General features: G+C 36.4%; 6 protein-coding genes across 6 annotated transcripts in view; 4 read left to right on the top strand and 2 right to left on the bottom strand.

Annotated features, from left to right (window-relative positions):
- The window catches only part of LOC129902713 (G-type lectin S-receptor-like serine/threonine-protein kinase At1g34300), a 2873-nt gene extending 763 nt beyond the window's left edge, over nt 1-2110 (top strand). The window contains exon 1 of the mRNA XM_055978085.1: nt 1-2110. This exon is cut by the window's left edge and continues 763 nt beyond it. Within this exon, the coding sequence (XP_055834060.1) occupies nt 1-1912 (1912 nt within the window). The 3' untranslated portion in view covers nt 1913-2110.
- A 1861-nt stretch (nt 2111-3971) lies between these two features.
- LOC129903595 (uncharacterized) lies at nt 3972-4562 on the bottom strand. Its single transcript, XM_055979143.1, has 2 exons — nt 4502-4562; nt 3972-4327 (listed from the first exon to the last, which is right to left on the bottom strand). Exons 1-2 carry the CDS (start codon nt 4560-4562, stop codon nt 3972-3974), a joined length of 417 nt encoding a protein of 138 aa, XP_055835118.1.
- A 31202-nt stretch (nt 4563-35764) lies between these two features.
- LOC129903191 (F-box/kelch-repeat protein At3g23880-like) lies at nt 35765-37159 on the top strand. The gene has a single exon (XM_055978694.1). The coding sequence runs from the start codon at nt 35857-35859 to the stop codon at nt 37021-37023; it is 1167 nt and encodes a 388-aa protein (XP_055834669.1). The 5' UTR covers nt 35765-35856; the 3' UTR covers nt 37024-37159.
- A 276-nt stretch (nt 37160-37435) lies between these two features.
- On the top strand, nt 37436-39029 carry LOC129903938 (F-box protein CPR1-like). Its single transcript, XM_055979460.1, has one exon. The coding sequence runs from the start codon at nt 37782-37784 to the stop codon at nt 38928-38930; it is 1149 nt and encodes a 382-aa protein (XP_055835435.1). The 5' UTR covers nt 37436-37781; the 3' UTR covers nt 38931-39029.
- Nucleotides 39030-39511: 482 nt separating this feature from the next.
- On the top strand, nt 39512-40399 carry LOC129902185 (inactive LRR receptor-like serine/threonine-protein kinase BIR2). The gene has a single exon (XM_055977267.1). The coding sequence runs from the start codon at nt 39538-39540 to the stop codon at nt 40168-40170; it is 633 nt and encodes a 210-aa protein (XP_055833242.1). The 5' UTR covers nt 39512-39537; the 3' UTR covers nt 40171-40399.
- Nucleotides 40365-49393, bottom strand: LOC129902184 (probable magnesium transporter NIPA6). Its single transcript, XM_055977266.1, has 9 exons — nt 48906-49393; nt 45164-45220; nt 44981-45071; nt 44745-44905; nt 44518-44645; nt 42647-42784; nt 41571-41663; nt 41340-41457; nt 40365-40853 (listed from the first exon to the last, which is right to left on the bottom strand). The coding sequence occupies exons 1-9, from the start codon at nt 49024-49026 to the stop codon at nt 40726-40728; spliced, it is 1035 nt and encodes a 344-aa protein (XP_055833241.1). The 5' UTR covers nt 49027-49393; the 3' UTR covers nt 40365-40725.
- Between the last annotated feature and the right edge of the window lie 22696 nt (nt 49394-72089).

The following is a 72089-nucleotide window of genomic DNA, read 5'->3' as shown; positions in this document are numbered from 1 at the left end:
TAGTTTGAGAATGCAGCCTATTGGGATTATTTCACTTTCTGATCCTAGCCTTTCAAACCCTTTGAATGTCGTTTATAGTAGTGATTATGCAGATGAAGGGAACATTTTAAGGTTTTTCAAGCTGGATGCTGATGGTAATCTTAGGATTTATAGTTCCACACAAGGTAGTGGGACTCAAAATGTGAGATGGGCTGCTTTGACTGATCAGTGTCAGGTTTTTGGTTATTGTGGGAATTTTGGGGTTTGTAGTTATAACGAAACTGGCCCAACTTGTGGATGTCCTTCGCAGAATTTTGAGCATGCTGATCCGAATGATAGTCGAAAAGGGTGTAGGAGGAAAGTTGATCTTAATAATTGTCCTTCCAATGCAACAATGTTGCAATTGGATAATGCTAAGTTCTTGACTTATCCTCCGGAATTATCTGATCAGCTTTTTTCTGCTGGTATTTCAGCATGTAGGTTTAACTGTCTTGTTAATGGTGCTTGTGTTGCTTCGACTTCTTTAGCAGATGGCACGGGGATGTGTTATATTAAACAGCCCAACTTTGTTAGTGGCTATCAGTCGCCAACCCTTCCTAGCACTTCATTTCTTAAGATATGTGGGCCTGCAATGCCTAATCCTGCTGCAGTTTCGGAAACTGTTCAGGAGAAGAATGGAGGGAGGGTTCCTGGCTGGGTTGTTGCACTTGTGGTTTTGGCTAGTCTCTTGGGTTTGATCCTGTTGGAGGGTGGTTTGTGGTGGTGGTGCTTTAGGACCAGTTCTAAATTTGCATCACTGTCATCTCAATATGCACTTCTTGAATATGCCTCTGGTGCCCCTGTGCAGTTCACATTCAAGGAGCTTCAGCAGGCAACCAAGGGGTTTAAGGAGAAGCTTGGTGCAGGAGGATTTGGGGCTGTTTATCGGGCAGTTCTGGCTAATAGGTCTGTTGCTGCAGTGAAGCAGCTGGAAGGAATTGAACAAGGAGAGAAGCAATTCAGAATGGAGGTTGCAACTATAAGTAGCACACACCATTTGAATTTGGTGAGATTAATTGGGTTTTGTTCTGAAGGGCGCCACAGGCTACTGGTCTATGAGTTCATGAAAAATGGTTCTCTTGATAAGTTCCTCTTTTCAGAAGATCATTCGTCGGGAATGCTTTTGAACTGGGAGCAACGGTATAATATTGCTTTGGGGACAGCAAGAGGTATCACATACCTTCATGAGGAATGCCGAGATTGTATAGTTCACTGTGACATAAAGCCTGAGAACATACTGTTGGATGAGAACTACACTGCAAAAGTATCAGATTTTGGCCTTGCCAAGCTCATTAACCCAAAGGACCACAGACATAGAACCTTGACCAGTCATGTGAGGGGTACTAGAGGATACTTGGCTCCTGAGTGGCTGGCCAATCTTCCTATAACTTCCAAATCTGATGTGTACAGTTATGGCATGGTATTACTGGAAATAGTGAGTGGAAAAAGGAATTTTGAAGTCTCAGAAGAGACTAACCGGAAAAAGTGTTCTTTGTGGGCATATGAAGAATTTGAAAGGGGTAATATGGAGGCCATTATGGACAAAAAGATTTCCAATCAGGAGATGGATATGGAACAAGTTATACGAGCAATTCAGGTGAGTTTTTGGTGCATCCAAGAGCAACCATCTCTAAGGCCAACGATGGGCAAGGTGGTTCAGATGTTAGAAGGCGTTTTTGAGATTGATCGGCCACCAGCACCTAAGTCTACTGAAGGGTCCTTTGCTGGAACCAGCTTAAACGCCAGTAGCACAAGCGGTCTCTCCACCTTCGCAGCCTCGGCACCAACTCCCTCTTCATCATCATCGTTCCAAACTGCAGGATTCCAGTCTTCAGGTTCTGCAAAGAATGTCAATAGGCAATCATCATCACTTCTACACTCCGAAATTAAGTGAGTCTAAATCATACACTTCGGATTTCCTACAAGAACTGATGGGAGTTTTCGTATCTCAATGATCATAGTTTGACTTGTGTCTTGCAATTCATATTGTATAATAGATAGGGTTTTGCATATATATATATTGATAAGTTGTGACTCGTTAATATTGGAAAACACCACTCACTTATATCTCATATCCTATTATTCACCAGAATTCGACCACTCTGTCCTGTCCATGTCTGTGTTGTTTTTCCCATTTCTTTTGACGCAAGAAGCTAGATATATAGTAGTACGTTTATGAGAAATATATCACCAAGGCAAACATTCTCTCCCACAATACTAGACAGATTTTGGGGTATTTGGGCTGGTGGAGTGCTGGTCTTCTAAGGGATGGTACCTTTTGGATCCAACATTGACCTCCATTGGTTTTTTTGGAGGGAGTGAAAACCTGCCCAGGAATGTGAAAACTAGATTGTTTTGCTTCTTTGCACCAACAATTTAGGCTAAAATTAGTTTGCTGTAGCTTCTTTTCACCAGCAATTTTAGGCTACCCTTTTTATTGTTAAAAAAAAAAAAAAAAGACAACATAGTACTGTAGTTTTAGAGTTGGGGTGCGGGGATGATTTGGTCAGGGGTGGTTGATGTGAACTAGAAACATAGCTATAAATTATAATATCATTTTGCTTGTAGAATTGCAAGTGTCAACTTTGGGCCACCACTAATTGACTATTATTAGGAGCTTGTGATATTTTAGAGGCAGGGGTCCCAGTCACAACATTAAACTAGCTCATATTTTGGTTTGCTTTCATTTTCAATAATTTATTGTGCTGGCTTTTGCTTAAACGGGAACTTATGAGTAGGCTGTTTCGTAGACTAAATTATTTCAGGATTATAGTTGTAGAATTATAATTCGTGCATTAACTTATGTCACTTGGAAGGTGGGATAAAATAATAGTATAAGTTGGGTGGAATAAAACGACATATTTTAAATTACGTTTCAGATAAAATTTATACCTTATTTGATTGAGATATAAATTTATCTCGAATTAATTTATATCAACAACCAAACAATGTATAATTTTTATCTCAAAAATTCTGAGATATTCCACTTTATCCATTAACCAAACGACCCCTTGGGAAATAGATGCCATTACTGGTTGACATTAATGCAATAATTTTCCTGGAAATTTCAATAGGAAATAAAAACGCAAAACACACACATTTTCTGCAAAATTCTTTATTATTATTATTATTATTTTCAAAAAAGTATATTTTCCTACAAAGGAATGAGGAAAGGATACTGTGATGCTTTGTTAGCGATCCTTTCCCCACTGAAGTGGGACTTGGAATGGTCTTCAGATCCCCCATTCATTGTGATTTTTTTCCCCTTTCATAATTAAACTTTACTATCAAATGTCAAAAGCTTAATTCACATCTAATTATGTGTACACAGCAGTGTTTTAAAAAACAATTTTAGGACTTGTTCTGAGGCTTGTCCCGAGGTGAGACACTGATAAAATGTCTTAGTGTTCCCGCGTAAGGCTTAGTTAGGTGAGATTTACATCTGAAGTGTTCGATTATATGTTCTATACACGTCTAACGCCAACGCTGAGGATTTGCCTAATCATTCTTACCCGAATTATGTGTCAAATTGCTACGTTAACACTGTTGAACTACATAATTCTTCACAATTGCATATTTATTATTTGAGAACACCATGAGGTGAATATCACTTAACATTTTTTTAAAATAAAATATATAAAGCTAAATTTTACTTATTCACTTGTCATTGGTCATCATGTTTTTATTTAATGACTCAAAATTATCATATTTTTTTCTATTTGAAAATTTATTTTTATTCATGAAGAAGTGACATTTTACTTATACTATTGATGAAGTTTATTGTTTATTTTCTTGTAGAAAGGTAAATTGCATAGTATGATAGTAGGGTAAAGTAATTAAGAGTGACAAAACAATTTCAAAACTATGAAAAATAACACAAGTCTTAATCATTGAGTAGAGTTGACAATTTTAAGATAGTGCAATAACACTAATTTTAGAACCTTCAAGTTTTATTATTTACACAAATGTGCTATCTTCCCGATCCTACCAAGCCCCCCTCCCCCCTCCCCAACCTTTTGCGTCCCCTCCCTTCTATCGTCACCACCAACTCTTCCTCTTATTCCTCCACCACCTCCTTCTCTTCCTCCATCACCATCACCATCACCACTACCCCTTCCTCTTCTTACTACTCTACCACCATCATTTCCTCCTCTTCTTCCTTCTCCGCCAATTACCACATCCTGCTTTTTTTTCACCACCACCGGCGCAACAACCATCGCCTCCTCCTTCATTGTCACCACCATTTTCAACACCACCTCTGCCGTCACAACCACCCTCTCCTTCACCGACTCCTTCTTCACCTCACTTTCTGTCAGAAAATTAAAAATAATTATCGAAATTGTTGTAGCAACTATGCTGGAGTTGCTGTAACAATTTCAACAATTGATGCAAAGTCAAACAATTGTTGAAGTTGCTGCAACAATTCAAACAACTGCTGAAGTTGTTGCAATAACTATGACATTTGGTGCAACAACTATCATACTTGCTGCAATAATTATTGTAGTTGTTGCAGCAACTTCAGCAGTTGCTTGAATAACTATCATAGTTGATTGATTTTTGTTTTTACAAATTTTCTTTCATGACTTTAAAAAAGTCAAAATAAAAGTTTCTTCAAAAATTTCAAAATCAAAGCAAAATAATTTATAAAAATAAGGGCAAAAAGAGCTAAATAATAAAAGCACGATAACAAATAATGAACAATAATGATGGCGATGACAATAACAAAGATGGCAAAGAAGAAGATGAAGGAAGAGAGAAAGAAAGAAGATGATGGAGGGAGAGAGAAATATGAAAAGAAAAAGAAAGAAAGAGAAATGAAGATTGAAAAGATATGATTTACTCCTCTTCATTACACTTTGTCATCACTTTCTCAAAGTGCATAATTGGATGAGTCACACTTGTCACATTTAAAATTTAAAGGTCTAGATTAAATTAGTTTAACAAGTCTCTTAATCATAGTTAAAGAACAAGTTAAAAAAATTCAACCAACTTTAATAAGAAATTTTGACTCCTCATCAATATCATTATTTTCATAATATATATTTTATAGCTCCATATATAATATCATTGTCCTCATTTATAATTGAATACTCTCCATCTTTTTCCTAATAATCTGACAAAATTAATCAAAGATAAAGCCTGAAAGTATAGTGAGACCAAATGGAGTAAAGAAGCAACAAAATATATTAAGAAGGAAAAAGAGACTACTTGTGACACCCCCAAATTTTTATGCTAAGATCCGAACCATTCTTCGTATGCGTGTGGGCCCGAATCCAATAAATTCTAATTGTAATATAGTTAGAATGACTGACTCTTTAGTGTTTGAAGTATATTTGATGCCAATTAGGGTCACAATAATCCTCTAGCACAAAGTTGAGTTGAAAGTTTTCTTACCGATTGAGTTTCGATATAAGATTTTACTTGAGTCAAATTCAAATGATCATATCTCCTAGAATGTAAAGAATTAGGTGACTCATTACCTTCAAATTTAAAGGTCTTTGAGTTCTTTTTCCAATGTCACCAAGTTTGCATCATTTTGAATTTGGAGTAAAAAGTTATGACCGTTTTACTAAAGGTTATCAGATCATCAAAAGTTACGACTCTACTCTACGACTAGAAGAGTTTTGTATGAATCGTAAAAATGACTTGTAGAACTTTGAATACTTAGAAATATTTCAGTATTTAGGATCTTTTCTATGAGTAATGATTACGACTTGTAGAAATTCTTACGACTCATAAAAATGAGTCATATACTTCAGTATCACATTAAAGTTCCTACTAATGGTCCTTACGACCTGTAGAAGAAATGACGACTCGTCAGAACGACCCATAGACAACCAAAGTCAGATTTTGTGAAAGTTAGTTTGGTCATTTTCCACCTTTTCCCAATCAAACTTTTATGACCCAAAATCGAGTATGATGGCACTCGCTTAACCCACCAAGGAGAGTCAACCTAAGAGTCCAAATACTTCAAAATAAATGAAAATAAAAGCAAAAATATAAAGTCTAACATGATATAGATAACGATATGCGGAAAGTAAATTCTAAACCACCCAAGAGTTGGTGTCACATGTACAAGCCACTATTTTAACATAAATGAAAAAGATACAAGTCTATATGTCTCAGTCCTCAAGTAGAACAAAGCATAAAGTATATGGACAATGAGAGTCTGCCAAAAAAGACAAGTTGTTACCTCTCACACGTTCAGAATCTCAACCCGATCAAAGGAGTACAAAGAGCAGGAGGTGCCGAGCTCAGATCCTAAATAAATGTAGAAGCAAGGGTGAGCACCAACAAAATGGTACTCAGCAAAATAGAAACTAAACCCTAAGTAAAGCAATGCGAAACACAGGTAGTTCTGACATCCCAACCACAATCCTCCAAAACTACACACATGCACTCAGACAACCCAATTTGTATAGTTTATGTCACAATGATATCAAAATACTAGATAGTCCACAAATAGAAAGTACGAATGCGTTCTCACCGCTATACTCAGGCAAACACAGGAAATCTCAAATCACAATCAATCACATGATGAAATAGATGTAAATGCAATGTGAAATATTGTGATGCATGTATGTTTTACGATACACATCCACTGATCACCTCAGACTAGAATTCATGGGGGTCTCACATAGATCATGTATCCGTCGGAAACGACCTCAGCTAATAACTATCGAAAAAAACCTCGGTAAATCACCTTGACCGGTAGAAACCTCAGTCCCAATATCTAGTACCTCATTTATATTATTTTTCCTCCATCACAGATATAATACATGCATAAATAATGAGTGAAACATGATAAATATTCACATAAGATGCCATATAATCTACAATCACAATGGATCAATGTCCCACAGTTCACAACACTTAGACAATTAACTCTATCCAAATTTCCGCTATCACACTTCAAATCATATAATTCAATTCAATCTAATGACCCAACACACCCTAATTCCCTCACATAGGAAAATACAAGGTTCAACATACTTAACAAAGATTCGAATTCTACTTGCCTTAGCCAAAAGTCACAAACAATCCAAAATCACCGCTTTTCATCTCCGGCGATACTCCAAATCACCACAATCTAATCAAATATAGACTCACAATTATATTTTGAAGCTATTGACACTAAAATCAAGCAATTCGGGCGAAAAGGGTAAAATGGTCAAAAATCTCATATCGAAAATCAAACTCAGAATTTGGTTATTTTTAGATGAAAATATTCCTCAAGTAATCAAAAATCTAATGGTGAAACCCATTTCAAAAATGAGGTTAAAACGAATTCAAAATCCTCCTTTCTCTTTCAAAAGTTCATGTTCAAAAAAATCCAAAATCTCCAATTTGAAGTTAGAATTCGAAAATATTCAATGGAAATTGAAGAAAAGTGTTAGAAATACATTATCCAAGAGTTTTGTCGTGAAAAATCTAGAAGAAATCATCTAAACGGAGCTTGAAAATGTTTAAAATGGTGAAAATACCTTAAACCTCGCCTAAACCTCTCAGATGTCGCGCTTAAGCGACTGGACCTTCACTTTAGCGAACCTGGTTCACTTTCGAGAACCTCGCCTAAGTGAGTCCCTTCGCTTAAGCGATGGGTCTTGCTTAAGCGGACCCTGCATCAACACCAATAAAATAAGCTAAGTCACAACTCAAGCCTCCGATTGGACCCTTGAGATTTGTTCGAAACCCCGTATACACAAACCATATATGTAACCCTACTAAATTCAATGATCTAGACTCAATGGAATCATCAAAATTCAAATTCGAGGCCTCCTTGGTCTAGAATCTGATAATTCACAACTAAACTAGTTTTGGCACTTGAAATACCCAAATACCCTTGACATCTAAATATTATAACGAATCCATTTCTAATATTAGAATCTCCTTCCAAAATCATTGGAACCATTAGAAATCCAATCCGAGTACCTGAACCCCAAATGTTGACCAAAGTCAAACTTAGATCAAACTTTAACTCAATTTCCATCTTCGGACCTATAGTAGTTAATGCCCCTTTATCCCCGATCTTTCCTACCCTGACTTTATCGCTTTATCGCTCTCATTATTCATTATTCATTATTCATTATTCATTATTCATATCTTTATATTGTCTGTTATATGCCTGGCTTTACTGACCTATGTCTTGTTTTTCCTTGTTTCTCCTCCCTTGTTTCTTCTCTCTTAAGCCGAGGGTCTTTCGGAAACAGCCGCCCTACCTTTTAAGGTAGGGGTTAGGTCTGCGTACACTCTACCCTCCCCAGACCCCACATGGTGGGATCACACTGGGTTTGTTGTTGTTGTTGTTGTTGTTGGACCTATATTCCACATTTTAACTCCAAATTTGATTCCGATAACTCTCCTAAATCAATTTCTACATTTTGAAATTGATGAAATCGACGAAATTTTATTTCGAGAATCAAAACTCCAAATGACTCTCAAATTCAAAAATTGACAACTTGAGTCTTTAAAACCCATTTTTCAAGAAAAACCTTAACTTTTTCACAAGATTTCCAAAAACTAACTTTCAGATCCAATCAAAAGTGACTCAAAAAACTAACGAGAGGGGTAAAACAATAATTTTATCAAAAATATCAAAAATGACCTTCCGAGTCATTACATCATCCTCCACTAAAAACCATATTTGTCCTAGAATATAAAGTAAAAGAAAGAAGGATTTTCATGCAACTAAGAGTCCGAGGCGTAACCTCCAAGTTCGGTATTTGCCTCCCTCCCCCCCAAGTGAACTTATCCTTAAATCATATCATCAGGATCAACTACCAAAACTGAACTTCTGAATCAAAATTGAAAAATTTACAAACCAGGAGTGATTACCAAGCCACAAGCTAATCCATGAATCAAACCTGAACCGAAACTCTCTAAATCATAGTACAACCATCAGAATGAACCTTTTCCCCCACATAACCATGAGAATATTCTTAACTACTACCTACTAAACCCGGAGTGAATCCAGAACGAACCACCAGACATGCATAATGCACAAACCCATCTCTAATCTTAGTTAAATTTTGTTTTCTTAACCTAATCCTTCCATGAGCTTTACTTGCAAACACCTGATCTTTAGACAATGCATACCCTTCAAGGAAGAACCCAACTAATTTGATCCAAAGAAGGAGATGATCAAGTAACCACCTGATGAACAGTACATCCAAGCATACAAAACCTCTAATAACATCGCCGAAAAACTAAAACAGTAGCTGTGATTGTAGTCAATTCCCAAATGGAAGAACTAGGCCCAATGATCCTACAAGTATAAAATCACACCTAGCTGAACATGTCCTCAATGACATGGTAAAAAAACAAGACCGTCGAGAAACTACAATATATAAGGTAGCTCTTCTATAAATTCTCTTAAGTAAGATGACACTTGCAGAATTTTTGAAAACTTCAACTGCCACAAGGCAACACCAAATCCTCCATATCTGAACTAACCAAACTTGCATCATCATCTTACCATACCATAAAGGAAATGGATCGGTACATTTGATCCACTACTAGAAATCCATCCACTTAAGTGAAAATACGCCATGAATCATAAATAGAGAATCATACGTTGAAGCTTATCTGAAACATGGTAGGTGGTCACATAAGGATATACAGAATTGAAGTCGAATATCATAGGATATTCCTTTTATAGTGTCCATAACACACTTTCCCATTCGTTCGACTCCACAATCAGCCAGCCTTGTCTCATAACAATCGTAGATACACTCAATTTATCAACTTTCTCATTCTCTCTACAATACTTCAGTGAAACTAACACTACCAATATTACTAAACATCATAGTCATATCGGCTAGTTACTTTACTTCTCAAACTGTCACTGGTATCAAGTTTCTCTTAGAAACATATTGTGGTCTCCGAAAATTTGAACTATTGACCTCTTTCCTTCTATTTAAGCATCCCATGACAGGTACAGGTCTCAACCAATTGCTAAACTCTAAGTTTTGAATCTCATAGTACCCTTCCATTAAGACCTATGCACCATCAGGTGAATATGTATCGTATCGCAACAATCTGTGTAGTCCTATCAACCAAGTAGTATTAATCCAACTTAAAATCCTTAATAACCACAAAGAGATATAAACCCTTCTAGCAGCGCGCCCATAAGTCGCATATAATAAGTTGAGCAATCTAACCCCACATAAAACACAAAATCTTTGATATCTTACTATCTGTTACCCAATCTAAAATCAAACCAAATCTTCAGAAAGTCATTGATGATCCATCATACATCCTGCTCAACCATCCCACCTTGCATTTTCATAGTTGAACTCAAAGGCTAAAACTCATACAACCTTCAACTTTGAACCTAGGGATCTACACCTAAGGTCTTACTTCTTCGCATTTGTTAGCTTGTATCCACTGCGCAATACGACCAAAAAATTCAAACTCTTAACTCATACTCATGACCCAATACAAAATACTTGAACTTTTTGATGCACCAAACTCGTGTTACTTTACTTAACTCATTTATCATCATTATTTCTTGGCCAAACATCCACAACATATAACCTCTTACCTTAAATTAAACTTCTCAACTGAAGAGTTCATCGAACTCTTTTACCACCAAAAGTAATAACTCCACACTCGAATCATGCACAAGTTCCTCTAATTTCTCAACAATCGACACAATCAATCATTCCTTACCTTGTCAAGCCATACCTTAACAAAACCAACTACTATAAAGGTAGATATTACGATGCAAAACTTGAATTTTATCCCAACCATGCAAACCAATCCCTTTATCAGTCAACATTAGTCCATACCTTGAATATTTTATGTAATTACACACCTTAACCTATCATTAAACAATTATACGTCAATCTTTCCATATCCCTCATTGGGAGCCCAAAACCATGCCAGTCGTCAAACTCGATATCGCTATAAAACTTTCCACAATGCCATAGCTGAGTGTCTGTGGACTCCACTTTCAAAGCATACTCAACCCGAATGATGAACATCGAGTGCTATTTCCATAACCAGAACAACACAAATGAGGCCACGTGTTTCTAAACCCAACTCTCCAACATCCTCTAAGTTAAATCCTTGAACTTTGTGATCTTTGTAAGCATTCTTGTCCTCGCCTCATTCCAAAGGCCAAACTATATCCCTAAATTCCATTATAAGTTAATACTTTTCTCGATTCTACTCGAGCAATCTCCAACACATCATACCACCTTCCATATATCTATATTACTCATCAAGTGGTGGCAGCCACAACCTTCAATACTCATGGGTTGTTATTATCATACTGGACCCCGTTAACCAAAATCAATTACCATATAGTTGCACCCTAATCATAGTCCATCTCGAACTCTATTACCATATTTAACAACCCTTTTTATCATCACAAAGTTAATATTATCATTGGTGTGATACCTCAAACTCATAGTACAGTCAAATCCCATGAATTAACCAATTCTCATACATACTTTCTCCTCGATATACTTACTTGCCTTCATATAGGTGTATTCGTTGGGACTTTCCTTACCCATAAACTTGTCATTTCAATATCAGTCTATTCCTTTTGTTTTATCATGAAGTCACCAGTCCCCAACTTAACCATGTCAACTCAAATGTCACAACTTGTCGAAAATACATAACAAGATGGATTCAGTTGATCCACCACTATAACTTTCCTTATAATTAATGCTTAATCCAATCATTCATAGTAGTAACTACTTGATTTCTTAACCGAGAATACAACATCAACCTCATTACCCGAGTAGGTGAAATAGTTGATAACTCCATAGATGTCTATGTTTTGATGAATCACTAGTACCACACCATGAATATTCTCTAGATCCACCACCATATCACATCATATCCATTCAGAAGGTCATGCTCAAATAGCCTGCATATTTACACCCATTAAATAGCTATAAAACATTATCAAAGAATTTCAATCTCTGGCCAAAAATTATATGCACCATTCCGTAAGCCAGGTCGATAGCAGAAGTAACATAACCTATAACCTTACCTAAGTAAGCACAGGTATCTCGATAGTAGAAGCGTCATAACCTTTCATGATACACACCCACACTATAAAATCGCTATGGAAATTATAAGTCTCAATTGACGTAACATTATCATCAGCATACACTATGTAACCTATCATGTTATGACGAATTTCATAGTCTATAGTCCCCAAAGTTACAGTGCTCACCGCATACTCAGTTTCCTAATTATATAATTCTTCATTGTCTAACCACTTCAGATGTTGAATAAGCCACACCAGTGATATTTTTCATTGCTGAATAACTAACCAGACAGGATGAGATGTTCATGAAGTCTCTTAACAATTATTCATCTTTCAATGTCATAACCTCAGAACATATCATTGAACCATAACCTTAGTCATCCCTTTTGAGTCGCAGAGCATTCTAAGTCTGACTACATATCCTTCCCATAATTATATCAATTTTACCTCAATGCCATATTCGACACTAACACCAAGCAATGACACCTTAATTTCTCATATGCAGGACTAACCATGAGTCATCTCTATAAGAAAGAGGATGGAGTGAAATGATAGGAATTAGATAAGATCAACGATGCACGATAGAGAATCAAGAAATGAAGGTATTTTCTAACAGTCTTCATATTCTCTCGAAGATAAGTACAGACGTTTCCGTACCGATCCTCGAAACTCTACTTAGACTTAGCTTATATACGTGAGACCTTTGAACCTGGGATCTGATACCAATTGACATGACCTAAAATCGATTTTGACGACACTCGCCTAACTCACCAAGGCGAGTCAACCTAAGAGTCCAAACACTTTAAAATAAATGAAAAAAGGCAAAAATGTAAAGTCTAACATTATATAAATAAAGATAAGCGGAAAATAGATTCTAAACCACCTAAGACTTGGTGTCACATGTATAAGCCACTATTTCAGCAGACATAAAAAGATATAAGTCTATATGTCTCAGTCCTAAAGTAGAATAAAGCATAAAGTAAATGGACGATGAGAGTCTGCCGAAGAAAACAAGTTGCTACCTCTCACACGTTCAGAAGTTAGGCCCGATCAAAGGAGAACTAAGAGCAAGCATTTACGGGCTCAAATCCTACATAAATGTACAAGCAAGGGTGAGCACCAACAATACGGTACTCAGCAAAATAAAAACTAAACCCTAAGTAAAGCAATGCAGAACACTAGTAGTCCTGACATCACAACCACAATCTTTCAAAACTACACATCTACACTCAGATAGCATACTCTATAAAATTTATGTCACAATTATATCAAAATACTAGACAGTCTACAAATAAAAAGTACGAATGCATTCTCACCGCTATACTCAGGCAAACACAAGAAATATTATATTATAATCAATCATAAGATGAAATAGATGCAAATGCAATGTCAAATATTGTGATGCATGTCTATCCTACGATACGCATCCACTGATTACTTTAGACCGGAACCCATGGAGGCCTTACATAGACCATGTATCTGCCGAAAAAGACCTCAGCTAATATCTGTTGAAAGAGACCTCAGCCATAATATCCATCGGAAAAGACCTCGACCGCTGGAAGAAACCTAAGAAAGTCACCTTGACTGGTATAAAACTTAGTCCCAATATCTAGTACGTAACTCATATCATTTCTTCTCCATCACAGATATAATACATGCATAAATAATGAGTGAAACATGATAAATATTCACATAAGATATCATATAATCCACAATCATATAATCGATCAATGTCTCATAGTTCAAAACACTCAGAAAATTAACCTTATCTGAATTCTCACTATCATACTTCAACTCATATAATTCAATTTGATCTAATGACCCAACACACCATAATTCCCTCACATAGGAAAATACAAGATTTAACATACTTAACAAATATTAGAATTTTACTTGCCTTAGCCAAAAGTCACGAACAATCTAAAATAACCACCTTCCCTCTCTGCCAATACTCCAAATCACCATAATCTAATCAAATATAGAATCACAATCACATTTTGAAGCTATTGACACTAAAATAAAGCAATTTGGGAGAAAAAGGGTAAAATAGTCAAAAATCTTATATTTAAAATAAAACTCAGAATTTGGTTATTTTTAGATAAAAATGTTCCTCAAGTAATCAGGAATCTAATGGTGAAAACTATTTTTAAAATAAGGTTAAAATGAATTCAAAATCCCCATTTGTCTTTCAAAAGTTCATGTTCAAGAAAATCCAAAATCTCCAATTTGAAATCCTCAATTCGAAAATAATCAATGAAAATTGAAGAAAAGTGTTAGAGATACATTAACCAAGAGTTTCTTCCTGAAACATCTCAAAGAAATCGCCTAAACCGAGCTTGAAAATGTTAAAAATGATGAAAACACCTTAAAGCTCGCCTAAACCTCTCAGATGTCGCTTAAGCGACTAGACCTTCACTTTAGCGGAGCTTCACTTTCGTGATGGGTCTCTCTTAAGTGAAAGAGAACCTGGTCCATTTAAGAGGACCCTACATCAAGCACCAGCAAAATTACCATAGATAGTGAAAGTATAAACAACATATAAATAAGTAAGGTACAACATAATTAACTACAGAGGAGATATAACATGATAGAATAGGTAAATTAGAATAAAAAAATAGGGCACATGGAGTACAGAACCGAGTCAAAAGACATACCTAGAGCAAGACAATAGCCTACTCAAAACTAGAAAGTACTACAAAAATCGACTAACCAAGGATATACTGGAGGTAACCATTGTTATTCACCCAAACAGACTAAAGGACATCAACACAATAACACCAACAAATGGATAAGCTTAAGCCACAAAACCTAGCCAACTATTAGCATAATAACATAGGAATACATGATATCATCAAAAAATAATCTAACCAAACCCCCATAAGCCTGGAAGGAATAAAACAACAAATATCACCCAATCGGCCCCCATAAAATCGAAAGGTACAAACAACAACCAATTTACTAGTGATACACTATGCATATAAATGCTAGTTATGCAGGAAAACTCATAGTACCATCTGTAACCAGTGCAATCCGTAAGAAACCATATACCCTCACTCAGCCCTCGGCCGGCCAGGTAGGACCCATACAGCTCCCCCATCTTTTTTAGTGTGTAGCATGGCTAGAGGAACCCATAGGGTCGTAGGAAGTCCTTATAGCTTGCATTTACCTGAAATATGACTTAGACATATTTATTCTCATAGAGGTATTGGAGTCACAAGTAGCCAAATCAATGTAGGAAAGGGCAACTATGCGTTGAATAGTAAGGACTTAGACATACGTGTTAACTTGGCTCAATATTTTGATAAAAAGACCTCCGTTGGTTGTTTTTTTGATTTTGTAAAGTGTGGAATATCATTTTTGATTGTTTAGCGTAGTTTGCTTATGTCAGGGTTCAAAATGAATTCTGATCCCCTGTCAGGGAATTTTCTATCCTTAGCAAAATGCTGATGTAGAGCTGCTGGTGTAGCTAACACTTGTTCTCCATATTTGCAGAGGTATGGTAAGGTGTTTTCCGTGTTTTTGGGATGAGATCCACATTTACAGAGGGTAAAGGGCCTGGCACCACAATCACGATTTGGCCTTCGCATTCGGGAGGGTCAGTTGACCTAACCTCCATGTCAGTAAAGGCCAAATCACCTAGCACTTCAGTCTTTTGAAAGACCTATTTTTAGCTTGCATGTATCATTTAGAGACTTAGTATTTTCACGGTTTTAGGAGCATTTCTTTGTCAAATTGAGTGATTTTGTTGGATTGCATCAAGAATTCATGTGGGCATGTTTCGGGGTCATTGAATCTTCCATTTATCTTGGTAAGTCCCTAAAATTCCTCTTTATTTTACCATTTTTTATCCTTCTTGAGTTAGGTGATGGTGGGATTAATTTGGCTTGGTTGTTGCTCGAATTGTACCCATTTTTGTGACACAAGTTCGTTGAGCTTGTTATAACCTTATGATAGAGTCATTTTTGCGATTTTATGTGTGGGTCCCACAATCCTATTTTATCCCTTTTTTATTTCGAATTTGTTAAATATCATATGGGTATCATTTGTCTTGATTTGATGTTCTCTTTGTTGATTTGATAGGGTTGCACCATTCGAAGGATGCTCAAAAAGGAAAAGCTCCAAAATAGAGGTTTGGATGTTGTTTCATTTTTAAGGTAGGTTATGATTTCTTCTTCTAAAATTGACTTGGTTATTTCATATATATATATATATATATATATATATATATATATTTGAGTAGTATGATCGTTAGGAGGGTTTTAGATGGTGATTTTAGGATTACATGATCCCAAGACTTTGAATAGGCTATTTTGGGGTGTTTTAGCTTAATATGTAGTTGTTAAGCCTTAACTTATGTTGATCCTTCATATTTTTTGATGAGTTTATCTCCTTAGAAGACTTCTAGGTGATATAAAACATAGCTTTTTATGCACTTGAGTGTTGTGGAAATGTTTGGTTGCTTTTGGTGTTTGTCCTTGGTGTTTATTGCTTTATTGATTGTACTGTTGGGTCTAAGGCTTAAGACTTGGATTGGTTGGGGTTACAGATTAGTACTACTGCTCTATGATAGGTGTTTACCTACTTTTTATGAGATGTAACTTGTTATGATATTTATTGATATTGGCTGGATTGAATTCATTAGACTTGGACGAGCTGGAGTTCCAGGTTAGCACTACTGCTCTGTAACGGGTGTTTACCTGATTCTTTTGAGATGTGACTTATTGTGAGATTTGTTGATATTGACTGAATTTCATTCATGTAAATTACATATGCATATTTCATGACTTGCTCTTGGTAAAGAAGGAGAACCTCGTTTTCAATCCCTCTCTAAATAGATTTGGTATGTTTTCTAGTTTTTGGGCTTCGGGGGAGTGGGATATCATTTTAATTTAAGGAACTTGTTTTACAAGGGAAATATATTATTTTTGGAGTTTTATGCCTTAAAAGAGACTTTTTGTTCATTCTTATTAGTCTCACATTTGAGACCCGAGTTCTGAATAAACATGGCTTTATAAGACGTTAATAAAATAATTCTATTTTTTTGATAAGCTCTAGGATTTCACTCTGGGGAGGCCCGTAGACTAAGTTTCGGGTCATGTTTCATTTGCATACCATCTATTGACGAGCTTGAGGTATCATTTCGGGTGGCTCAAGGGTTCTTTTGAGCTTTTATTTTTAAGAATTTGGCCATTACATTACATCGTCTTGTCCTGTTATGTGGTTGTGTTTTTTTAACTAGGTTCTACTTTCTTGTTATTATGTGAATTTCTCTATACTTGGTACTATTGGTTGTTAGATGAATTGTTAGACAGTAGTAGTTGCATTATCTTACTCTTTTATTCATATATATGATATTTATAATCCCGATCAACCTACGATTTCTACTGAGTACCCTGTGTTTTGATACTCATTCTACACTTTTATATTTTTTTGATGCACCTTCTAGTACGAGCCACCCTCTATGAGTGTTGGATCTTTCATGGCTGTCACAGACTTGGATCATGGTGAGCTCCCAACGTCCAAAGACTTGCTTCTTTTCCTCTTTTGTATAGACTTGTATTTTATATTTTGATTAGTCATTTCTCTTTTATATATATATAATATAATATAAATATAGCCTTTCAGTACTTAGTAGCTCATGTATAGGTGACATCAGGTCTAGGAATTTTGCTTTTGTGTTAATTCATCTTTTTATTCACTTTTGGGCCTTTTTTGTATCAAACTATAGCTTTATGATATGAACTGTTTCTTATATGCTATTCATGTCTTCCACTTATTATTATTATTATTCTTACATGGTTTTCTTTCGCAAGTTGTGTATTTGGGTTAGGCTTGTGTCATGGTCTGAGCCTACACCCTTGATGTGGCTGGCACTTGGAGACCATTGATGGTCCTAAGCGAACCATTTGTCTTGGATAATGTGACACCTCGGAATTTGTTTTGCTAAGATTCGAACATTTCTTCACGTGAGTGCAGACTCGGACCGGAGGACTTGAAATTTTTTTCACATGAGTTAGGATGAGTTCCTAAGTAATTAAAAAGCGTTAGAGGTGATGTGGGGTCATGAAGGACCCCTAGGACCAAATCAAGCCAAAAGGTTCGTCGTGGCTAAATTTGAGGAGGAGTTTACATGAGGGGTTGACTTCTAACGACCCTATCTTTTGATATATGACGATCTGGGTAGCCCACGACCTATTAAATTAATGGTCGTCGAGTCTTCTTTCCAACGCCACTAAGAATGTAAATTTTGGAGTTTGGAGTCGAAAGGTATGGCGATCCTAAGATGAACTAGCACAGTAGAGATTTCCAGGCCTGGGTTGCAATTGCTGGAAAACTAGGCTTGGCGCCGTAGTGGCGCGACGCGCCACTATCGCGCCAAGAATATGCCTCAGTAGTTTGGGCTTTGGCGCGGCGTGCCACTAAAAGGTGTGCAGGGTTTTTCAAGCCAATTTCCAGAACCCAGAAAATATTATTCTTGGCGCTGTAAGGGCGCGACGCGCCACTATCGCGCCAAGAATGTGCCTCAGTAGTTTGGCCCTTGGCACGATGCGCCACTACGAGGTGTGCATGTTTTAGTCGTAATCAGCCTGGCACTGCAAGGGCGCGACGCGCCACTATTGCGCCAGGTGCATTTTTAGCCTATTTTCAGAACTTTTGAGGAGGGGTAATTTGGGAACTTACCCAAATTATAAATGTATCACCCTAGACTATTTTGAGATCATATTTTCAGCTCCCACTCTCTCTCTAAAAGCCCTAGGAGCTTCTCTCTCTCTCTCTTCTTCTTCTTCTCCATTTCCAACAAGAAGGGTTCAAGAGCTTCAAGAATTCAAGCCTTCCATTGAAGACCTCACATCAAGTTCCTTCAAAGTCTTCAAACAAGGTATGTAAGGCTAACCTAAAATATGGATTGAGTTTTTCCATATGCCCATAGATGTGTTGGTTAGGAGTTGTGAAAGAATTGCACCTTCTAGAAAGGTTTTCTTGAAAGTTTTTCCTAAACTATAGAATGTTTTTAGATACTAATGGTTGATTGATGATTTTAATGATTTGAGTTACTAAATAGTTATTTTTCATATTATTAACTACAAATGTATCCTTGTATATAGATTTATAGGTATGGATGATATTCTTGAGTTGAGTTGAGTTTCGTTGGGAGTATGGATTCATGTTTCATTCACATGAACCCAAGATGATATTTCTTCTCATAAATGTCTTGAGGTTGTGATGGATAGTTGTGTGTATATATGTATTGATTGGAATGAAAAGAATGAATTGGATAGTTAAGAATGTCCCTTTTCTTCTATAAAATGAATATAGGACTAAAATAAGGATTTCGGAGTGGATGTTTGACGATTGATGTGATGATGATATTTGATGATGATGTGATGATAATGTTTGATGATGATGTGAATGATGATATATGATGATGATGTTTGATGACGATGTGAATGATGATATTTGACAATGATGTAACTGAAGAGGTTATGTTGATGAGGATGTTGTGTGGTGAAGTGGATTGGAGTCTAATGTGATTTTTGTGGTATATGATGTGCATAATTTGAGTTGATTGGAGTCTTAGGAATATTTTGAAAATAAATGATCTTTCGAGGAGGAGCTTTAAATAAATTATTTGTGAATATTTTTTTTTTGCATAAACTATTTATACACTATATTGAGTCTAACGAATTATTAGTTTCATCTTTGATTTACAAAGGAGTTTAAGTATGAGTTGAGTATGAGGAGCCTTTAAATGAGTTGAGTATTTTTACATTAAAGTATCTATTTTGAGTTTGAGTTGAGGAGTTGAAATTATATTTTAATTTACATAATATTTTCTGCATTCATTGAGTTGAGATTATATAAATTTTTAAAGAGTAAAGTTTGATGATTTGAGATGAGTCGATTTGAAAAAAGGTTCAATGAGGCCGGATTTGAGTTGAGTTTTGAAAAAAGTTCAATGAGACTTTTCATTATGACTTGATTGAATTGAAATGAGAATAGAGTTGATGAGTTGGCAAGGTCCTAAATGAAACTAGTCGTGAGGGCTTGTTTGATATGATTTGATGGAGTCTTATGAGCATAGAGTCATGGGAGGAGTATCGAGCACCGAATTGGGCAAGAGTATAGTCCATATTCGAACCTAATACCTATGTTGCCAAACATAGGGGGATTGAACCGTTAAAGTCGGATGCTTCCCCGAGAGATTTGTCCTGAAATGATAGGACTTGACTAATCGATGGTATCCATGAGTGTTTGATTCGTTCATACCCTGGCAAAGTATGAACGGGCGTGGCAACAACATCGTTTTGTTGTACTGTCATTGGCTCATAAGTGATGGTTGTCGGATAAGAGAAACTCCCATTTAGGTCTTAATAGTGCTCTGAGTCAGTTGAGTTGAGTGAGTTGCTATATGCTTACGAGTTAGTCCTGTCTAAACTATTTCTTGTTAGACTTAGGACACTTGAGTGAGTTGTTACATATTTATTGAGTTGAGTCCTTGGAGTTGAATTGTAAATCGTTGCATAATTTAAATTTGCATATTTACTGAGTTGAGTCCCTTGAGCTGATTGTTAATTTGAATATTGAGTTGATTGTATATGGTCGGATTGGATTAGATGAATTGTGATTGGATTGAATAGAATGGTATGTGACTAGATTGGATTTGATTTTTGAGTTGATTGTTGAGTTGAGTGTATATAATCGGATTGTACATGATTGAAAGGGATCGAATTGTAAATGATTTGATTGAACTATATTATACATAATTGGATTTAATTGTATGGTATATGATTGGTCTCTATCTAAACTGTATCCTTACTTTAGATTTACAACGCTTTATTTGAGTCCCTCTTATCTTTCTGATTTAAGATATGTGGACCGATGTTATTCTTCCTTGAGGTATGTTTCATACTACCATTTTTACATACCAGTATATTCCACGTACTGACGCCCTTTGGCCTGCATCATTTCATGATGCAGAGACAGGTTTAAGAGATCATCAATAGGAGCATCATTGGGGATCTATTTGCACTCAGCGTATTGGTGAGTCCTCCCCTACATTCGGAGGACACCATTTGTGTATTCTTGCGTCGAGTTAGCCCTTTTCATTTTGAGTTGAGGTAGACATGAACATGTCATTGGCACCAATTAGATAGTAGTGATAGAGGCTTCATAGACTAGATAGTGATGAGTCGATTGAGTATTTCTTTCCTTAAATTATTCTTGTAAAACTATTTATAATGACAAATATTAGAGTTGATTTGTTGGCCCATGGCCTTTATTCTTTGAGTTAGACTAATGTTTGAGTTGCCCACCGAAGATTCTCTTTATTCTTTTGTCTTCCGCTGATTGAATAAATGAGCGAGATGTGTGATCAGGCTATGTGGTTCGCTTGGGAGCCAGAAATGGTTTTTGAGTGCCGGTTACGTCTAGGGTACCCTCCCGGGGCGTGACAGATAACTCACTCAGCGGAAGACTTAAGTCAATAAAAGAGTGAACTCAAGTGGGCATTCACATAACATACTCATCAATCCTAGAAATATAATTTAAAGTACTCATTTAAATATATAAGTCAAATGTCATAGCTTTAATAGTGAAAGTCGTTGTTTTAAGACAGACTCAAAAAGACTCAACATGACTCTACTCTACTCATTATATAAAGCCTCTACTAAATACTAAGAAGGTGTCGAGACAAGCCCACGACTACATCAATGAAAATAAAATGACATAAAACCAGAAATGAAGGAGCTCCCTAAATGCAAAGAGATCTCACTAAAAGCAATGGAAGATAGATCCTCAATGTTGCGCATGTTGATTATCTCTAACACCTATATATGCATCATTAAATAATACAGGTTAAATGACTTCAGTAAATAGAATGTACGAGTATGTAAATGTATAAAAAGAAACTTATATCAACATACTCAACTCAAGGAACTCAACTCTGTAAATGTCACGACCCAAAAATAGAGGTCGTGATGGCACACATCCCAAACCCCATCCCAATGTTTAAGACTATAGTAAAACCATACGAGACTCTCAAAAAAAAGTCAAGACACAAATTAACGCAATAAAAGGACAACAATTAAATTATCCCAAAACTTAGTGTCATAAGTTTAAGAGCATCTAATATAAATTTGAGTCTGAATACACAATAATAGTCTCTGAATATAGTAAAGACTGGAAACGAAAGATGGACTAATGGTGACCCAGATCCCAAGGTATCACCACTGGTTCAATGCTGGAATATCTGCTAGAGCTCCACTGCCGCGCTAAATACCTTGATTAGAATCTACATCAAAAGGGACACAGAAGTAGGAGTGAGTACAATCTACATGTGCGCAGTAGGTTTAACAGATTGAGTATAAGGAATTAATCAAACCTATGAAATAATCTAATAAACACTTCCACCTGCACACAGAAAAGTTTCACTCCAGCTATGCTGCCACCAATTTATATAGAATGGTACGAATAAAGTAAATGCATAGGTACAATTCAATATCACAGTTAGATAGATAGCTCAAGTATCACAGATATCAATGCAATATGATGATGCAATGATATGATAATATAGTGGGATTAATGTTGTCGCACAACCTGTTGTATACACTTGCCGAGCTTGCTACCAAGTAGAACTCATGGGGGTCTCGCAAACCATATACCTCATTAAAATCTCAATGTTTCAACTAACTCACCACCCAGCTTGTGCCAAGGACTCATGATACTATTATCATATCTCATCCATTTGCCACCTAACTCATGTTCAAGGATATAAAAAAAAGTTCCAGATTTTCTTTCTCAAAAAGAAATTTCCATATACCTCAACTTTTCAATGATCAATGATAGTATGAATGAGGATGAATGCATTTACAACACGTAGGGCTTGGAGGCAATATTCAACTCAACATGTAATACAAAGTTTAAAGTTCTCAAAAACTTAACCTAATCATGATATTCACCCTTAATAGACAGTAATTGGAAGGAAGTACCTCACATTAAGTGTTCACCCATTTTCGACAATATTCACTACTCGGATATGCTTTAAAACCCCCAACTCAACCCCTCTTATGGGCATTACAAGTCAAATAGTCCCCTCATGCTTCTCTCACAGGCAATTCATGAATCACATATGCTTAAAATAGATGAATTAGCAAATAAGGCCCCCACACGGGCAACACAACACAAATAAGCTCAAACACAGGTATCACAATATAAATAAGCCCCCATATGGGAATTTTAAAGTAATTAACAGCTTCAATTTACACTACACCCCATCCCAAAGTCTATAACATATAATTTGACTAATTACCGCAACTCAGACCTAAGAAGGATAACCAAACCTACTTCAATTGCTAAAACCTCACTCAAACACTTCTATCGGATGATCAACCCTCAAATTTAATGTCTAAATTGACAGCCCATTATCAAGAATAAAATATACATATCACAAGGATTCCAACAACACCCATATAGATAAGTTTCAGATTCAAAGGTAAAATAGTCCAAAAATTAATAAATTTTGAAAAGGGTCAAAACTGAAATTTCTTTCAAAAATACGTTCTACTAGTAATAAGAAATTCATGGTTAAAACATCAAAATAGAGTAAGATTTGAGGTAGAAATCACCATTTAAAGTTTCATGAAAAACCTCCAAAGTTTTAGTTCAAAACCATGAATTTTAAGATAAAATCACAAGATGTTGGAAGGAAATCGAAGGTTTTTTGGTTGAAATTCACTTACCCCACATTTTTTCTCAAAAATCTCTTCTTAAATCGCCTTCCCAAGAACCAAGAATTCAAAAATGGAGAAAAAGTCTCAAAACCCATTTTTGGACCTCTCAGGTGTCGCTAAAGCGGAGGTTTGCTTTCGCGAACCTACTTAAGTGAGCCCCTTCATTTAAGCGATAAGTACCGCTAAAGAGAAGGTTCTCTTTAGCAAGCCTGGTCAGCTTAAGCAGACCCCTGCACCAGAAACACAGAAATAGCTCAAAACTCAAATTCTAAATCTTTAATCGGACCCTCAAAATTCGTACGAAATCCCGTACACTCAAACCATATATGCAGTCCTACTAAATTCGATGTTTTAAACTCAATGGAAACATTGGAATTTAAATTTGAGGTCTCCTTTACTCAAAACTCAATAAGTCATAATTACTCCAAGCTTGATTTGTTGACCAAAGTCAAACTTATCTCATTAAAACCAAACTTTCCAACTTGAGACCTCAATTTCACGATACAACTCCAAATTCTAAAACGAAGACACTCTTAGACCAATTTTCACATTTCAGAGCTGGTGGAATTGACAAAATCCTTTTTTGAGACTCGTAGCTCCAATTGGTATCGAAAACCACTTTTTAGCAATTTAACTCTTTAAAACTCAAAACTTGCCCATTTCACAAACTATTAAGACTTTAACATATTCAATCACATAAATTAATTAAATAACACTCGAGGGCACTAACGAGAGGGGTAGAACGATAATTTCTTGAGAATTTTTGAAAATGATCCTTAAATTCATCACAGTAAAGCATGCAATGTAATAAAACAGTGATTTAAAAGATATGCAATAATGAATTCAACTTAATATAATAAAATTATAGTACTTTTACTTCATTAGAAAGATTCTCTAACCGACAGCAATCACTTATGAGCTAGTAATGATACAACGAAATGATATCATTGACACATCCATCCAATACTTTTCTAGGGTAAGGGACGTCACATCATCTCTGGATTCATATAAAATTTCTCTTTTGGGATAATGAGGAGTCACCCGAATGAAGAACATGATCCTATCTTACGTTGGCGTCGTAGTTTATGGGAACTAAGTTATTTAAACTCTTACCCAAGTCGGTGCTCAATAATACTCCCAAGAATATCTTTATGCTCATATACATATATATCAAGTGAGTGAAATACTCAAAATACATCTCATCTAGTCTCATTGGACTTTTGCATCAATTTACATCGTCTTTTCTCATCATCATCTCCTCTCTTGATTATAGATAACATTCATCTCAATCATGATTTTGAAGCATGCATCAACTTCTCAAAATATGATATTCACGATTTATCATAACGCATGCTTGAAAATAGACATCAAAAGACTCTTTCAACTCAACATTATACTCAACTCATCATTTATTTAAAATAGATGAATCATCATTTTTTTAACATCAATAATGCATAAAATATATATGCAAACCTCAATTAGTTTTGTGTGGATACAAACACGAATATGTTACCTTATACATCGCCTCATCAAGTATAATATAATATACATACTAGAACTCAATAGGGGAGTACATAAATACATCAAGAAATCACTTTTGTAGGATTAGATACTTGAACTCGTGACTCAATTTGGATTTATGAACATGTAGAGAACAAGGATGAAATTATTCCAACATTCGGATAGCCTTACATACTATGAACGATGATTATTAAGTCAAAAATGGAAGACCTCGCTTGAAATCCTTAAACCGTATCTCTTCTCCTTCTCTATAATCTTTTCTCTCAAAAGTTTTAAGTGTTAATGAGAGGGAAAACCTATTGGGTATGATAAGGGACTGATTTTTCTGGTCCTAAAACGTATTCAGTTAAGTTTGGAAAAGGTTGGAATAAACCAGAATACCTCTCAGTAAAACTGGGCAGGGTAGTTCACGAGAGGCCCTTCATGGACCATAAAGGCACCGTAAGTGGCACTGAACAAAGTTCCTGAGTTTCAAGGTCTATGGAACACTTCCACAGCCCGTGGAGACTCCCACGGATCATGGAGGGTTTCATGAAGAGAAGGGAAAAATTAGCTCCTAAAGGCTACCTTCCACAGAACACTATAATGTTCGTATAGACCTTCACAGACTGTACACTGTCCATGAAGTGGGGTCCTTAAGTCTTAGAGAGGAGGAGGTTCACGGATTAACTTCACGAGTAGTGGAAACTACCACAGTCTATGGAGGGGTCCGCGGACCGGACTTCCCTTGGAAATTTCCAACTTGGCCTCAACTCCATGGTCTCCCTTCACAACTTGTGGTGCTCACCATGGCCCATGAAAAGGTCCTATGAAACCCCTTGACCTGCAACTTCATTTCTTCTCCTCTTTTCAAAGTTAGTTTAGGCTATAAACTTCAGGGGTGTTATAATACCTCCTCCTTGTGATCATTATCCTCTAATGACAACCAAGCTAGGATTTTACACAAGGCATGAATTCTATTCAAGAACTCAAACCATCAAACTCAAGGCTAACTGCTCAACTCAAGAAGGAACTAAAATCAAAGATAGGAATAGGGGTATTACCTTGAACCTCGATGCTAGGAGGGACGAATAGATATGGGTACTTAGATTTCATATCCTCCTTGGTTTCCCATGTAGCCTCCTCAACAAACTGATTTCTTCAAAGAACTTTGATTGAAGCGACCTTTTTTGTTCTCAATTTATGAATCTGACAATCAAGAATCTGGATAGAAATCTCCTCATAGGACAAACTATCTTTCACCCCAATGTTGTTTTGTAGGAACAATGTGTGAAGGATCTCCTAAGCACTTCTTAAGTATAGAGATATGGAACATTGGATGAACGGTATCTAACTCTAGTGGGAGCTCTAACTCGTAGGCAACTTGCCAATCCTCTTTATGATCTAGTAAGGACCAATGTAACGCAAGCTCAACTTCACTTTCCTCCCAAACCTTATAACTCCTTTAATGGGTGAAACTTTTAAATACACCCAATCATTTACCTCAAACTCTTAATCTTTTCTCCTAACATCAGTATAGGAATTCTGACTACTTTGCACAATTTTCAACCTTTATTGGATGATCTTTACTTTCTCCATAGCTTGATGAACTAAGTCTGACCCTATCAACTCAGCTTCACCAACCTCAAACCACCTAATTTGTGATCTGCATCTCCTCCTATAAAGAGCCTCATATGGAGCTATTTGAATGCTTGAATGAAAATTGTTATTATAGGCAAACTAGATAAGAGACAAGTGGTTATCACAGACCTTTGAAATAAATAACACATGCTCTCAGTATATTCTCAAGAGTCTAAATAGTATGCTCTGCCTAACCATCAGTCTGTGGGTGGAAAGTCGTGCTAAGATTCACCTTCAAATCCAAACCTTTCTAAAAGGACTTCCAAAACTGTGCAATAAATTGAGTACCTCTGTCTGAGATAATAGACAAGGGGACTCAATAAAATATGACTATCTCCTGAATATACAACCTTACATAATCCTCTGTTGAATTTAGAGTCTTAACGGGCAAAAAGTGGGTTGATTTGGTTATCCTATCCACAATCACCGATATAGAGCCATGCTATTTGTGAGATCGCAATAAACTTATAATGAAATCCATGTTGATCATCTCCGACTTCTTTTCTAGTAACTCTATATACTGAGCTATACCACAAGGCCTTTGATGCTCAACTTTGACTTGTTGGCAATTTAGGCACTTAGATATAAATTGTTCTATATCTCTTTTCATTATATTCCACCAATACACTTCTCTCGAGTCATGGTAATCTTTGTGGAGGCCAAATGAATAGAATATATGGAGCTATAGGCCTTTGTCATAATTTTGTCTTGAAGACCATCATTACTCAAAACACGTAACCTGCCTTGATATCTCAACACTCCATCTCCCTCTTAAGCAAAACCCATCACTTTCTGCTTATGAACATCATCTTTTAATTGTATGAGAATAGGATATTGATCTTTCTTTTCTTTTACCTCAACAACCAATGAAGAATCATCCCTATTCTGAACAATCACTCCTTTCTCATTAGAGTCTACAGAACAAACTCCCAATCATGCAAGTCTGTGTACTTCTTTGGCCAAGTATTTCTTTTCTTCCTCAACATGAGCAGTACTTCCCATGGAAAACCTACTAAGAGCATCAGCAACAACATTAACTTTACTTGGATGCTAGAGAATACTCATATGACAGTCCTTGAGTAACTCTAGCCATCTCTTCTGCCTCAGGTTGAGCTCTTTTTGACTGAATATGTATTGAAAGCTTTTGTGAAAAGTGAACACATATATATGCACACCATAAAGATAATGACGCTAAATCTTAAGAGCTAATACTACCGGTGCCAACTCTAGATAATGAGTCAAATAATTTCTCTCATGAATCTTGAGTTGTCTCTAAGCAAAAGCTATGATGTTGCCTTTCTACATTAACATACAACCCAATCTAACTCTAGACACATCGCAATAAATCATAAATCTATTTGTTCCCTTGGGTAGGGACAAAATTGGACCCAAAGTCAACCCCATTTTCTACTCTTAGAAACTCTTGTTACAAGCATCGAACCATTAAAACTTGGTCTTTTTCTTAGTCAACTTGGTCAATGGCGATGATATGGATGAGAATCCTTCAACAAACCTCCTATAGTATCCACCCAAACCCATAAAACTTTTTATATCAGTAGGAAATATAGGTCTAGGATAGTTCTTAACATTTTTGATCTTCTACGAAATAACTCGAATACCATCACCAGAAATAATATGGCCTAAGAATGCCACAGATGCATGTCAAAACTTACACTTTGAAAAATTAGCATATAACTCTTTTTCCTTGAGAGTTTGAAGGATAATTATGAGATGGTTGATATGCTCTTCCTCGTTCCTTGAATAGATCAGGATCTTATCGATAAACACATAATAAACATATCTAAATATTGCTTGAACACTCTATTCATAAGGTCCATAAATATTATGGGAGCGTTAGTCAAACCAAAGGACATGACTAGGAACTCATAATTGACCATACCTAGTTCTGAAGGCTGTCTTCGAGATGTCATATTCTCTTAGTTTTAACTGATGATAGCTTGATCTGAGGTCTATCTTGGAGAAATAAGTGGCACCCTAAAGTTGGTCAAAAAGATTATCAATTCTAAGAAGGGGATACTTAGTCTTTACGGTAACCTTGTTTAGCTGACGATATTCAATACACATCCTCAAAGAACCATCTTTCTTTCGCACGAATAGGACAAGAATGCCCCAAGATGAGACATTCGGTATAATGAATCCCTTATCTAAAAGATTCTTTAACTATTTTTTTAACTCTTTTAATTCTGCCGGAGCCATTATATATGGCCAAATAGAAATAAGATGCATATCAAGAAGAATATCTATTCTAAAGTCTATCTCTCTATCAGGAGAAACTCCTAGAAAATCCTCTGAAAGGACTTTAGGAAACCCGTTAACGACTGGAACTGATTGGAGGGATGGTGTCTCTACACTATCATCTCTAACTCAGACATTGTGGTAGATACACCTCTTGGAGACTAACTTTCTGGTCTTAAGGTATAAAATAAATCGACCCTTAGGCAAGGCTGGACTACCCTTCCACTCAATAAATGGCTCATTCAAAAACTAAAACTTGACTACTCGGGTTCTATAATTAACTGAGGCATAATAAGAAAAAAGCTAGTCTATGCTAAGAATGACATCAAAGTCAACAATGTCTAATTCAACTAAGTCTCCAAAAATGTATTTATGATAGAAGGAGACTATACAATTACAGTAGTCTCTGTAAGCTAGAATAGACTCACCAAAAATAGTAAAAACACTGAATGGTTCTATGAGTTGTTCAGGAAGAATCCCAAACTTAACGGCTACATAAAGAGTCACAAAAGACAAGGTAGCACATAGATCAAGTAAAGTATAAACATCATGGGAAAAGACTCGAAGCATAACTACGACAACATCTAGCGAATTCTCTTGGTTGTGGCAATTATCCATAGCATACGATTAATTTGTACCTCCGCATGTCCCCAAATTAGCACCCTTCTGATTATCTCTGTTTGGTAGTGCTGCCGAAGAAGATTAGGCTTTGTTTCCCCCATCGCTCTATATCCCCATGGGATATTCTTTATGAAATTTACCTTCCTAGCCACACTTGTAACATCCATTAAAGTCAGCTCGACACTCTCCTAGGTGGATCTTACTACACTTACCACAAGGCGGTGCCTGCAAGGACCTTGGGCAATACTTCTTTAGGACTAATATTCATGTGCTCTAAAATTTTGCGACCTATGGTCATTCCTTATATTGGGCGCAAGTGCACTTGCTGCAGATGGTGCATATCTAGAAGACCTCTTTTAAAAGAAAGAGTGATTACCTCTTGGCTTTGTTGATTTAGTGAAAAATAGAGTTATTGCTTTGAACATAACTGTAACAGGGGTATTATAGTGAATGGAAAGGGATTATGAGTTCAATTCCTAGATTGCAAGAGGTTGTAATATGAATCTTGGCTCTTTGATTATTGGAGTTTTTTGGTGAAATCCTATGAGACAGGTCATAATTTTTCCTCCCTTGAGCAAGGAGGTTTCCACATAAAATCTTTTTTTTGATTTTACTTCCTGTTATATACTTTTCCGCTATTGCTATTTTGTTAAGGGATCTAGTCCCTGACGTGTAGTGAATGCATATATTCTATCAATTGGTATCATATTCTAAGCTCTCTATTTTGGTTAACACCAAGAGAGAATTCGTCGACTTAGACTTCAAGATTCCTTCATAGCTAACTCTAGCTTGACATAGATTAATCAAAAACTTAAGTTGATCTAATTTCTTTATATATTAGAAATAGATATATTATAATACGAATAGAAACAAAGACTCTAAAAACAAGTAAGAACTTTGATAACTCTATAAGGTTCTTATGTTCTTCGAGCTTGTGTTTCAGAGAATGAAGATTTTGTTGTGTGTATCGATTGGATGCAAAAACTATGTTGTATTATTGAGGAAGAGTATATGAATATGTTAGACACAATAGCTAGATCCATGCCATTAGTTGAACACCTGTCACCCTGCAAAACAACTCGTACCAGCGCACTATAGACCTACAGTTTTGGCAGGGCATGCAATGTACTTTTTGTCAGCTGTCTCTTTTAGGTCATCTAAGCTTTCGCATGGGATCAGGTCCCTTACTAGTTCTCATGGTTTGTTAAATCATCATAACTACATAATAACACTTCATGACTCATAGACTCGCTCTTTCCTGACTTTCAATTTGATGGGAAAATTTATCGTCCAAATAAGAGAATTATATATACAACGTTGAGCTTTTGTTTAATTTGAGATGCATCCATCTTTCTTTTATTGTGAGGAGATGCGTCTGTATGAGAAAGTTACGACTTTTTTATCATGTAAATATGGTGGTTGTGCAGCTGAAGTCGCGAACGCGAAGAGTCGACACTACAAGTCCTAGTGTTTGAGTTGACACTACAGGTCCTAGTGTTCGAGTCGATACTACAAGTCCTAGTGTTTATATACACTACAGGTCCTAGTGTTCGAGTCGATACTACAAGTCCTAGTGTTCTACATAAAGGACCAACTTCAATTTTTTTGTAGTTTTAACCTTTGGGGACTAGAAAGCTCCGATTGAGGTGATTTTCAATGTGTTTTTCTTATATAAACGTTGGGTACGTGATTCTACCTTTATGCTGTTCATTTTACAAGAATACCCAATTTTTACATGTTTTAATCCACGGATTTGATATTAAGAATTTGAGCACCAAAAAAAAGAAATTGAAAACCATCAGTTTGAAGATCGATTTGTGATTGATTTTTGGAATTCAAGATTCTTATGTTACGGATAAATAGAGTTTGGCATCAAATTACTGATTAGTTGATTATTTAATTTTTTTAAAGCTCGAATGAATATAAAAATTTTGGAGATTTTGAGCTTAAAATTAAGAAATTGAATTTTGAGGATCTGTTTTGTGGACTTAAACATATCACGTGAAAAATTGAAATTAAAGAGTTACTAAAAAGGGAAGAAACATTCTTTTTAAATGAACTAAAAAACGAACAAATTGAAACAGACGGAGTGAAAAATAAAATTTAAAAAGATATTTTTTATATAATTAAATAAAATTATAAATAATCTTTTATAGAGAGAGAGAGAGGATCTTAGCATCGGTGAGGTGGCATTGTCTTAAGAAAGTACTAGATGTTTGTTATCAAAATAAATTTCTTTGACGTAGATCTCCATACGAAGTTACATTATTACGAAATCATGAGTAGAATAAGAAAGTTGAAGTTAATCTTATAAGAAAAACTAAAGATATTTAAAGTTGTTAACCTTTCTTTTTTTATTAACATGAAGATGAAAAAGCTTTTACAAGGGGAAGCAAAAAAATTCAATTTCTGCAAGGGTAATGAGTTTGCCTTCAATCAATTCGAAATTGTAAAACTACAAAAACAAATAAGTATGCTTGCTGCTTATCCAGAGAAGTGAGTCGTCGAGTTTTCCTTTTTATGTGGAGCTTGGTGATGTATTTTTATCATCATCCTGCCTTCTGAAAAGTTAATTTGTCCAGTAACTATGCAGATTTTGTGGATAGTGGACATAATTTAATATTTGCTTGGTTCCCGGCAACAAAATGCAAAAGCGCGATGCGAACTTTCTTCCTTCTTCTTTGTGTCGGCTCCTTTATTTTTAATCTTTGAAGACTAACTTTAAAGTATGCAGCTTTTTGAAGATATTTTTATGGTGGAACATATATATATTTGTGACATTTAGAAGCTATATGCTAGAGGTGGTGTCTCTTCACAAGTTTCACTTTGATCAAATGTGTTTACATGTCCATCAAGAATTGAAGTTACTTCCTTATCACTTAAGTGTTAAAAGTACATTTGTTATATATTACTGATATCTCTCTATGGTAATTGTTATTGTTTATTTTTTGAATTGTTAAATAATATGAGAAATGCTGACACTAATAATATTTTCATTCTTTGCATCAAATGCTTTATTCCTCTTTTTTTTAATCGAGTTATAATCTTCTTCTACGTTTCAGTATTTATTATGTCTAGAAAATCTAATCAAGATTCTTAAACCAATAATTTGAAATTCCTTAAGTGTAACACACTTTCCCTTAAGAACCAAACTATAATGTGAAAAACTTGTTAACGTTGTTCTCATGATCTGACAAATCTTTCAATGCTTATTTTAATGTTAAATAGGACTTGAAAGTTGATAGATTATTTTTTATAATGACAGGTTATGTTACGAGAGTCATCTAATTTGCATTGACATAGCATCAGCTTATTCCCATCAACAATAATTTTAAAGCCACTAAGATTTCCACTAATTAGATTTAATAATTTACTGCACCCAGTTATTATACATATGAAAATTAACAATATTTGTAACACTGTTGCTCTTTTTGTTAAGCTAAAAAGGTAATTCTTATGAAGATGAGTAAGTAATTTGTATGCCTTGCATCTGCCCCGTCATTCAATGAACTTCAGGATTGGTGGACTTAGAATGCAATAGTTCACAATTTCTCATTTTTTTATTCTCCTCTTTAAAGATTCTATAACATTTTATTTGATGGTTGTTATTGTTTCATAATGTATTGTATCGTATTATATTGTATTATTTTAATGAATACAACGTTGGAATAAAATTGTATTGTTCTCCGTTGTTATATATCATCACACTTCAACAATTTGAATAATAAACCTACAATAAAAGGAGGATACGGATTGGAGTTATTACGATCCAAAGAAGGTATAAGTAATTCTGATGAAGATATTTTTAATTGTGATCTAACTACTTAATCAATATGTTTAATTCAATAAATTTATAACACATTATTTCATCGACTTCCTTACCGAATGATCATGAAAAAGCCTATTAAGGTCCTTCACCAACACGCGAAACACGGATAATTTACCTAGTTTAAATATTTAAAAAGCAAGAAAGGTGTTACTTATATGTAGAGGCCATCAGAGTCGGTCACAAATTAGTTTGGTTTCTCAAGACTCGAAAAGTTTGAAAGAAATCCTCACAAAAGATTGATACCAAAGTCATGGCAGGATCTATCAGAAACAAGAAACTGAATAGTCACCTTGAACGGGGCATACCACCCCTCCTCCGAACTAGCACCTACACTTTCCTTACTGACTCTTTCCCAAACATTAATATTTCAAGCACCCCTATTATGTAGTAATAAATTTCCCTTCTTACATCAAAATATATTACTCTATTATGTATAATTAAGTTGGGTAAGAATGTGCATTATAATAAACTAATTTAGTGAAAATTAATTCGTACCGGCTCGAAACAGGAAAGGGATTGAAATGCTAAATAATGTTTGCTATATTAGCCCTCCATTATATATATTCATGCTGATGACGTAATACTAAATTGGAGACTTTGGAATGATGTTGAGGGCATTGCTTGAATTGTGCAGCATGGTGGTATAAACCAGAGTACATCATCAATGAGCTCAACATCAACTCAGTTACTACAACACCGACTCATTGAGACATTTTGCCTATGACAATTCACAACTTCGCAACCTTACACCTTCAGGGGTTACGCATATTCTGGTACAATATTACTCCCCCCCTTCGTTTCAATTTATTTATTCTTTAAAAAAAAAAAATCTTTCTTTTTAAAAATGTAACAGGTGGTGGGAGAAAAGTGACGATGGACGGAGGAGATAAGTGGCGTGTGTGCATACTATATCACCCAGAGAAGCCAACAAAGTATGGCAAGTACTGGTGTTGGTGCTTTTGGTCACTAAAAGTTGAGGTGCTCGACTTGCTTAGTGCTAAAGAAATTGCTGTACGAGCTTGGGATGAAACACAAAACACCCAACCCGAGAACCTTATTTGGAATGTCATGGTAAATTCACATGTCCTCTTACTTTTCCAACAATGAATTTAATTTAACATAATTTAGTAAGTTCAAATTTTCCTAGTATACTTTTCCAAGAATGAATTTATATTTTTATATTTTTGTGTTATATTGTATGCTAGTAGATTAATTTAATATTTGATTATATTGTATCTTTTTGTTCTGTTTTGTATATTACATCACACATTGACAATTTGAATAATAAATCTACAAGTACAAGGTAGAACTAATATGAAAAGATAAATAAAATTATTAAATAATAAATAAAAATAAAATAAGAAAATAATATTACGATAACGATATGATCACACCAAATCGATTATTATATTATACAAAATAAGATTTTTACTTCGTTAATTAACTATGAATTTAAGCGATATAATATAATTTAAGTAACAACTAAAACAAACATTGAATTTAAATTGAAAAAACAATACAATACATTAACAGGTAACAACCATCCAAACAAAGGTGTGTTTTGTAGGGAGGAACATAGTTTCTGAAAAATATTTTTCTATTTTCTCTAATAAAATAACTTAAAAATTCTAATCAGGTCAATTGATCGAATGAAGAATTGCGAAAAAAGATTAGTCCTGTACATTGCTCTTGAACAAACTTAGGCTTTCCTAGTTGGTCATGAATGAGTTTTACACTTTTACTTGTAAGTTGCTAATATTTCAAATATGCTTGCGCCTTACGCTTGTCATTGCTAATAACTTTACCTCTTCTAAACCTTTGATATTGAATGCGTGTTGTACAAGTTTGACCCACACAGAGATAACATTTATGTGGAAAATTCTTCCAAAATGTTGACCAACTCGGCAATTATAATATTCATAAAGAAGAATCCTCAAATTTGATTAGAGATAAGAGTAGGCGTTTGTCTATAAATTTTAAATATTTTTTATATTTATGAAGTTAGAGTTTGAAGAAAAAATTGTGTTTAGTTATATTTTTTTTTAATGTTTAAATATACAACTTTAAAAGAACAAAGTGAGTTGAAAAATTGATTAGAAGTTATTTTTTAAATTTGAAATATGACTTGAAATTGAATCTAAGATTTTCATGATCAAACGCTATTTTTTAAATATAATAAAAATTATTGCGAAAAAAGAAAAGTGGATCCCCAACCTTAATAATAAACGCACTAAAAAGCGAAATATCAGCGGTAAGAAATGAGTAATGAAGCAACATCCCTGGAGGATCTTCCATCCTCAATCTTGTTACAAATTCTCTCTACATCACCTCCCACCACACTCTTATACGTCAAAAGCGTCTCCAAATCTTTTCTAAATCTAACCTTAGATTCCCAATTTACAAATCTATCACGCTCAACATCTCCAGCCAGCATCATCATCAACCAATTCAACTCTATTAGGACAGCTTCTCGGACCAACATCTTAAAGTTCTTGAAATTCGTAGTCGATAACTCCAATCATTCATATTGCCATGATCCAAATTTTGATCTTGATCTGCAACTTTACTTTCCTGTTGATACATTTTGGCTGGTTGGATCGGTTCATGGTTTCGTTTCTTTTAATTACTTTTTCGGTGATGTTGATAGTATTTACATCCTCAATCCAACAGCTAGAGAATATATCATCCTTCCTGAGGCACATGGAGTAAGAAAGTGGCCTAATTTAGTCACTTATGGCTTTGGTTTCGATCCTGTTAGGTTCGAGTACAAAGTGGTTAGAATTTACCAAGAGGAAATCCGCGATGATGATACTAATGTTTCTCGTTATTACAAGTCTGAAGCTCAAGTTTACACAATTGGCAAAGGGTGTTGGACAAGTAGTGTAGGACATGTCATGTTCTGTTTTGGATGCAGGGCATACGGGGTGAATCTATATGGAAAACTTCATTGGTTGGTTTCTGATGCTAATCGAAATGAGTTAATATGTTCGTTTAATTTGGAGAACGAGTTGTTTGAATCATTCCCAACGGCTCCAGGCTACACTGAGGAAAATTGTCCAAATTTACGAAGTTTGGGAGTTTTTGGACGTTGTCTATGTGTGTGTGATAATAATGCAGATAGTCATTTTGAGGTATGGGTGATGAAAGAATATGGAGCTATTAGCTCGTGGGTAAAAGAGATTGTCATAAACATAATTCCTGAATGCAACAATTGGTTGTGCTATGAAATGATTTATCTGTTGAAAGTTTTGGAGGATGGAGAGGTGTTGTTCTTGTGGCGCGACGATTTCTTGTTCTTGTACCATCCTGTGAAGAAAACTTTGAAAAAGTTTGATGTCTGTGAAGGGAACTTCTTGGCATCTGCCCATATATCAAGCTCCTTTTCTCTCAAGAATTTTGAAGCAGAGGTCGTGAATGTCTTTTAGATTGTCAAATGCATGTATTGTACTACTAAAGTATATTGTTAGCATTCTGTTTTATATATTTACTCATGTCGACTGCAATTCTTTGCTTTGTATTAAAAGAAAATTGGTTAGTAAGCTTATGTTTTTAACCACCATATCCTCCAAATAGAATAACCTAATGGCAAGAGCTTTTATTGGTTGAACATTGTTGCTTGCCCAAAGAGTCACAGTAGAGTGCTCTGTAGAGGGAAATAAAAAGATAACTGACCATATTTTATAAATATTCCCTCCGTTCCAATTTATGTGATGGTGGGCACAGAGTTTAAGAATGGGAACAAAAAAATTGAAACTCGTGGTCTAAAACAAGTCAAGAATGTGTGATAATAAATATTTCATCAAGGGTAAAATAGAAGAATTAAAGTAAATTATCGCTAAATATAAAAAGATATAATACATAAATGTACCATTTAACTTGGTCTCAGCTAGCATCTACACCCGCCAACTTTGGGTGTACATAATTATGTACTTAAACTTGTATAAAGTAGAACCAGTAGACACGCATGACAAATTCTAGAATTTTGACCTTTGATCTTGAAAGCGAATAGTTTCTTTGGGTGCTGTACAAGTTTGAAGGAGAGCTCCTTCAATAAATATTTCATTCATAAGACCTAATGTTGAATATTCCTCCAAAGTGTTGAACAATTCAGCTAGCACACTTTTAAAAAGCATTTTTGGACACATCTCTGGTGGATGTTCCATTAGCCAAAGAGGTGTAACAAATGAGTAGTGATGAAGCAACATCTCTAGTGGATCTTCCATCCCCAATCTTGTTGAGCATTTTCTCAAGATTACCTCCCACCACACTTTTATGTGTTAAAAGTGTATGCAAAACTTTTCAAAACTTAACCTTGGAGTCTGAATTTTCAAATTTATTACTGTCAACATCTCCAGCCAGCATCATCATCAACCAATTCATCTCTGATGAGACTTCTTGTACCAACACCTTAAAGTTCTTGAAATTCGAAGGTCGGGGTACTCATTCGTATAGCCATGATCCGAATGTTGACCTTGAGCTACAACTTTACTTTCCTGTTGATCCATTTTGGTTGGTTGGATCAGTTCATGGTTTCATTTGTTTTAATTACTTCCCCGATTATGTTGATCCTATTTACATCCTCAACCCGAGAACCAGAGAGTACATCATCCTTCCAGAGGCGGAAGGAGCAAGAGAGTGGACTAATTTAGTCACTTATGGCTTCGGTTTTGATCCTGTTAGGTTCGAGTACAAAGTGGTTAGAATTTACCAAGAGGAAATTTTTGATGATGATGATACTAGTTATTACAAGTCTGAAGGTCAAGTCTACACAATTGGCAAAGGATATTGGAGAAATGCAGGACATGTTATGTTCTCTTTCATGCCATATGGGGTGAACCTCTATGCAAAGATTCATTGGTTGGTTTATGATGCTAACGGAAATGAGTTAATATGTTCGTTTGATTTGGAGAATGAGTTGTTTGAATCATTTCCTACGGCTCCAGGGTACACTGAGGAAAGGTATAGGAATTTGCGAAGTTTGGGAGTTTTGGGACGTTGTCTATGTGTTTGTGATAATTATGCAGATAGTCATTTTGAGGTATGGTCGATGAAAGAATATGCAGTTACTAGTTCATGGGTTAAAGAGATTGTCATAAACATTTCTCCTGAATGCAACGATTGGTTGGGCAATGAAATGATTTATATGTTGAAAGTTTTGGAAGATGGAGAGGTGGTGTTCTTGTGGCATGATGATTTCTTGTTCTTGCACCATCCTGTGAAGAAAACTTTGAAAAAGCTTAACGTCTGTACAGGGAACATCTTAGCATCTAGCCATGTATCAAGCTCCTTTTCTCTCAAGAGTTTTGAAGCAGAGATTGTCAATGTCTTTTAGATTGTCAAAATGCATGTATTGTTTTGTTATTTCTTCATTTTGATGACTGCGAGTGCTTGCTTTGGAAGACTTTGTATTCCTCTTCGATTCATAAACAATTACTCCTTCCGTTTCATTTTATGTGACATCATTTGACTTGGCACGATATTTAAGAAAAAATGGAAGACTTTTAAATTTGTGGTCTAAAACAAATCTTTAAATACTTGCGTGGTTGTAAATCATTTCATTAAGGGTGTAAGGTGGATTTTAAAGATAAATTATTTTTAATTATAGTAAAGTGACATTCTTTTTACAACAGAATAAAAGAAAAGTGCATCACATAAAATGAAGGATTACATGAAATAGAAAAAGTTACAGAATCGCCAATAGAAGTTGAGGAATCAACACTCTTCTTAACTACTACATTAATATAATGACTTGTGCCTACTAGTCAAATGTTGAACTCCCTCACCAATAATCTGGGATCCGCTACTGACTACATAACTAAAATGCAATACCTTGACTGAAACTTCCACACCAAAGACCATTTCTTCATTCTTCACACGTATTCTCTCATAACTCTATTTAGACTAATTCTCCCCTTGATCCTTTGCTTATTTTCTTCACCATGGCCCAATCAACTATATGTTTTCTTCTTTTTCTTTCATTTTCAGTGCTACTTCACAATGTTACTGCATCAGATGATATTAGGTGCTTGCTAGGACTGAAGGAGTCGTTTAAGGATCCTAATGGAAATTTGAATTCTTGGAACTTCTCAAACTACTCGATGGGGTTTATCTGCAAGTTCATTGGTGTCTCTTGCTGGAACGACAACGAGAACCGGGTGATCAGCGTCTCACTTCCAAACATGGATCTCAGTGGACAGCTCCAAGATGCCTTCAAATATTGTTCCTCTATGACTACCCTTGATCTCTCTGGTAACAGGTTCTCCGGTCCCATTCCTTCGGAAATTTGTAGTTGGACTCCTTTTTTAGTAAACCTTGACTTGTCCAACAACAGTTTCTCTGGTTCTATACCTGCTGAACTTGGAAACTGTACCTACCTCAACAAGTTGACGCTCAATAACAACAAACTCTCTGGAAATATTCCACCAGAAATCTCTAGATTAACAAGGCTCAAGGTGCTCTCCTTGGCTAACAATAATCTCTCTGGTAACATACCACCATTTTCAGGATTGTCTCACTATGAATTTGGAGGAAACAGGCATCTATGCAGCGGGCCATTAGCCAAATGTGGTTGAAGATGGAAAACAAATTTACACGAGTTTTGTTCACCAAAGGCTAAATGTATCTTTTATAGTCTATCTGGATTTCTGTTTCCTGTCATTTCATATTTGTATTGTTTATTGAAGCAATATTATGATAGATTATATTGTTTGTTTGTTGTAATGGTGGCTTCTTTCTGTGTCCATCCCACAAGTTATTGTACACAATGCAAAGGAACAGAAAATATTAATACTCGAACTATCATTGCCTTGCTCAAGACTGTAAAGACTCCTCTTCACCAACAGAACAATTTATCAACTAAATACTACTCTTACCATTTTTTTTTACCCGCTATACTACATCTAGGTGCCCACCAAACCCAAAAATCTACAATCTAGGCCGAAAAAATGAGTCATAGAAATGGACGAGAATAATTAACAGATATCAGATATCTGACCTACACACTTCCAGCTGAAACTGACAAAAGGGAGCTGATCGGAAAATCCATAATCTGGCACGACGTAATTTGTTTGGACGGAAATGAACAGCCATAAGTGCCTCCGGCCAATCATCTAAGTTCTTCTTTCGTCCTACTTGAAATGATCCTGCCTGATTATTGCAACAAATTCTGAATGCAACCCGTCCTCTTTCGGCTTCCATATTTCTCCATTGGCATGTACCAACCATGATATTTGAGGGGAAAGTTGTGCGTACAAATCTGCAAGTAATATATGATATTTAAACTAATCAAAGATGTGCCAAAAGCAACAAATTTCTGGTTGCAAGAACTGCAACAAACAAGAATATATACATTCAGAATGTCCAGACTATGATAAGTCATCTTCTTCTATAAATGCTCTACCTACAGAAAGCGATACCATCTCCAGATCATCTCATAAACAGGAGAACAATGTCCTTTTCCCTTTGAAAGAGAGGCTATCTCCAATCAAAAGCTAAATCAATTCATTTCTACAGCAGCACTTGAGCTCCATAGCAAAAAGGAGAGTTATCAAGTATAAGAGAGCATCTACTGAGGGAGACAAGTTTGTCCACACCTATTACTACTCCATAACAACAAAGAGAATTATCAAGTATCACCTAAAACTATTATCACAATAACCAGTATGCATAACCTTTTGCATTGTTGCACAGACAAGAATGAAAAGGCACATGGATTATTTCTGATCACGCTCAGTGTAACTACCTGCATTAGGAGGAGGATCCGGATCTCTTGTACTATGAAGAACCATTGTACCAGAGAGCACAGTTAAAAAGCCACAAAGCGCTGAAACTATGTTGCTAGCACTCTGACCAGACCAATCCTGAGAGAAAGACATGACATTAGAAATGAAAATTGGAGAAGGCCCCCTTGCATCCCAAACATAAACTCTGACATGACATTAGAAATGAAAATGAGAGAAGGCTTTCAGAATACCTTAAACATTATGGCACTGGCTAAAATTGTAAGTGATGTGAACATGGCATAATATATTGGAGAAACCACAGCTGTGTTAAATGTGTCCAATGCCTGCAAGAGCCAAATTCAGGCATTTGTCCAATTCACATTACAAGTCTAAGCCAAGATCCAACAACATGTAGTTTCCATAGTAATCCCTGTAAATATTAACTCAAGAATTCCAATGAGTGTCAGTTCATAAGTTTTGCAATCACAATTGTACTTGTAAAGAAATGGATCCTTGGCCTAACTCAATCTCAAGAGATCACCCATGTAGTGAGGGTTGTCCAAGCCATATTAAAGAGATCACCCATCCCTTAAAGGCCCGATGTGGGACTCTTCTCACACAACCTCACGCCCAAGACTGGATATCTAGTGTGTGGGCAATTTAATACGGGGAATGTTGAAAATGAGAATTGGGATGGATCCTGATCTGATACCAATTGTTGGGTTTTAGCAAAAAAAAATTCGGAAAATAACAGAGCAAGGCTGGGAGAAAAATATTGCAATGAAATCGAAGGAAACTTTTTTATTCAGCTTACTCTACATTTCCAGGGAACTTGAAATAAAAACCAGTAAATATAGATCTCCATAGAATCATATCTTACCTACTCCCCCGTCCCAGTTTATATGACATACTTTACTTCTTAGTCAGTCTCAAAAAGAATGAAATTTTTCTTATTTGGCAAATGTTTAATGACACTATCAACATTTTACCCATATTGATTGTTCGGTCACACTTATTTGGCAAAAAGTCTACAAAAGTGTATTCTTCTATTTAAATATTCATTTCTTGTAAGGGTAGTTTTGGAACATTGCAAAGTCTTCTCATATTTCATAAACTTTATGCCAAGTAAAACTAACATCACATAAATTGGGATAAAGGGAGTAACTAATTACTAGAAATTAGGGATTAGCTAGCTAACAAACTATTAACTAGGATTAATTCAACTAAAACAGCAAAACAAAGTTAATGCAGTCCAAAAGCATAATTCTAATAGTACTCTCAGACTTCAAACATCACTAGATACTATAAGGAGAAGTAGAAAGTCTACCTTATTTAAGTAGTTTAGTTGAGTAACTATACATGTAACAGAAACCATCACAAACACCCAAGTTTGAAAATTTGCAGCTTGGTTTGAACCCTCCAATGTAAGCTTTATAGCTATACCGATAGCTTTAATGCTCATAACCTACAATAGAGAAACAAGCAAGCTTAAAATGAATGCTACATGCAATTTTTACCAATTGTACTTCTGAGAAACTTAGAAGGATCAGTTCCTATATTTCTTTACTTCTCCTGAGGAATAATTTTATCTTGTTTCATTGGTGACACAGCACTTTTTCTAAGTCAGTTTGACAAAGAGCAACTGCAATAGTAGCTCAATTAATACAAAAAATTTAATGTAGGTAAATTGTGATGATGCGGATTGGACCTGTTCTTATCATGTCGTTCCTTTTAATTTCATTTTAAATAGGCAACCTGATTTAGCACCAGAAAGGAGAAGGGAGAAGAATTGAAGTAGGAGATGAGAGAAGAATAAGAGGAATCATTTCACAAAATTGCCATCCATCTAAGTGTTATTCAAAACTTTAAAACAGACTACATGATAGTGAAGTGTGCACTAGTTAAAGCTCTTAAAACTAATTCTGTCACAAACAAATTAAGAATAGATAAATCAAAAAAAACAAAAAGAAGTGCTTATCTCTAACTTACCTAAGAGATTAGGTTATCTTTACTTTGTTTTTAACTAGAAAAGAATTCAACTAAACAGAAGGTGATAATATTGCAATCTTTTATTGGATAACAGCATTCGCCTCCGATTGAAGAAAACTCGAATCCAAAATGAGTAAGCAGTTGGTCCCATTCCGAAAACCCGGATTTATGAAATGGAACTCATTCCTGCTGGAAGCATGAAGGAAAGATACTTCTATTGAATGAGATTTCATTGCAAAAATCAACATGTGGATAGATTTCCGACTTGTGGTGGTGTAGACTCTTGTGGTGCCTTGAATTTATGTAATTAAATGTTTCCATCTTTCAATAGAAATCATAAGATTGAGAGATCATTCTTTAATGCCGAGATTGACGTAGCACCAAAAGAGAGAAATATAAAGGGGGAAAGAACAGAGGGAAATAGGAGAAATGAGATAGAAGATAAGAGAGGAACCAGTTCATAAACTGACGTTTATCGAGTTTTTAAACAAAATGCGTGAAAGTACTATTCATAAGATACTGAATTCGAATGATAAAGAAGTCTTAAAACTAACTCGACCTCAAACTAACAAGACATGAGTAGATAAAAATTTATCTCAACTAGCAACTAAGACTTTACTTTAAATTTATGTAAAAGGCAAATACTAATAAAATAAAGTAATAGTACTGCAAATCTTTTATTGAGTTACACACCTACTAATCATGGAAACAACAGCAACCCCGACTGCCTTGTACATTATAACAGAAAGTATAGTCATTTGTACAAGCATAGTGGCAGGAAAACATATCTACTGATATAAAAACACTTAACAGCACCCTAAAGCTCCGGAGTAATATTTCAAGTTCCATACATCCATTTATACCTAAATGAGAAGTTCTCTTTTGCTTCAGTGACAATTAGCAATGGATTGAGGACCCAGAAGCAGTTTGACCCTTTACAACTTAAAAAATATAATCCATTTAGTGGTCAAATTATGCTATTCCAACACCAAGAAGAAAGGTAGAATTTGGCTAAAGTTAAGTTTAAAAGATAAGGCGTCTTGCAAACAGTCAATTTAGCTACAAGGTTAACTCAGTCAAGTCAGACCTACAATCTAAGGCACGGTTGTGACACATGTTTCTTCCCTTCCTTCCTTCCTTCTCTTTCTTAATTCTTGAGTACAAGTACAGTTCTGAGGGGATGTAGAACAATACAATAGATACACTAACCGTCAAGGACCCAATGATGGAGCAAACTCCAATATAGACCATAATATTTGTCCGACCATAGCGAGGCTCACAATATAAGACTAGTACCAATGTTATTGCAACTGCTGATGCTGTGTACAAAAGAAAAACTGCAAAACAAAGAGTGGAACATCAATAAAAAAAATGATATATCAGCAAGGGAAATAAGAATGATATTCAAGGAAATACAGCATAGTAGATCATTACACCTGGTTGTGTAGCTAATGCCCATATTTCATCCACTGAATTAAGATCATGTTCACGAGGTGCATGAAGAACAATGACAACGGAACCTACTATACATAAAACACATCCTAATACTCCCAGTTTCTTCAATTTTTCCTTCAGTAAGAAATGTGCTAAAACAGCACTGCAGCAAAGCGCCAAATTATATGGAAGAAAACCAAATAAGCAAGAAAATAACAAGGTCGAGTGGAAAATTTACCTCACAATTATACTTAAAGCTCCAAGTGGTGTCACAAGAACTGCTGGCGCATAAATGTAAGCCACGAAATTGGCAAATTCTCCAACAATCACTGCAAGGATTATGGTGGATGTTGCACTCAATATTAGAATAACAAATTCAGGAACATATTCTCTGAAAAATAAGAAGCAACTCAAGACTTACTAGTTACCATCCCAATCCACCAAAGAGGTTCCCATAGATAACCATATCCGCCCGAGCCTTCAGCAAGAAACAAATATCTCATTGTCAAGTAGACAGAGCAACAGATTTCATAGAATCAGCTTTTAAACTAACTTCTATCTAATGCTGATACAGAAAAACATCTTCTATATATAAACTTTACAAATAATGTGCCCGATGTATCCACTTTTAATGTGGAAACAAGCTGATAAATTACAATTTCAAGGAAATTCATTCAGCTTGCTACAGTGCAGAATGATTTATAACACCCATCACACTGATCATTTCAGCTGTTAGAGTCAAGATCCATATATTATGTCTTGAGCTCATTTCTTCTCAGTAATATATGTATTAGTACTACCTAATACAGCAGTCTGCGTTTATTCGAAAATGGCAGATCGAATAATTTGGAATTCCCAAGAACAATCATGTAGTGAACCAGAAGCATGAGTGCATATGTTTAAATTGCTGGCCCATTCTACAAGCGGTAACTATGAAAGTATCAAAGTTATTAAGTTTAAATAAGTGCCGCTGGAGTCGCTCTGATTGCTAAGAAGCAATGTCATTAGTCCTAGATAACTGCCACCAATACTCAAGGCAGCTGACTGGTCAACGTTCTGAAGAATATGAATTCTTTTCCAAATACTTCTCCAATATTATTCAAGGACTACTTACTTGCATGATAAGTGCAAAGTGTCAATTCCAGTATAAGTAACTTGGTATTCACTTTCCTCAGAAATGTACATCCAATAATTTCGTACGGAGAGAAGTGTAAATTCCATTCCTTGAGTTCCAGAATAAGTTTCTTTATTCCCACACAGATAACTGCTTTGAAAGATCCAGCACCTTTATAAGCAGTCATTGTGTATTAGTAATACTCATTGTGACTCTACATTTGCTGGAAGTGTTACCCCATTGCTCTTATTTTACAGACGGGCACCAACAGCATGGTGTACCAACAGAGCATAATCTAGTCTTAAACTTTACTTAAGCAGAAAACAAATGAAGTAAGAATTTTCAGGTGTAAAACATGTGTTTCACCCACAAAATAAAATGTGGACATCAGACAAGCAGGTAGCCAGGTACCACCATACCAGTATAAAAGAAACCCAACGTCATCAATCTGTTGCCACTTGATATTTCAAAGTGAGAATTAAAGAATGATATATTCATCAAGCATAATCTCCCATTTCATCCGTCTAGAAACAGCATCTGATATACAATAAACTTTGATTACTCTGCCTCTTGGATGATGGTAAATTGGTAATGCAGTAAAATGGTTAGAAATATCCAGTGTTGTCAAAGGCAAAAAGCGCAAAAAACCTCTAAAGTCCGTTGGGGCTTTAATCACAAAGCGCAAATAAAGCGTGGGCTTTAATGAAAAAAGGCGCAAAGGGATAAAAAAATACAAATATATATGTTTAGTCCAAGACTAATAATTATAAACATGCATGACTAATATATAACCAAAGAAATTGAAAACAAATTATGATAAAGTGAAATATCAATTGCTTGGTGTCACTTCTTAAGAAGAGGCTCATAGGCAAGGAAAAGTTTGCCTTAGAACCTTGATGACGACATTGAAGCGCACATAAAGCGAGGTGAAGCGCTCAAAACGTTTTGAGCCTCGCTTCAGGGCTTAAGCGCGCTTAAAGCGCGTCTTTGACTACACTGGAAATATCAATCTTCAATCGACCAATTTTGACTCAATCAGATAATAGTCGGTGCCAGCTATATGAGTCCTCTATATCCATTGTCTAAGCCCATTTCAATTTCAATACTAAGAAAACCCCCAGGTTTTCTAAAGTTAAGAGATTCTCCAAAATGTAATTTGAACAATGGGAGGAAGATCAGGTTTTGGGAAGATAACTGGTTAGGGAATGGAAGTCTCAAGCTCTTGTTCCCAGATATTCATCACCTGAACCAACAGCAAGAGTCTACTCTTTATGAAGTTTGGTCTGAACATGGATGGAACCTTACTTCAAGAAGACTGATGCAAGACTGGGAGGTGGAGAGATTGGCTGAATTTTATGGAACACTTGATAGTTCTTAGGATTCAAGGAAGGAGAAGACACTCTTAAATGGAAATGTCATAGCAAAGGATTATTCACTGTTAGTTTTGCATATAGAGATATGAATCAGATGGAATCCCAAGTTAACGTTCTGCCTTGGAAGCTTATATGGAAGGTTAAAATACCATATGAAGTGGCAGTTTTCCTTGGTTGGTGGTGAAAGAGATGTACTTACACAAGAGAATCTAATGAAGAGGGGAATACAGATGCGCCCAAGATGCTGTTTTTTTTAGCAGGTTGCAGAGACAATTAACCATCTGCTTTTACATTGTAAAGTGGTTAGCCAGCTGTGGTATTTGTTTACTAGCTTCAGAGGTATAAGTTGGACTGTTCCAGAGAGAACAGGACAGGCTCTAGAGAGCTGGAATATGGAGGGCAGTGGCAGTACAGACAAGAGCAGATGGAGAATTTTCCCAGCAGTTATTTGGTGGACCATATGGAAACAAAGAAATTCTAGGAGTTTTGAAAACAAGAGCAGCCCTCTGCACAAGATTAAAATGAGCTGTATTATCACTTTTTGCTATTGGTGTAGTTCAGAGTATATAGATGACCCTGTGGCTATTGTAGACATTCTAGGGTCCTTATAGAGATGGAGGAGGATCTAGGGATAGTTTTTTTTTTTCTTCTCTTCTTTTCATTATCTTTTGTTTATGCCAGACACACAGGTGTGGAGGTAGGATAAGATGTAAATTTTTGGATGCCAGCTTTGAGCCGATGATTGATAAACAAATGTTACCTTTAAAAAAAAAAAAAGAGACTCTCCAAAATGTCACACTTCTTTTCAGTACACTAACATACAAGTTTTTTAACCTTATTCCCAATTAGGTAGCATCATCTACATAAATCATTTAATTCAAGTGTGGTTTTTACCTAATTCGCATTAGTGGAGAGATTGTAGGGTTTTTGTGACTATTGTTAGGATCAAAATTACCAGGTGTCATGAGGAAGCTGATAAAGCAAACACTGGACGATGATAAATACGATAATAAAGAGAAATATACCAAAAACATAACAATTTAACATGGTCAACTGACCTACATAAGAGAAATTCACAAAGATGAAGAAAAAAAAAGTACAAAAATATGAAGAGAATAACCGCACAAAATTCACTCTTAAAGAGGTTTACTTTTTCCCTAAACAAGACTCTCTTGAGGATTACATTGTAGATGCTTAAATTGAGAAGAAAATTCTCAATTAATAAAAATTCAAAACCTTTTCTTCCCAGAAAAGGATTAGCCAAATATGGAATATTTATATTTTCCTAATAAAAATCACTTATCCTAAATGTTTATCCTTCCTTCAAGAAGAAAGAAAAACCAAATATGATAAGTAAATTAGGGCAAACACCTCAACAACTTGCTTTTGTATGATTTTAATGAAGGTCAGCCTTCCTAACCTAGCATTGACACACACATAAAGAAGTGAGTATATCAAACAACTTAAGCAAAATATCTCCTCAAGCACTTAGTTGATAAGGCAGTAGATACCACAGATGAAAACATACAAACATCGGCAAACTGAATGGGGACACAACTAAAGCTCCATGAATCCACCACTAGAAGCATTGACAAAGTTCAAAATCAGCAAAAAGCAATAAATTATTGACAATTAGACCTAAAAACACTTTGCTATCAAGAAAATGCATTACTCACTGGCCCGAGTACCAGAGGCGCCTGCCTTCTGAAGACCCTTCTTCTTGATAATGAAACTGGACCCAATAAAAGCGCTAGACGCCACAGCCAATCCAAAACCAGTCAAATTTGCACTGTACATGATCCCAATACTATATCTGAACTATTGGATAATCTTTTTGGAATTTAATTCTCATCTGAATTTCCAAGAACAAAAATTTCAAGATAACACTCAAGAAAGGCTAAACAACAACAACAACAACAACCCAGATCCACAACGTGGGGAATCAAGAAAGGCTAAAATAGCAAGAAAAACGAAAAGGGCAAGTTAGAACCCCTGTAGCTTTACTCAAAACGAAATGGGTATGTGAGAGCTAAGAGTGCAAGTTCATTATAGACAGTGATGGAGAATTGTGATTCCAAGAAGCAAAATCTTGTCATGCTTTCATTCGTTGCGTTGGGTTGATTTGGCTATTGTATCTCTTTGCCAATTTGGCATAACCATTAATTAAATCATACATTCCCTCTACCTTTTAATTAAGTTTTTATAATCTAAATTGTATTAGTTATACTTCCATTAATTATAGCTATAATATTTTTTATGCATTATTTGGTTTAATGTATTAAAAATAGCATGCATTACATAAAAATATTTATTTGTAAAAATATCTTCAATAACTATGGTGGAAAAGATGTAAAAAGGATTTTGAGGGGGTAATTGAGTCTTTAATCATGTTAATGCATGTATTAAATCATTTTGCATTACTAATACCTAAAAATTCATGGTATTAATAATACATACGAAAAAGTGTACCAAATAAGGTATTATTAATACACTTAATTAATGCATACATTAATTTTGCTAATACGCTCTACCAAACGATCCCTAACTTAATTTGGTTTCATAATGTGTCGGTAGTTTTATAAGATCTCTTACTTTTTTACAATTTGAATAGAAATTAATGGCCTTTTCAAATCTCTTATGTGTAAAAAATTAAAAATTATCTAATATCTATTCATCTATCTATCTATATTTATATTATTATAAAAGTATGAAAATAAATGTTGATTGACCAAAATATCCTTCATATGTTGAACAACTTTTATACCCTTCATAATTTATGTTTTTTAAGGATAAAATTATAATCACTCAAACATATTGTGTGAAGTCCTAGAATATATATATATATATATATATATATATATATATATATATATATATATATATATATATATATATATATATATATTTATATTGATTTTAGACAATTTTGATGGAAGAATGATAGAAAAAGCCCAAAAAAAGAATATATTGAATAATATGATAATATTTTTAAAAAAATTCTAATATTTCAAAGTTGTGACTTGTGTCAACTAAAATATACGTTCAAAGAAAACAATAAGTTGAAACATGTAAGGAAGGGGGAAAAGGTAGAAATTTGATCATTCTCCTAAAACATGTAAGAAAGGAAATCTAAAATAAATCTATATATAATAAAAAAAAAGAAAGGATTCACTTGTTTGTCAAAAGTTTGAGTTCAGAATTGCATGTGCACTTGACCTCTGCAGGTAATAGCTTCAATGAAGTATCGGATCATGTTAAGAGAATTGAGGGAGTTCGACAGGCTGGGCAAGCCAACGCATTAGCTAAGAGGCCTAAGAATGTAGGCAATTAGAAGGGTTTCTACTGCAAAGGTTATGGTCAACAGGTGTATCCAGCTCGTCTGATTCAATCAGTTATACCCGCTTCTACGGATGGTTATTCAGGGGCCCACAACAGTCTTTGACTTAGGATGGTCAAGGAGCTTCTAATGTATCAGTCAGCAGACCCTCACTTAACCGCGGTTGCTTTAATTGTGGTAAGCAGGGACACTTCAAGAGGGAATTTTCTTACCAACGGAAAATTAGACAGGTTCAGCAGCAGACTGAGCAGTAGTCCCAACAAGCAGAGGTAATAATGGTAGAGGACGTTTATAAAGTAGACGGAGAGGTAATTAAGAAGGTCGTGTAGACCGAAAAAATGGTAATGCAGAGAGAGGAGCGGTGCATCCAAGTAGAAGAGTTTCCTATAATGATGACAGAGCTCAGTGTTACGTTTTTTCGGGCAGGTCAGAGGTTGAGGCATTAGATGTTGTGATAACATGTATTATTCTTTTCTATGGTGTTTGCTTTGAATCTTGACTGGATGTGTGATTATTTTGATGCCCTTATCCATGTATCTACCTCAGTTGGAGAGTCTATAGTTGTTACCTATGTCTACCGTGCTTGCTCTATTTTGTTTGTGGGTTTTCAGACTTGGATAGACTTGGTCAATTTGAATATGGTTGACTTTGATGTGATTTTGGACATGACTTTGTTGCCCCCTATTATAATGTGCTTAATTGTAATGCTAAGACTATGACTTTAGGATCTCAAGTAGAAAAAGATTAAAGTGGGAAATGGTGTACAAGCCAAAGCCAGTAAAGATCATATCTTTTCTTCGTGCTAACAAGCTAGTGGGACAGAGTTGTTTGGCCTATTTGGCTCATCTTCGGATGTTAGTATAGATTCTCTTTCCATAGAGTCCATTCCTATAGTTTCTGAGTTTAAAGAGGTATTTCCTATAGATTTGCCCGATATACCTACGGATATAGATATAAGCTTCTATATTGATTTGGATCCAGAAACTTGCTCAATTTCTATTCCTCCCTATCACATGGATCCAGTAGAGTTGAGAGAACTCAAGACTCAACTTTAGAAACTTCTTGACAAGGGATTATCCATCTTAGTTCTTCACTTTGGGGTGATTTGGTGTTGTTTGTAAAGATAAAAGACGGTGGCAATGAAAATGTGCATAGATTACTGGCAATTTAATAAGGTCACCATTTAGAATAAGTACCCTTACCTCGTATAAATGATTTATTCGACCAGTTTCAAGGTGCTTTAATGTTCTATAAGATTGACTTAAGGTCGGGGTATTATCAGTTAAAGATTAGGTCTAGGGACATACCTAAAATAGTATTCAGGACTCGGCATGGATACTATGAGTTCCTAGTAATGTCGTTTGGGTTGACCAATACATCGACAACTTTTATGAACTTGATGAATGGTGTGTTTAAATAGTTCTTGGATTATTTCATGATTGTATTTATAGATGATATCCTGATCTACAATAAGGAGGAACTTGCAGACCACCTTCGTATTGCTCTGAGTATCCTTGGGAAAACAGAAGTTGTATGCTAAAGTTTTCAAGTACGAATTTTGATTGTCTTCTATTGCCTTTTTTGTAAAGAATTTTGCTTCTATTGCTACACATCTAACAAGAATGACTCAAAATGAGATACCATTTGAGTGGTCTAACAAGTTTGAAGAGAGTTTTCAAAAGCTCAAGATTCTTTTGACTAAAGCGCCTATCCTGACATTACCAGTGGAAGGTAAGGATTTATTGTTTATTATGATGCTTTATATTCAAGCTTGGGTGTTGTGTTGATGTAAGATAGGAATGGCATAGCCTACGCTTCAAGGCAGCTGAAAGTTCATGAAAGAAACTACCTGACACATGATTTGGAGTTGGCGATGATAGTATTTACTCTAAAGATATGGTGACACTATCTCTATGGTGTCAACCGTGAGGTGTTTATATATCATCACAATCTGCAGCATGTGTTCACTCAAAATTATTTAAATCTGAGGCAAAGTAGTTTGATGGAGTTGTTCAAGGATTATGATGTGACCGTTCAGTATTATCCGAGTAAGGCTAATTTAGTGGAAGACGCATTGAGTCGAAAGATAGTAATCATGGGTAGTTTAGTTTGCTTGGGGGTGTCCAAGCGACCCTTAGCTAGAGAAATTCAGGCCTTTGAATCTAAGCTCACGTAGTTGGGAATTTCAAGGAAGGGCGGATTGTTGGCCAGTATTGAGGTCAAGCCCACATTCACAAAGGACATCAAGATTAAGCAGTTTAAGGATGGGGACTCTAAAAGCTCAGAAATAAGGTAGTGTCTGGGAAACTCAAGATGCCACTCTCGATGAAGGAGGCGTTCTCAGTTTTAAAGTGAAGATTTGTGTCCCTCGAGTTGATGATTTGATCAAGATTGTGTTCGAAAATTCACATGGTTTGTTGTATTTGATTTATCCAGGTGTGATCAAAATTTACCGAGATTTGAGGTGGCTTTATTAGTGGCCCGGAATAAAGAAAGATATTGCTGAGTATGTATCCAAATGCGAGAACTGTCAGCAGGTAAAGTATAAGCCCGAAATCCCTATAGGTTTTCTTTAAAGAATGCTCATTCCTGAATGAAAGTAGGAAATGATAACCATGGATTTCGTGGTAGTTCTCCCTAAGACCTTAGGGGCAGCCTGACTCATGTTGGGTCATTGTAGAAAGGTTCACTATATCAGCCCACTTCATTCTAATTAGAGTGGACTATAACTCTCAATTATCTAAGATTTATGCCAAGAAAATAGTAAGGTTGCACGGGATGATCCCGTCACACAAGGACAGATTTTATAGAGTCTTGCGGAATGATATGGGAACGCCTTTACTTTTATTCGAGAGGCTACAAGACTTTAGGAAAACTCTTTTCCTTCTTTCTTTTATGCTATTACTCGAATATAATTGGTATCTCGGTGATACTAATTAGTATCTAACCTTGTTTACTCAATTTTGTAGATAGTCAGAACTAGAGCAACAATAACGCCTGAGCCAGCCATTAGGGATGTAGCCAGAAGAGGAGTAATGACGAGGGGCCGTGGTAGAGGTCAGGGAGAAAGCTCACTAGAGGCAGAGGTTAGGAGGCTAGGCCAACCAGGGAAAGAGTAACGACTCCTCCACCGGTCGATGAGATAGCTAGAGAGGATATTGAGGTAGAGGATGAGCAAATTCATGAGTGTCATGACCCAAAAACTAAGGTTATGATAGCACACATCCCAAACTCCATCCCGTTGTGTAAGCCTAAAAGTATCATACGAGACTTCCAAAGGAAATTCAGGCCACTAATAAAAGAAATAAAAAGGACACCAAAGAAATTATCTCAAAATCTGGTGTCATAAGTGTAAAGAGTATCTAATACAAATCCTAAATCTGCAATTATAACATAAGTCTCCGAATAATACTAAAAACTGAGAAATAAAAATAGACTAGTGACGATCCGAAATCCTGGGATATCACCACTAATATGGAGCTACAAGACAGTTAGAGAATCAGTTGCCGCATGGAACTCCCTGGCTAAAATCTGCATAAAAAGAGACACAAAAGTAGGGGTGGGTACAATCCACATGTACTCAATAGATTAAGCTAACTGAGTATAAGAAATTATCAAACCTATGAAATACACTAAGGAACACCTCCGCCTGCACACAAAAAAGTCTCACTCCGGCTACATTACCGCCAATTTATATAAAATGATGTAATTAAAGTAAACACATAAGTACAGTTCAATGTCATAGTTAATCATATAGGTAAAATATCTTAGATATCAATGCAATGCAATACAAAATGATGGTGCAATGAGATGGTGATATGATGGAATCAAGGTTGTCGCACAATCTGTCATTTACACTTATCGCGATAAGGCTTCCAGATAAGAACCCATTGGGGACTCGCAGTCCATATACTGTATCACATCTTGAAATCTTATCAACGTGCCACCTAGTTCGTGGTCAAAGATCAATAAGATACCATATTTTCTTTTTCAAAAAGATTTTCACAATTCTCCATTTCCCAAGATCAATGTTGTAATGAATGAGGATGAATGCATCACAATACACATGACTCTAAAGTAATATTCTACTCAACATGTATACACAAGGTTCAAGTTCTCTAAACTCAGCCTAAGCCTGATATTCACTCTTAATAGTTAACAATAGGAAGGAATTTTTACTACAATGAATGTTCACCCTCTTTTAGATACTACTCAGTACTCAATTGTGCTCAAACTCCCAACTCAATCCCTCAGGCAGGCATTTAAGTCAAATAACATTTTCACATCTCTAACACGGTTAAGTCATGGATTACACAATTCCAACACATATAAGATAACAATTAAGGCCCCCACATGGGCTACAGAGAACAATAAGCCCCCACACGGGCATCGCAAGTAATTAAACAGTCCCAAACTCTACTACAACCCCATACCAAAGTCTATAACATAAGATTAACTAATTACCCTAACTCAGTCTCAAGAAGAATAGCAAACATATCTGAATTACCGAAATTGTACTCGAATGCTCTACCGGATGAACAATCTTTAAATTCTATATTCAAATTGAAAACCCACTATCAACAATGAATCATACATGTCACAGGAAGTCCAATGATACCCATATTGATAGGTTTCAGATTCGGGGGTAAAATGATCCAAAAATTGATTAATTTCGAAAAGGGTCATATCTAGAAATTTCTTTCAAAAATAGTTCTACTCATCGAAGGGAGTTTGTGGGTGAAAACCCTAAAGAAATAGGCTAGGAAACAAGGTATAAATAAATGAAAAATCGAAGTTGAAACTTAAGAACAAACCCCCCAAAATCTCATTTAAAACTAGACTTTTCAATGATTTAAAAATAGGAATTTGTAAATAATTGATGTAGGATTGAAAAAGGAACTTACCCATACAAAATCCTTCAAGAACTTGACCCAAAATTGCCTCTCTTAGAGTTCAAAATGAGAAACAATGTTGGAATTTCAAAAATGGGGACAGATTCTCGACATAATACTGTTCAGGCACCAATTGTGCATCGCGATCACGAGTCACTTACTCTCGCCATTGCGAAGCACTAAGAAGTAACCCTTCGCGATCGTGTGACAAGGATTATGATCGCAAAGAATAAAAAATGGGCAGGTCGCGATCGCGGGGAATACTTCGTGGTCTTGAAGAACAAAGTGACCTGCACCAAAAACCAGAAATTTCATATTTGCCAAGTCCAAAAATGTTCTCGATTGGACCCTCAAAAATCATTCTAGGTCCGATAAAAATAAACTAGATATGCTACTATACAGAATTCAATAATTCAGACTCAATGGAGTCGTCAGATTTTCGAAAAGAAGTTCTTATGATAAAATTACCCTCTCGGGCCCCCTTTTGGCCTAAATCTCAACTTTTAGCCTAAAATCTCAAAACGACGATTAAAGTCCAGGGGCTCTAAGTCAATTTTCAACTAGACCAAAATCGACGTTGCAGATGCAACGGGAGTGAAAGAATTTTTATCTGACACTTGGATTCAAAATGTGGACCAAAGTCAAACTAACTCATTTAAAACCACACTTTCCAACTTAAGACCTCAAATTCACGTATTAACCCCAAATCTGATTTTGGCAACTCTCCTAGACCAATTTCCACTTTTTAGAACTGATTAAATCGATGAAATTCTATTTTGAGACTCGAAACTCCAACAGGTATCAAAGCTCTCTTTTAGAACCACTTAAGACTTAGGACTCAAAATCTTTCACAATTCATAATCTAATAAGACTTAAACAAATTCAACTACACAAATTGGTCAACTATCACTCGGGGACACTAACAAAAGGGGTAAAATGGTAATTTCTTGAGAATTTTCAAAAATGACCCTCAAGGTCATTACAATGAGAAGGAAACACTATTTCAGCCTACTTCAGAGATGATCCACCAGGTTCTCATCTATGTCAATAGGTTATCCAATTAGAGTCAAGCGCCTCCAATAGCTCAGAATCAAGGAGTACAACATGCACCCTTTGTGGTTCTCCGTATGGATACGTCATCGAGAACAGGGTCGGTAATGCCTAATGACCAACATGATCTCTTTATTAAGTTCTTGAAGTTGAAACCCCCGGTCTTCAGGTTTACTGAATCTGAAGATGCTTATAATTTTCTTGTTCTTTTTTTTCGTGAGAACAGACCCTAATCGAGGCTCCCACCTCTCATGCACAGTCAAGGGTTGAGCAGCACCCCCAAGCCTTAACATATATGAAAAACATAAAAATACATAGAGGGGGACATAAATCTTACCTTCGACCTTTAGATGGTTCATAAGTCGGCTAACTCATCCCCGATACTAGATGGAAAGCAATAAAACTATGAGAAGACTCATATTGATATAATGCAACTAAGAAAAACATAAATGAGGGAGACTCTCCCTTTCCATGTAAATACAGAAAAGAAACCTACACTAGTCATATTCAACTAAGCTACATTAGAAACATAGCTAAATCAAATTAAAGCAAGTATACGAAACTTCTGATTTCTATGGATTGAGAGTGGTCGTGTCATTGTTGTCCTTCTTAGGTTTGTCATACCAAGTTTGTCCATGAGATGTGAGTACCTCACGCAAGGAAAGTAGATGATGTCATATTGCTGCAAGTTTGGATATGAAAAGTGTATACGTCATTGGGAGAAATTATACCAGCTAAATAAGTTCGCTCGAGTAACGTCTCAGATTATCCATTCAAGCCTCAACTTCTTGGGTTCTCCAATTGTTGGAATTACTGCAAGTCTACAATAGTTGGAAGTTATTTTTGATATTGCAAGTTACATGTTGAAGCTGATGTTGATGTGTGTTGCTTCTAGAAGCAGCTGCTGCTGTAGTACAAACAATCCATAATATTGGTGCAATGTGTATAATACATGCTTTTGAGTGCTTATTGCTTCTGGCATCTGATGTTGCTGTTGAAGTTGTTGATGTAAAAACTCCAGGATCAGGTGCTGCTGCTGCTGTAATCTAGTATCTGCACAAAGAGACACAATGCAAACAAACATAGAACTCCTACCTACAAACTCCTGTACCTGCACAAACAAATAAATAGCCACACACAAAAACTTGTAGGTGTTTGTTATATTTTGCAGGCTGCTGGGATTGTTATTGGAATATATTATTGTTGGATGTTGCTTGCAAGATTAAAGTGTTGCACATGGAGGAATCTGTATCTTTGTAGCATTTTTGCTTCTCCAATCCAAGTTCCAACATGTCAAATGTTTCACCTTGCCATTGTTGTACCAAAAACTAACAAGATTGGGTCTCCAGCCACTTTGCATGTACCTACACAACCAGGAACAAGAAGAGAAAGAGGTAAACACTACTCTATGCCTTATCTCTAGTGGTAGTGTGGTTATTCTAGGAGGAAAATAAATAGGGGAGATTCTCCCCTTTATAATTGTCACGACCCAAAAAATGAGGTCATGATGACACACATCTCAAAACCCAATCTGATGTGTAACCCTAAAAATAAAACTCATACAAGACTCCCAAAGGGGAAAGTGATGCCACGATTTAAATAAAAAGAAAAAAAACAATGAAGAAATTATCTCAAAATCTGGTGTCATAAGTATAAAGAGCATCTAATACAAGGTTCGAATCTGAAGATACAACATAAGTCTCTGAATGATACAAAAGACTGAAAAATAAAGATAGACTAGTGACGATCCGAATTATGGGACCTCACCACTAATCTGAGAATACACAATCCGCTAGAATATTAACTGCCACATGGGGTACCCCGACTAGTATTTGCATCAAAAAGGGACACAGAAGTAGAGGTGAGTACAATTCACATGTACTCAGTAGGTTTTAGCTGACTGAGTATAAGGAATTAATCAAACCTATGAAATAAACTAAGGAACGCATCCACCTGCATACAGAAAAGTTCCACTTCGGCATCGGTGCCGCCAGTTTATATATATATTGACGCGAGTAAAGTAAACCCATAATAACAGCTCATAATCACAATTAATCATATAATTCAAGCAGCACAGATATCAATGCAATGCAATGCAATATGATGATGCAATGATGTAGTGGTACGGTGGAATCAAGACTATCGCACAGTCTGTCGTATACACCTGCCGAGCTGTGCTACCAAACAGGACCCTTGGGGGTCTCGCAGACCATATACCTCAATCATAATATCTCATTATCCTTGCCACCTCCTCGTGGTCAAGGGATCACAATGCATCCACTACCCTGTTGGAAAATTGCCTCGGTCAAGGACTCAAGATACAAAGGTTAGGATCATAATGCATCCACTATCCTGCCGGAAAACTGCCTCGGTCAGAGACTCAAGATACAAAGGTTGGGATCACAATGCATCCACTACTTTGCCGGAAAACTGCCTCGGTCAGGGACTCAAGATACAAAGGTTTAAAGGTGTTTCATTTTCTTTCTCAAAAAGAATTTCCATATTTCTCAACTTTCCATGTTTCATGATATGATGAATGAGGATGAATGCATCAAAACACATATGCATGGAAGTAATAATCAACTCACATGTGGTATAAGGTTCAAAGTTCTCAAAACTTAACCTACACATGATATTTACCCTCAATAAATAGTAACGGAAAGAACACACTTTCATTTAAATATTCACCCCTTTCTCAACAATATTTCAATACTCAAGTATGCTCAAAACCCCCAACTCAATCTCTCAGGCGGCATCACAAGTCAAATAATATACTCAAGCCTCTCTCTTAGGCAAATCATAATTCACATGCTCTCAAAGCAAATAAGATAATAAATAAGGCCCCCACACGGGCTATGTAATACAAATAAACCCCATCACGGCAACATATTAATAAATAAGCCTCCACACGGACATCACAATATATATAACATTCTCAACTTATACTACAACCCCATCCCAAAGTCTATAATATATGAATGACTAATTACCCCATCTCAATCTCAAAGAAAGATAGCCAAACCTACCTCAATTATCGAAACTGCACTCGAATACCTCCACCGGACAAGCAACTCTCGAATTCAGCGCTCGGAATGACAACCCACTATCAACAATGAAACATACACGTCACAAGGAGTCCAATGACACCTATATTGATAGGTTTCGGAACCGAGGGTAAAATGGTCTAAAAATTAACTATTTTCAAAAAGGGTCAAATCTGGAAATTTATTAAACAATCCCATTCTATTGGTAATAAGAAACTCATGGTTGAAAAACCCATAAAAATAGAGCTCAAAACGAGTTAGAAATCACAATTTTCCTTAAATTCGGATTAGGGAAGAAACAAAGATTTTTGGGGTTTGAAACTAAAATTTAAGAGTTAAAATCATCAAAAACTTAATGAAAAAGGAAGGTTTTAGGTCAAAAATCACTTACCCAACACTTTGCCTCGAAAATCACTTCTTAAATCACCTCAATGAGTTCAAGAAGTCAAACAAATGATGAAAAATATTGAAATGGAAAGAAAGGGGCATTTTCTGCCCAAAAAGTTACTGTTCACGCGTGTTACTGTTCACGCGTTTTTTGTACAATTTTTTGAAAATCACCCTCAAGGTCATTATAATATCCACCACTAAAAAGGATGTTCGTCCTCGAACATAAGATAAAATAAAGTACCTGGGGTCTCAAAAAGCTGAGGGTACCGAGCTTGCATATCAGACTCTAACTCCCAAGTCGCCTCCTCAGCAGGCCGATGCTGCCACTGCACCTTGACCGAAGCGACCTCCTTGGTCCTGAGTCTACGAAGCCACCTATATAGAATAACTGTCGGCTCTTCCTCATAAGTCAAATCCGGACTCAACTCTACCGCATCATAAAAAATCACTTGAGACTCATCCGGTATGTACTTGCGAAGCATGGAAACATGAAACACCGGATGGACAGCTGACAATTTAGGGGGTAAGGCCAACTTATATGCCACTCCACCTACTCTCCTCAGGATTTCAAATGGGCCAACAAACCTTGGGCTAAGCTTGCCCTTCTTTCCGAACCTCATCACACCCTTCATGGGCGATATTTTAAGCCACACGCAATCACCCACCATGAACTCTAAGGGATGAACCCTCCTATTAGCATAACTCTTCTGATGAATCTGAGCTGTCAATAGTCTACCCTGAATCAAACGTACCCGCTCCACAGCATCCCTAAGTAAGTCAGTATCCAATGCATCAACCGCAACAAAATCAAACCATCCAATGGGTGATCGACACCTACGACCATACAATGCCTCAAATAGTGCCATTTGAATGTTGGAGTGATATGTTATTATAGGCAAACTCTGCTAAGGGCAAGTATTGATCCCATCGGGCACCAAAATCAATCACACAGGCCCTAAGCATATCCTCCAACACCTGAATAGTCCGCTCGGACTAACCATCGGTTTGGGGATGAAATGCTGAACTCATCTCTAGCCGCGTACCCATACCACGCTGTAATGCCTTCCAAAAGTGAGAGGTGAACACTGAACCCCGATCCGATACAATAAAGATAGGCACCCCATGCAGCCTAACAATCTCACAAAGATAGATCCTAGCTAACTGATCCACATTGTAGCTAGTCTTCACCGGAAGGAAATGGGCTGATTTGGTCAATCGATCCACAATCACCCAGACAGAGTCATACTTACCCAATGCCATGGGTAATCCAGACACGAAGTCCATAGTGATACGCTCCTATTTCCACTCAGGAATGGGCATTCTTTGCATAGGACCACCCGGTTTCTGATGCTCATACTTCACTTGTTGGCAATTTAAACACTTAGCCACAAAATCAATAATGTCTCTCTTCATGTCACACCACCAATAGTGTTGTTTCAAGTCATGAAACATCTTTGCCACTCCCGGGTGAATCAAATACTTGGAACAATAAGCCTCCTCCAATATCATACGTACCCATTCACTAACCTTGGGCACACAAATTCGACTATTAATCCTCAAAACTTCTTCCGAATCAAGAGAGGCTGATTTTGCTTCACCACTTAACACTTTGTCTCGAATGGCCCTCAACTTTTCATCTTCAAACTGGTGTGTACGAATCTGGTCCATCAAAGTAGACTAGCCTCCACAAAGGCCAAAATACCATGATGTGTAGAAATATCAAGTCGGACCAACTGTCTAGCCAATGACTGAACCTCCAATGCCAAAGGCCTCTCCACAGCCTTAAGAAAGGCCAAACTACCCATGCTAGATGCTTTGCGACTCAGGGCATCCGCTACCACATTAGCTTTTCCCGGATGATAAAGTATGGTAATGTCATAGTCTTTCAATAACTCTAACCACCTACGCTGCCGCTTGTTCAGATTCGGCTGAGAAAAGATATACTTAAGGCTACGGTGGTCAGTATAGACCTCGCAATGCACACCATAGAGATAATGCCTCCACAACTTCAGAACAAACACCACCGCTACTAACTCTAAGTCGTGGGTAGGATAGTTCTTCTTATGTACCTTCAACTGTCGAGAAGCATAAGCTATAACTCTACCTTTTTACATCAATACACCACCCAAGTCGACTCCCGAAGCATCACAAAACACAATAAATGCCACGCCCTCCTCGGGTAAGGCTAGAATAGGTGCTAAAGTCAATAATTCCTTGAGCTTTTGAAAGCTCGCCTCACACTCCTCAGTCCACTGAAATGCCATGGTCTTTCGAGTTAGCCTAGTCAATGGGGCTGCAATAGAAGAGAATCCTTGAACAAACCGATGATAGTAGCCTGCCAACCCAATAAAACTCCGAATCTCGGTAACCAAAGTAGGCCTAAACCAATCACGAACTGCTGCAACTTTAGCTGGATCAACCATAATACCATCCTTGGACACTATATGACCCAAGAATGTCACGGACTCAAGCCAAAACTCACATTTGGAGAATTTTGCATACAACTTCTCCTCTCTCAATCTCTGAAGGACTGTCCTCAGGTGCCTAACATGATCCGCCTTATTCTTGGAATAAACCAAGATGTCATCAATAAACACGATCACAAAAGAGTCCAAATAAGGTCGAAATACCCAATTCATCAACTCCATAAAAGCAGCCGGGGAATTAGTCAACCCGAAGGACATAACCACAAACTCATAATACCCATAACAAGTCTTGAATGCAGTCTTTGGGATATCAGATTCCCGAACTCTCAACTGATGGTAACTCGACCTCAAATCAATCTTTGAGAATACCGATGCACCTTGAAGCTGGTCAAATAAATCATCAATGCGAGGAAGAGGATACTTGTTCTTGATAGTGACTTTGTGCAACTGTCGATAGTCAATACACATCCTCATAGTACCATCTTTCTTCTTCACAAATAAAACTGGTGCACCCCACGGTGATACACTAGGTCTAATAAACCCTTTCTTCAATAAATCTTCTTATTGTTCTTTCAACTCTTTTAATTCTGCCGGAGCCATCCGATAAGGAGAAATAGAGATGGGTTTAGTGTCATGCTCCAAATCAATCATAAAATCGATATCACGGTCAGGAGGAACTCCCGGCAAGTCTATAGGAAATACATCCATAAACTCTCTCACCACCCTCGTAGTCTCTATATGAGATGACTCCATGGTGAGATCACGTACATGAGCCAAATAAGACAAACAACCTTTATCCATCAAGCGATGAGCACGAATATAAGATATCACCCCATTAGGATATGAACTCAGATTACCTTTCCATACCACGCTAGGTAAACCGGGATAAGCTAAGATCACGGTTTTTGCATAACAATCTAATATAGCATGATAAGGAGATAACCAGTCCATATCCAGTATCACATCAAAATCAAGCATGTCTAATAAAATCAAGTCTGCACGGGTCTCTCTACCCGAAAATGTCACCAAACATCCCTTGTATACCCGATCCACTACTAAAGATTCACCTATTGGAGTAGAAATAGTAATAGGCACAATAAGGGACTCACTCACATAATCAATACCCACATCAAAATAAGTCAACACATAAGAATAGGTAGACCCTGGGTCAAATAATACTGAAGCAGAATAATGGCAAACTAGAACAATACCTGTAATAACTGCATCAGAGGCTTCTGCCTCATATCTACCTGGTATAGCATAGCATAACTGACGGTCACCCTTAGCCTGTGAACCCCCATGAGCACCACCTCGTGCTCCACCCTTAGCACCATGGGTGCCACCTCTAGTATTCTGCGATGAACCTCGAATAGCTGGAGCATCTGTAGAACGAACAACTGGTGCCCCAGGCCGTCTAGTAGAATGAGCACATTTGGGGAAATCTTGGGCCTTATGCCCAAACTCATCACACACATAACAACCTCGAGGACCTGAACTCCGTGGGGAATAACTAGAAGTGTCAAAACGACCTCTAGAGCTCAAAAAACCCTGAATAGCTGCCTGGACTGGTCTGCCCTGATAACCATAGGTTCCTGAACCCGAATATTCTCTACCCTTGGAGGAATGATCGCTGAATTGACCCTGCCGACAAAACCTCTTGGCCCCGCCCTATCTAGCACGTCGAATACTCTTTATCATCCTGGCATGATCAATAATACTTTGAAACATACCCCCAGACAATACAAGAGAGGCTGTAGCCTCCTGGAGATAACCGGCGAATCCCTTCACTAGTTTGCAAATCCGCTCAAACTCGATGGGAATACTCGACATAGCATAACGAGATAACTCATGGAAGCAAGTCTCGTACACAGATACAGATAGGGAGCCCTGATCCAGTCTGTGAAACTCATCCATACGCTGATCACGAAGGCTATAAGGCACAAATCTCTCAAGAAACACCTCAGTAAACTGTTCTCAACTCATCATAGGAGAACCAATAGGTCTACGAGCAAGAATTGACCTCCACCATTCTTTGGCCACTCTCGCAAATTGATATGAAGTGTAAGCAACTCCATGTGCCTCTAAAATGCCTAGGTTGAACAACTTATCTTGGCACTCAGTCAAAAAGTCATAGGCTTTCTCTCCGGCTTTACCATCAAACCTTGGAGGTGCCAATCGAATGAACCTCTCAAAACTCTTCTGCTCAGCTATCGACATGGCAGCATTAGCAGAAATTGGTGAAGCTGCAAATCTCGGAGGTGCAATAAAAGGCATTGAAGATGAACCAGGAGTCTGAAATCCTACACTAAGCCCCTAAATTGGCGGTGTTGCACCAACTATGATAGGAGAACCTACAGCACCTGAAACAATACCAGAGGTAGGAGCACCATCTAGTCTAGCCAATAATCGAACCAGTAGCTCTTGAAGAATCGGAGCACTATCGAGAACCACAGGAGGATGGGATGGCCTCTGCTCCTCAGTCTTCTGCTCTAAGTCATCCTCATGCTCATACATGGGCTCAAGTGATAGCTCTCTAGCTCATCCACGAGCAGGTGCCGCTCCCCTTGCTCGGCCTCATCCCCTAACTCCACCACGTCCTCTACCTCGCCTGCGTACTGGGGCTCGAGCAGCAGGTGCAGCCTCACCCTCAATAATTGTGGCTCTAGTCCTCACCATCTGCACAAAAGGAATAGATCAGAGGTATACAACACTTGATATGAATAAATCGCACGAAGGGAGTAAAAAGAAAGAAATTCTCCCATCCCAAAGTCTATAACATATGAATGACTAATTACCCCATCTTAATCTCAAAGAAAGATAGCCAAATCTACCTCAATTATCGAAACTGCACTCGAATACCTCCACCGGATAAGCAACTCTCGAATTTAGTGCTCGGAATGACAACCCACTATCAACAATGAAAATACACATCACAAGGAGTCCAATGACACCCATATTGATAGGTTTCGGAACCGAGGGTAAAATGGTCTAAAAATTAATTATTTTTGAAAAGGGTCAAATCTGGATATTTATTGAACAATCCCATTCTATTGATAATAAAGAACTCATGGTTGAAAAATCCATAAAAATAAAGCTCAAAACGAGTTAGAAATCACAATTTTCCTTAAATTCAGATTAGGAAAGAAACAAATATTTTTGGGGTTTAAAACTAAAATTTAAGAGTTAAAATCATTAAAAACTTAATAAAAAAGGAAGGTTTTAGGTCAAAAATCACTTACCCAACACTTTGCCTCAAAAATCTCTTCTCAAATCACCTCAAGGAGTTCAAGAACTCAAACAAATGATGAAAAATATTGAAATGGAAAGAAAAGGGCATTTTCTGCCCAAAAAGTTACTGTTCACAAGTGTTATTGTTCACGCGTGTTACTGTTCACGTGTTTTTTGTATAAATTTTCGAAAATCACCCTCAAGGTCATTACAATAATGGTCCTAACTATAGAGCCTTCAAAGTAGTTATAACTCAGCATAGAGATATCCATTTTAAAGATTAAGTTAGAACAATAAGGATGGTGAGGTCAAGGTGGTTTCTTAATCCTCTTGAGTCTTCTTCTCCTGAAGTTGGCCATTTCTAGCTTATCTAGTGCAATGTACGCTCTTGCTTCTTAGGGAGTTCTTGCTTAGTGCATTTGTGGGGCAGAGCACTTGTGGCTATGTTTATACAAAGCATCAATTGTAAAATTGGCCTCTCTATAGATGTGGTTGCATTGGAAAGCTTGGAATTGGTGGCTGATTTCCTGCAGCTTCTGTAATTGCTCCTTGACAGACCATGGAGGTTTAGCAAGTTGTTTTATCCTTCTAATGAGTAGCTCTGAGTCATCTTCTAAGATGACATCTGTATATGCCAAATGAAGTCACCAAGATAAGCCAAAGATGGCTGCCAGCACCTCAGAGTGGTTGTTTGTGCCTTCTTCAAAGGGAACTGAAAAAGCAAAGAGAAGATCACCTTGAGAGTTCCTTAACAGTTCTCCCCCCTATTTTTCCAAGATTATGGAGTGCACTACCATCAGTGTTCAACTTCACCATGTGAGCTGAAGGTTTCTTCCAGTAGATAATGTTAACCTTGAGCTCATGAGTGTATTTGTCCATAAGAAAGACCAGTTCCTTCCAGCTAGTAGGCCAACTGATGTAAGGGTAAGTAATTTTTAGTAAGTTGGAGGTGTCTTTTGAGACTGAGTATATCACTCTAGCCAAGTTAGATTGTTTGCCTCCATATTTGACAACACATCTATTCTTCCAAAGGTTCCAACATATGAATATGGGGATGCATTGGATGATAAGCTTATGCACATCATTCTTATATTTGGTCGACCACCATCTCATTATCAAGTGTGTAAGAGGTGTGTATTCCTTGCTAATCCCCATGAAATCTGCAAACAGGCTCCATGTCTTCCTTGCAAAGTGTCCAGATACAAAAACATGGTCAATGGTGTCCTAGCTAGGTCTGTAGCAGCAATAACATTGGTTAGGGGTTTGTCCAAAGATGCTAAGCTTTTCATTGGTTGGTAGCTTCCCTTTAATTGCTCTCCACAGCAGAAAAAAGCATCTGAAGGGTATATGTTTGTGCCAAATTTGAGAGTTGATCTTTGTCTTATTCCTCTTGTCTCTGATAAGTTTCCATGCAGAGGAGAAAGTAAATTCTCCACTGCTATTTGGTTTCCAAAAGGGTTGATCAGGCTGCTGAGGGTGGTAATTGATATGTGTACCCAGGATGATAGGAATAAAATCAGGAGGGGCTTCATAAGTGATTAACTCTGTATTCCATTGGCCATTAATGAGGAAATAAGACACCTTAGTATTATTCAGCCTACTACTGATAGACTTGAAGTTTGCTAAGGGACCAACACCCAACCAATTATCCCACCAAAAGAGGCATGAACCAGACTGAAGTTGCCATTGGATATGAGGTTCAAAGGTGTGCTTGTTTTTCATCAGGTGCTTCCAGATCTGAGATTGTCCAGTATGCCATTTTTTAGTGATGGGGTTGGACCTTTGACAGTACTTGGCTTTGAGAAACTCACTCTATAAAATGTTCTTGATTCTAAAGATCCACCATTATTTGTATTGGAAAGACTTGGCCACATCAGAGATTTGTCTAACACCAATACCTCCTTCATTATAGGGATAACTAAGGTTCTTTCAGGAAGACCAATGGTATTTTCTCTTGTCATTCTTCCATCCCCAGAAGAAATTAGCAGTGATTTTCTGTATTTGCTTGATGGTAGTTGCAGGAGGGGAACTAGCTGAGAGAAAATAGATAGGGAAAGATTGAATGACATGCTTAATCAATATAACTCTACCTCCATAGCTGAGGATCTTTGCTTGCCAACCTGTTATTCTAGCTACAACCTCAGCAATAAGGTCATAATAGTATATGGTCTTTTTGCCTGCCTATGTAAAGGGGGCATCCTAAGTAAGTAATGGGTCTGTTTTTTCGCTTGAAACCAGTAACCCTCTTGATCCTCTTCACTGTAGACCTAAATGCATTTGAGGGTACCATGAAACTACTCTTGTCTCTATTAATCAGTTAGCTAGAGACATTCTCATAAGTATGGGGTATATCCATGATGAGATGCAATGTATGAGATCTCCCTGATGAGAATATGATAATGTCATCTGCAAAACTGAGATGATTAATCTAAGGGCCCTTCTTTGCCATAAGGAAGCCATGGTATTGAGGGTGTTGATGAAGATTATTCATCAGCCTTGAGATAACTTCAGCACCTATGATAAACAAAGCTGGTGACAGTGGATCCCCTTGCTTAAGGCCTCTTGTGGAGTGAAAGAAGCCATGCCTTGAACCATTAACAATGATAAAATACCAATTATCAGCCATAATTCTCCATACCATGTTAATGAAACCTTCTTCAAAGCCCATTTTCCTCAGAACTAGGCAAATATATGACCATGATACCCTATCATAGGCTTTGGCCATGTCCAGTTTGATAACAACATTGCCTTCCATATTAGGCTTCTTGATCTGGTGTATGATCTCTTGGGCTAGTATGATATTTTCAAAAATGCTCCTGTCTTTGACAAAGCCATATTGGTTAAGGGAAATGAGGTTGGGTAGAATAGGTGCCAGTCTAAGGAAAATGAGTTTGGAAATGATTTTGTTGGTGAAGTTGCTAAGGCTAATTGGTCTATACTCTGATAGTTTATTAGGATGGTTTACTTTTGGGAGTAGAACCAAATAAGAGTGGGTGAAATATTTAGGCATAACTTGGCCACAGAAGAAAGATAGGATCACTTTAAGGAGGTCCTCTTTTATGATGTCCCAACATGCTTGGAAGAACTTGCCATTCATTCCATTAGGTCCAGCAGCTGAGTTGGGATTCATTGAAAAAAACCACAGTTTTCAGCTCCTCCAGTGTAGGAATAGCTTTCAGGTTTCTGTTGTTTTCATCAGTGACCATCCTGGGGATACATTGGAGAGTATGCTCCTGAATTTGTGTTTCCTCACCAGTAAAAATGCTTTGGAAATGTTCACAGGCAGCTTTGGCTATATTTTCTTCACTTTGTACCCAATTATCATCCTCATTCTGGATCTTATGGATATATAGTTTCCTTCTCATTTCTCTTATCAAAGCATGAAAGTACTTAGAATTCATATCACCCTTTTTGAACCAATGCAACTGAGTTTTTTGCTTTAACATGGACTCCTCCATTTTCAGATATTTAATATACTCAGCATTGAGGGCATGTAGCTTGGTTCTATTCTCTTCAGAATTAACAGTGATCAGCTCCTCTTTAGCCTGTCTAGCCTTGTCTTTATATTCTTTAACTTTGGCATATATATCCCCAAATTGCAGTCTGGACCAGGTACTAAGAGTGGTTGCCAACCTCTTTATTTTCTGATAAAAACACCACATTGGATTACCCTCCATGGTCCTGTTCCAGCAATTACTAACAGTATCCAAAAAGGATGACTATTCTGTCCAACAGTTAAGGAATTTGAAATATTTGGTGTGGTGTTGGTTGTGATCAGTCATCTCTAGCAGTAAAGGGAAGTGATCTGAACCCACCGAGGGTAAATGAGTAATGGAAGTCTGAGGCATCATCTCTAGCCATTTATCATTGACCATTCCTCTATCAAGTCTCTCCCAAATTCTGAAAAATATACCCCTGTGATTAGACCAAGTGTATCTTTGACCACAAAACCCAAAATCTTGTAATCCACAGGCTTCAATGATGCTGATAAACTCAAGGCTCTTTTTCATATTGTAAGTGACACCCCCAGCTTCTCTTGGGGATCTGTAATAATATTAAAATCACCTAAAATGCACCATGGGTGGGAGGTGGTAGATTGTTGTAACATGCTGTCCCAGAGTGGTCTTCTGAGATGATCCTTGCATTTTGCATCTACAAAGGTAACTATGAATTGATTAGGATTCATTACATGGTTAACTTTACAAGTGATCAACTACTCCTCATTTTCCAAAATCCTGTAGTCCACATCTTTAGTCCAAAAAATCCAAATCTTACCATTTAGATTACTGGTAGCATGGTCCATGTTGAGTTGATTTTTGAAATTCTGAAGTTAGGAACTGTAGAGACCCTCTAGGGAGGATACTATTACTTTTAAAAAAACATATATAAAGCTCGTGACACAAAAAAAATAATAAGCTAAAGGTGTAAGTTTTTTTTTGCTAGTTTAAAAAAATTCTTTGATTCCAATTAAATCAAATAAAAGCTCCAACTTAGGATGGGGCGACGTTTCAAAATAATTTAAGAAACTAACTTACTAGACATTCATGTATTATTCCTTATCACTATAATCATGCTATAAATTATTACCAACAAAAAAGTACACAAGGTTAGCTAACTCATGCGTCATCCAAATATTCTGACTTCAAAGATAACTTAGTACATCATACTTGGTAATTTACATGCCCCAAAATAACCAAACAAGCAACCAACTTTAACTTACAATCCATGGTGTCATGACTGGATCAACCCTCACAAATAAATACATAAATACATATACACAAGCACCCCATAGATCATGTACATATCCCAACATATTACAAAATATAGATGCCTATATGCAAATATGATCTTCCTTTAAGCTCCCAAAAACTTTATCTCCAATGGTCAACCTTAAGCATCTTCTCGGACATTTCCTAGGATAGAAACAACTATCGCTAAGTATAAAGCTTAGTGGTGCAAAACTACAAGTTTGAAGCCTTTAGGTTCTCCACCATATCCTTTTCAAGCCAATGTACAATAATAATTAAATCAAGCCAACAACTATATCACGAGTATCAAGTTCTAAATGTAAAAGCTTAAGTGTAAATAATTCATAGAAGTAAATTTACAAGATTTAGCACCAAGTTTTGCCCAATATGTACGTCATGCCGTCACACCAACATGATCAAGTATCAAGAAGGACCGAAGCCCTGTATCAAGAAGGGTAAAGACCCAATAATCAAGAGAACCAAGAACCATATAAAAAATGGCTTCCTAATTCGTACTTAAAATGGACAACTTCCATACTTAAGACAAACTAAAAATCCATAATTAAGATGGCAAAGGGTCCGAAATAAGAGGCATGCCAATAGTGACAAAGTCACATCCACAAGAAGGACAAGGTCCACAAGAATGTCAAGTGATCGAGCAATCCGTACAAGTGGGCGAGTTAAGCAAGTGTCTTACAAATTTCCAAAGATACCAACATGAAAAGACAAATTTCAAGACAATAGCAACCATACCAAGATAGGCTTTCAATATACTAGTAGGAAACAAGAGTTTATATACAAATCTCAGCCTTTTAGAATACCACAATCCAATACGACTTCAGGAGTTCAAACAGTAGATCAACCCGTGTCTCAAGTTCCTCAATTTGTACACGATATAAACAATCTTGAAAATACCATTAAATGCCCTCTTTAATTCCCATCATCTCCATAATATTGACATAAAACAAGATTTCTCATTAAAAATAATCCTAGAATATTTCCACCCGAACTATGTTACTAAAACAGTAAATTCGGAAAGCCAAACACTTCAGGTTGTATCTAATATTTGGAATTGAAAATGGCAAAACTGGTCTTTATTCACTTCATGAAATATTTAGAGATATATCTTAAGTTTTCCACCCAAAAAAAATAAATACAAAAATCATTTTGTACAAAAAGATATCATCCAAATACTAATAGCTACTTAAAAACGAGAATCTGGACAGCCACACTTGTCCGGTTGTATCTAAGTTTGCAAACTAAAAATGGCAAAACTGGACTTTATCCCCTTCACAAAACATTTAGATCTATGTCTTAAGTTTCCAATCCAAAAGAAATAAACACAAAACTCATTTTGTAAAAAAAGATATCATCAACGCACTAATGGTTGTACCCTCTAAAAATGGGTTTGCAAACAAAGTTTATGCCCTCAATTTCGACAACAACTACTTATCAACAACATCAACAACAATATAAACAATAATTCTACATCATAAATTAACTAATTCCACTTATTTAATCCAACCAAAATAACCCCTAATCCATAAGTCTCAACAAAGCAACAAACAAGTTTACAACGCTACTTCCTCCGTTTTAATCCATTAAATCTCTAAACAAGCATGTTAACAAGAAAAAAAACCTCAATATTACCTTAGATGTGAATCAAATACAACAACACACTCCTTATTAGCTTATTTTTATCTCAAAGTGAAGATAACGTAACGTGCAATGCCTTTCTCTTTACG

This window comes from Solanum dulcamara, chromosome 9, assembly GCF_947179165.1.
Source record: "Solanum dulcamara chromosome 9, daSolDulc1.2, whole genome shotgun sequence".
Lineage (NCBI taxonomy): Eukaryota > Viridiplantae > Streptophyta > Magnoliopsida > Solanales > Solanaceae > Solanum > Solanum dulcamara.
The sequence above is the reverse complement of the archived record's forward strand: the minus strand, read 5'-3'. Positions and strand labels throughout refer to the sequence as shown.

Bases quoted from the DNA above. Each gene is read 5' to 3' on its own strand.
- LOC129903595 (XM_055979143.1), bottom strand. From the start codon at position 4,562: ATGATAGTTATTCAAGCAACTGCTGAAGTTGCTGCAACAACTACAATA. The intron at 4,328-4,501 runs GTATGATAGTTG...ATTTTCTGACAG, and splicing joins TACAATAATTATTGCAGCAA to AAAGTGAGGTGAAGAAGGAG.
- LOC129903191 (XM_055978694.1), top strand. From the start codon at position 35,857: ATGAGTAATGAAGCAACATCCCTGGAGGATCTTCCATCCTCAATCTTG.
- LOC129903938 (XM_055979460.1), top strand. From the start codon at position 37,782: ATGAGTAGTGATGAAGCAACATCTCTAGTGGATCTTCCATCCCCAATC.
- LOC129902185 (XM_055977267.1), top strand. From the start codon at position 39,538: ATGGCCCAATCAACTATATGTTTTCTTCTTTTTCTTTCATTTTCAGTG.
- LOC129902184 (XM_055977266.1), bottom strand. From the start codon at position 49,026: ATGTACAGTGCAAATTTGACTGGTTTTGGATTGGCTGTGGCGTCTAGC. The intron at 45,221-48,905 runs GTGAGTAATGCA...TTCTTGCTGAAG, and splicing joins CGCCTCTGGTACTCGGGCCA to GCTCGGGCGGATATGGTTAT. The intron at 41,458-41,570 runs GTATTCTGAAAG...TCTTTCTCTCAG, and splicing joins CCAGTGCCATAATGTTTAAG to GATTGGTCTGGTCAGAGTGC.